General features: G+C 50.9%; 2 protein-coding genes across 9 annotated transcripts; one reads left to right on the top strand and one right to left on the bottom strand.

Moving 5' to 3' along the window:
* Positions 1-423: 423 nt before the first annotated feature.
* On the bottom strand, positions 424-16,453 carry ARMC6 (armadillo repeat containing 6). 2 transcript variants are annotated; one of them, XM_058563845.1, is made up of 8 exons: positions 16,374-16,453; positions 12,227-12,392; positions 11,012-11,094; positions 5,781-6,354; positions 3,710-3,855; positions 2,467-2,598; positions 2,138-2,275; positions 425-885 (listed from the first exon to the last, which is right to left on the bottom strand). In XM_058563845.1, the coding sequence occupies exons 2-8, from the start codon at positions 12,345-12,347 to the stop codon at positions 673-675; spliced, it is 1,407 nt and encodes a 468-aa protein (XP_058419828.1). In that variant the 5' UTR covers positions 12,348-12,392; positions 16,374-16,453; the 3' UTR covers positions 425-672. The 2 variants fall into 2 exon arrangements, with proteins under 2 accessions (XP_058419829.1, XP_058419828.1); XM_058563846.1 differs by lacking the exon at positions 16,374-16,453 and having other exon boundaries at positions 424-885; positions 11,983-12,302.
* Positions 16,454-16,478: 25 nt separating this feature from the next.
* SUGP2 (SURP and G-patch domain containing 2) lies at positions 16,479-56,752 on the top strand. 7 transcript variants are annotated; one of them, XM_058563835.1, is made up of 11 exons: positions 16,479-16,545; positions 18,256-18,387; positions 21,549-23,156; positions 26,948-27,068; positions 35,132-35,619; positions 36,701-36,812; positions 42,105-42,613; positions 44,598-44,659; positions 46,967-47,103; positions 48,059-48,179; positions 50,741-51,000. In XM_058563835.1, exons 2-10 carry the CDS (start codon positions 18,267-18,269, stop codon positions 48,177-48,179), a joined length of 3,279 nt encoding a protein of 1,092 aa, XP_058419818.1. In that variant the 5' UTR covers positions 16,479-16,545; positions 18,256-18,266; the 3' UTR covers positions 50,741-51,000. The 7 variants fall into 7 exon arrangements, with proteins under 7 accessions (XP_058419818.1, XP_058419817.1, XP_058419821.1 ...); XM_058563834.1 differs by lacking the exon at positions 16,479-16,545 and adding an exon at positions 16,553-16,612; XM_058563838.1 differs by lacking the exons at positions 16,479-16,545; positions 50,741-51,000 and adding exons at positions 16,819-16,898; positions 56,035-56,752.
* Positions 56,753-60,229: the final 3,477 nt, after the last annotated feature.

Below are 60,229 nucleotides of genomic sequence, written 5' to 3'. Positions count from 1 at the left end.
AGCCTCTATGGAAAACGGTATGGAGATTCCTCAAAGAATTAAAAATAGAGATGCCCTATGATCCAGCCATCCCACTACTGGGAATCTATCCAACGAACCTGAAATCAACAATCCAAAGAGGCTTATGCACCCCTATGTTCATTGCAGCATTATTCACCATAGCCAAGAAGTGGAAGCAACCTAAGTGTCCCTCGACTGACGATTGGACTAGGAAAATGGGGTATATATACACAATGGAATACTACTCAGCCATAAAAAAAGACAAAATCGTCCCATTTGCAACAACATGGATGGGCCTGGAGCATATTATGTTAAGTGAAATAAGCCAGAAAGAGAAAGACAAACACTGTATGATCTCACTCATATGTGGAATATAAACGAACACATGGACAGAGAAAACTGGACTGTGGTTACCAGGGGCAGTGGGGGTGGGGGGTGGGCACAAGGGGTGAAGGGAGTCATATATATGGTGATGGACAAACAAAAATGTACAACCCAAAAATTTCACAATGTTAGAAACCATTAAAACATCAATAAAACAAACAAACAAACAAACAAACACCTCTTGCTGAAGGGGAAGGAATCTGGGGCACAGAGTGGCAGGCACAGATCTCCCCCCATTTCCTGAGTCACATGACTCATCCAGAGTCACAGCGCAGACTGAGTCTGGGGTCACGGCGCCAGGTTGCCCTTTTGGCCCGTCCACAGCTCTCGCAGCTCGACGTGGCAGCCCAGGTCCCGCAGGGCGGCCTTGGCCACATCCTCACAGTCTCGGTGGGTGGCACGGGCCTGTGAGATGAGTGCCTCAGCCCCCAGGTCCAGGAGGGGCTGTGAGAAGGCCTGACTGCGGGCCACCAGGTTACGGATCAGCATGCAGGCCTGTTTCTGGAAGGGAGAGCAGAAGGTGAGCGGCTGTGAACTGGCAAGTGGAACCCTGGTGTGGGGTCCACTCTCACCTCGGGGTCCTCATCATAATATCATCGGGCAATGACAACTGCAGCCAACATTCAGCGGGTGCCTACACTGTGACTCATCAGGCTAACTCATCTCTCCACTTTATCCTCTCAGCAGCCCTGGGAGGCAGGGCTTATTCCCCCATCTTCCAGAAGAGAAAACTGAAGCTCAGGGTGGCCAAGTGCTTGGCAGGTGGGGCCGATCCCTCAGGTGTGGGACCCCCAGTCTCAGAGCAAGATTCCCTGAGGCTGGCAAGAGCATAGTCAGGGGCCCCAGGGGAAGAGGACAGTGAGACAGAGGAAGAGGGAGGTTGTGCACAGGGCCCATCTGTCAGTTACATTGTTACTCAGTCAACATTTGTGCCTTGTGCATTTGCCGTGTGGGTGGGTACCTCAAAGCATCCCAACCTGGCATCCATGGTCAGCAGGAGCGCAGATGAGTTGCAGGTGAGGGGCTGCCCGGCCAGGGTGGTCAGGAGTGAACAAAGTGATGGGCGAGCCAAGGGCACAGTATCCCAGAGGGACCAGCAAGAGCAAAGGCCTCCAGTGGGAACGGAACCTGGAGTGTCTAAGGACCAAGAAGGAGGGCCCTGTGCTGGAAGGGTGCGAGGGGGGAGCAGGGAGAGCCCTGGGGGCTGCAGGGAGGAGCGTGGGCTTCAGGCGGGGTGCACGTGGCCCTGTCTACAGTGCAGCTCTGCCGACTCTCCAGGCAGGCGTGGACAGTGGCTCCCACACACAGAACACAAAGACCCAGCCCAAGGCAGGGAAGGGAACCTTCCCAAAACACCAGCAGATCCCCATCTGCTCTCCCCCATCTCGTCCTCCTCTCCAGACCCCTCTAAAGGGACTGTTACGAAAGGAAAAGATTAAATGCAGGAACAGCAAAGGAACAGGAAAGGAGACAGCCCTGAACACATCTTGGAGGATGGGAAGTACATGCAGGACCATGTGGGCTGGGGAGGAAGGAGACTCTGTGAGGCCTGGGCCATGAGAGGACAGGGACAAGGAGGGCCTGCATCCTGCCCACCAGCCTCCTCACCCCTCCCCCTGGCCCCCATGCCCACCTGCCACCAGCATCCTGCCCCCGCCCCATCCCCCATACCCACCTGCCTCCTACCCCTCCCCCTGTCCCCCACGCCCACCTGCCACCAGCATCCTGCCCCCTCCCCGTCCCCCATGCCCACCTGCACGCTGGCCTCCTGCGGGTGTGCCTTCATGGCCTCCAGTGCAGCCAGGGCTCCACCGCCCTCCACGATGATGCGGCTGTTCTCTGGCTTGCGCAGAGCCAGGACGCACAGCGCTGCACAGCTCTGCTCACACACCTGCAGGGTCGGTCACGGGGACGGCTGAGACAAGGCAGACAGACAGGTCCCAGCCCCCTCGCCCGCCCGGACCCCTAGCTTCACCCTAGCCCTGACCCTGCTTGAAGAAATGGGAAAGCAATCATGCAGGTATGGATACTGATCTGAGACTCCAGCCCCTCGCCCCACCTTGTGTGCGCTGGGGTGGGTACCTGGGGGCTGGCCAGGTGCTGAGTCATGGCAGCCACGATGGACTCTGTCCCGCCAGCACGGATGATGGCATCCTTCACATCATCGTTGCCTGCGATGGCCCGCAGGGCGCTCAGCACTTGCTTCACGAGGTCCTACACCGAGAGAGATGTGGGGGTGACCCCCGGCCAGCCCCCACTCCTGCGCTGTGCCAGGCACTAACTGCTTGGCTGCTGGCTTGTGGGAAGGGGGTCTCGAGGGAAGGTCTGAGGCTGTTTCACTCGCGGTCTGAACAACAGGTGGGGCTACCCTGCAGCATGCAGGTGGCAGGTAACAGCAGGGATATTACTCGCTGTATAGAGAAGACGGGAGGCTCGGGGAAGTGGACCCTGTGGTTCAGGCCACCTGCGTCCAGGCCAGGCACGTGGATGACCTTGACACACAGAGGCGGCATGTGGCTCAGATCAGAGCACGGGCCTCCCAGCCACAGTTGAGTCCCCAGGTAGGCAGTGACCAACCTGAGATGAGGACAGCTGATCAGACGCTGTTGGGACTGCTGATCGCCCCAGTGAGGGGCAGAGCCAAGAGAGAGACAGAGGCAGAGAGAAAGATGGAGAGAGAGAAACCAAGCCCCCATCCCGCAACTGACCAGGAGTACAAGCAAAATGCTTTCCTCATTTACTTAAGCTGGTTCAAATTCAGCTTTCTGCCACCTGCACAGGAGGTTGGCCGGCATCACCAGCAAGATCGGGGGCAGCAGGACCACTGCTGCCATGGGCCAGGCACCCTTGCCCTAGGCCAGGTACGTGGGGAGGGGTGGATAAGTGACCTCTAGATGAAGCAAAGATGGGTAGGGGTCTTCGCCCCGTTTTACAGGTGCAGAGACCCAGGCAGCTAGAGGTGGGCCTCACCAAAGCATCACACACCTGAGCTGCAGTCTGGGCCAGCCCTCCCAACACCCACTCCCGTTCCTCCCGCTCCTGGTAGAAAACACAAAGGTGCTAAAGGACAGTAAGGGGTGGGTAGGTCGGTTTCCCCCCGAAACTTCAGTTCCTGCCTGCAGGTTGAAGAGAAGCAAAAACCGCACTTTGGTGCCGGGGGTCGGCAGACAGGGCTGAGTATTCTGACTCATGCTTGTCCGGCTCCTGGGCCCAGAGGGGCAGAGTTCACTGGGAGGCCTGGAGCCTTCCCCAGGCATCGAGAGAAATGATGCACCGAAACCCACATGAGGGGGCTTCACACCCTAAGACAGCTCTGGATGCCCACCTGATGGTCACTGTGGTCAGCCAGCAGGGCCACTAGGACGCCGAGGCCCCCGAGGTCAACGACCATCTGGCAGAACTCGTTGCGGACGGCCAGGCGGGACAGGGTGCTGCAGAGCTCACTGAGGATGCCAGGGTTGTCAGGGAATGCTGCGGAGAGGAGGAAGAGGAGCTGCTAGGGGTGAGGACAGGGGGAGAACCAGTCCTGACTCAGAGCCAGAGGTCCTGGCGAGAATCCTGCTCCACCACGGAAGCGGGCCCCTCTGCCTGGCGCAGTGGTCGCCTGTGCCAGGAGAGCCCCAGTGAACACCAGGGCCTGCCCAGGGCTGCCTGGGCCTGCAGCATCCCCTGCTGGCTTCCGGGGAAGACATGGGAACGCACCCTCTGCCCCACCATGTCCCACATAAATTCCAGACCAACTGATGATCTCCACTAAAAAAAGAAAACCGCAATAGTGCTATAATAAAACGTCCTGGGCCGGCCCCATGGCTTAGCGGTTAAGTGCGCGCGCTCCGCTGCTGGCGGCCCGGGTTCGGATCCCGGGCGCGCACCGACGCACCGCTTCTCCGGCCATGCTGAGGCCGCGTCCCACATGCGGCAACTAGAAGGATGTGCAGCTATGACATACAACTATCTACTGGGGCTTTGGGGGGTAAAAAAATAATAAATAAATAAATCTTTAAAAAAAAAAAAAACAAAAAAACGTCCTGGACTATTTTTATGATCTTGGGGTGGGAATGACCTTTCTAAGTGCAACGGGAAACCCAGAAACTGTAGACGGGCATGTGGATAGAGTTGACCAGGGCAAAACTGAACACAGACACCGAAGACGGAGCGCAGAGGCACACGGGAGCAGAGGCCTGCACTAAGGCCCACACAGGGTGGGGGGCAAATAGCCATAATTTATACAGAGCTCTGGGATGGTCAGTTTGTGTGCCCCCTGGCCAGGCCACAGCCCCCAGTGACACCATGAACACTAATCTGGGTATGTCCTAGAGGTATTCTCTAGATGTCGTGACATCCATGACCAGTTGACTTTAAGTGAAGGAGGAGACCCTCGATGGTCTGGGTGGGCCTCATCCAATCAGCTGAAGGGCTTAAGAGGGAAACTGAGGTCTCTCTGACGAGGCAGAAGCTCACCTGTGGACCATGGTGCTGGCTCCTGCCTGCCCCACAGATTTCAGACTCACCAGCCCACAACCGCATGAGCCAATGCCCTGCAACACATCTCCTGATATGTGTGTGTGTATATGTGTGTGTGTATGTGTCTATACAGATACCCGTACATATTTACATCCTACCAGTTCTATCTCTCTGGTAGAAACCTGACACCCGCTCCTATAAATAAATAAGATGCAAACTACCCCTCAGAACAAGGAGCCTGACTTTGCAGACAGTCAGGACCCGTTTTCACTCTCTCTGGAGGTGCGGAGAGGAGACTGAGGCAGGCCTGCCTCCCCAGCAGACAGGGCTGGAGACACGAACACAGGCCTGGCCACGGAGCCAGAGCCGCAGGGCGGGCCAGGAAGGGGAACTCATTCTTCTAGCCCCTTCTGTGCACTGGACCCCAGTCAGGCCTTTTATGGTGGGTGCAGTGGATACTAGGCAGTGGCTTTGGGATCCATCCGTCAGCATTGTGACCGCCTGTGGCCAGCTCACCGTGGTGACCCGGAGTCAGGCACATGTGTGTGCTCAAGAATTGGTGGCCAGGTATGAACCAAAGTGTAAACTTCCACTGGGAACTGACTAGGGTCAGTGCCAGCAACACTCCCCCATCTTGGGAAATAGCACCCTTATTCTTCCCTTTGGGAAACTCTCCCTTCCCCACTCTCGGTCTGTGTCTGGATAGAGCTGAGCCCCCTCCCTAAACAGCTCTAGAGATGGGCACGGGACCTGATGCTGGCCAGTGAGTGCTGGCCTGGAACCCCCCTGCAGCAACCAGGAATAACGACGCTGTTCCCCTAGGGCTGCCATGTGGGTGGGACTAAGCCAAAAGAGGCAAGTGGAGCCTGGAGCCAGCCAGGCCTGAAGCACTCCTAAGCCCTGACTCTCACTCTTGCGACACCTGCTCCTACCTTTGGCAGCCTCGATGAGCACCTTCAAGCCTCCATTCTCCTGCACAATCATCTTGGCGTGGTCATGGGCATGGCCAAAGGGCACACGGATGTCGTCGTCGAAGGTCATGATGCGGAGGGCCCAGCAGGCCTCCTTGACCACATCAGCACAGTGGCCGTGCTGGGCAATGGCACCGGTCAGCAGGGGCAGCACACCGGCCTTCACCAGGCTCTGCCGATTCTGCTCATGCTTCAGGCAGGCATGGCGCACGCAGCGGATCCCAGAGCAGGTCAGATCAGCTGTATCAGCATGCCGGGCCAGCGTGGCCACCAGCAACTGAAGGCCCTGGGCGTCCAAAAGGTCGGGCTGGCCATCGGTCAGGGCTGACAGGGCATTGAGGGCCTGGAGCAGAAGGCCCCGGTCACCAGCTGTGGCCAGCTTCCAGGTGGCGAGGAGAATGGGGTAGGCCCCCTTCTGGGCTGCCAGGAAGCGGCAGGCCTTGTGCTGCTTGCACTGCTCGCAAAAGCGGGCAAGGTGAGCTGACACATCTTGAGGGCCAGAGCGGGCCACGGACTCCTGCAGGTCATCCAGGGCCTACGGCACAGAGGAGAAATGTCAGGGTCAGCTCAGCCCAAAAAGGGCCACAGCAAAGGGTTGCACCCCTGTGAGATTCCCTCCCCTGGGATCTAGGCCTGCAGTGGAAGTTCAGTCCAGCTGTGGCAGCTTCCACATCTGTGCTTTTAGGAGCTTTGAGCTCCAAAGGCCATGTAGAGTGGGAGAGGCCCAGCCATCCCAGTGTCCCTGCCAAGGAGCCACACACATGAGTGCAGATTCTTAAACATTCCAGCCCTGTTTGCCATTGCATGGAGGCCCCAAGTGAGACCAGCAGAACCATCCAGCTGAGCTAGGTCAACTCAGCAGAAGTGTAAGAAACAATAACATGGCTGTTGTTTTGGGGTTGTTTCTTATGCAGCCACAACTAACCAACACACCCGCCAATGGCCAGCTCTCCAAGGAAGGCAAAAGAAAGCCATCTTCGCCAGACCTGCCCATACCAGATGTCTCGTTTCTCTCTCTCATTCACTCCACAAGTATTTACTGGGCATCTGCGAAATGAAACCACACTGGACACACAGTTGATTCTCCCCAATTCAACTCTAAGCCCTTGGGGGAAAAATTATAATGAGAGAACACAATCTGAACAGGGCAGACAAGTCTAGCTGCCATTCCACTCCATGACCTCCGAACCTGCCTCAGCGTGAGCCCAAGATGAACCCGTCCCAGGAGCTTATGAAATCATCTGCACCTGGCACCAGTGAGGGTGGTTCTACAGACACCATCAGCCCAAAGGGCTTGATTTGACCTCGGCTGCCCTGAAAGGCAAGGATGCCAGTCAGCCAAGCTTACTGAGCTCACATTTGCGGACTTAACTGAGTATATGTTACAATGAAACAGAATATTAAGAAATAGGTTAAAACCAGAGCATGTGACTTGAATAGACATTCTTCCAAAGAAGATACACGAATGGCCACTAAGCACATGAAAAGATGCTCCACATCACTAATCATTAGGGAAATGCAAATCAAAACGACAATGACATACCATCACACCCATTAGGATGGCTACCATCAAAAAACCAGAAAATAACAAGTGTTGACAAGGATGTGGAGAAATAGGAACTCTTGTGCACTGGTGGTGGGAATGTAACATGGTACAGTCACTGTGGAAAATAATGTAACAGTTCCTCAAAAAATTAAATATAGAATGACCATATGATCCAGCAACTCCACTTTTCGGTATATCCCCAAAAGAACTGAAAGCAGGATCTCGAAGAGGGTGTGTACACCATGTTCATAGCAGCACTATTCACAATAGACAAAAGGTGGAAGCAATTCAAGTGTCCATCAATGGATGAATGGATAAACAAAATATGGTCCATCCATACAATGGAATATTATTCAGCCTTAAAAAAGAAGGAAATTCTGACACATGCTACAACATGGACGAACCTTGAGGACACTATACTGAGAGAAATAAGTCAGACACAAAAGAACAAGTACTGTATGATTCCACTTATATGAGGTCCCTAGAGGAATCAGATTCAGAGACACAAAAAGTAGAATGGAGGGTGCCAGGGGCTGGGGGAGGGGGACTGAAGTTAGTGTTTAATGGGACAGAATTTCAGTTTGGGAAGATAAAAAAGTCCTGAAGACAGATGGTGGTGATGGTTGCAGGACAATGTGAGCGTATTTAATGCCTCTAAACTGTACACTGAGAAATAGTTAAGATGGCAGATTTTATGTTATGTGTATTTTACCACAAAAATAAACACCAACAGAGGATGTGTCATTTTAGCAAGAACGCTGCAAAAAACCTGAAAGCTTGTGACACAAGCACCATTGAGAATGCATAGTACTGGAGTTACAATTACTCTGTTTAGTCAAAAAAGAAAGGAAAAAAAAAAATAACCAAAATTTGCACACTAGTATCCATCAAATTTACGGGAATCTTGGATCTTATCAGAAAGTCGAGTCTCGGAGTTGGCTGGCTAAGATCGTTGTCTCTTCGTGGTTCCTAAGTGCTTGCTTCCTGCAGCCCCCAGACCTCGCCGCTGGCTGAGGAGAGAACCGTTGCTAAAGGAAGGTGGCAAAGCCAACTGTGCTCCACCTGTGATGACAGTGTGGTGACAGGGGTTTTGTCCACCAACCCTGGGGTCATTCTGTGACTGTTGGCTTTTGTTTGTGTGTGTGTGTGTGCGCGTGTGTGTGTGTGTGAGGAAGACTAGCCCTGAGCTAACATCCATGCCAATCCTCCTCTTTTTTCTGAGGAAGACTGGCCCTGGGCTAACATCCGTGCCCATCTTCCTCTACTTTATACGGGACGCCGCCACAGCATGCCTTGACAAGTGGTGCGTTGGTGTGCGCCAGGGATCCAAACCCGCAAACCCCAGGCCACCAAAGCAGAGCGCGCACACTTAACTGCTGCGCCACCGGGCCGGCCCCTGTGACTGTTTGCTTTTATTCTGCAACTTCTCACGTACAAAACTGGCCTGGCTCACTTTCTACTCAGAGAGTTCCAAGACTTCATCTCCATTTTGTTTCTACAAGTCTGTCTGCAACAAATTTTACAATTCTAGCAGATTTGTTTCAAACGGCATCATAAAGTTGAATTTTTCTCCCTCTACAGATAAGAATTTTTCAGGCATCAGAGCCGTAACACACAAGCAGAGGTCAGTGGTGCTGTGGGCATGTGAGAAGGGATCGGTTCAGCTGGGAGGTGAGAACAAGGGCTGGGAGGATGTGAACCCCAATGTGTGCGGTGCCACTCCCAAGGAAGGGCAGGAAGGGGGCTGGTGGGAGAGACAGGACAGAGACTTTCAGATTTTACTATAAATGCTTGAGTATTGCTTGAATCTTTTATGCCAAAAACATATTCACGTTCTTTCTTTGTAATGAAAAATAAAATTTAAAAAGTCAAATTAAGAATAAAAGAGCAAAGGTTAAAGGTAAACAAGGAATTTCCTGTACTGCTAGTAGAAGACAATAGAGCTGTTCCAGGCTTAGCTGTCCTGGGACAGGGACCTGGGTGTGAGTTCCAGCTCTGCCCCTCACCAGCTGTGACCAAAGGTGGGTCATGTATCCCTGGGAAGCCTCAGATGCCTGATCAGCAAAATGGGCTAACTACAGATTGAGATAACATGTTTTAAGAATTCAGCACAATGCTGAGCACTTAAGAAGTACTCAGTGATTGCTAGAGACTATTGTTACTGAGATCCTTCATATACCAAAGGCATCTACAGGGGCCGGCCCAGTGGCACAAGCAGTTAAGTGCGCGTGCTCCACTGCGGTGGCCCGGGGTTCACTGGTTCACATCCCGGGCGCGCACCGATGCACCGCTTGTCAGGCCATGCTGTGGTGGCGTCCCATATAAAGTGGAGGAAGATGGGCATGGACAGTCTTCCTCAGCAAAAAGAGGAGGATTGGCAGATGTTAGATCAGGGCTGATCTTCCCCACAAAAAAAAATAATAATAATAAAAAAAAAGGCATCTAAAAATCAATAAGAAAAAGATGAACAACCCAATAGAAAAACTGCCAGAAGAAAAGCTCATTTTAAAATACATTCATCCTGGGGCCGGCCCAGTGGCGCAGCGGTTAAGTGTGTGCTCTCCGCTGCGGCGGCCTGGGGTTCGTAGGTTCAGATCCCTGGCACACACCGACACACCACTTGTCAAGCCACGCTGTGGTGGTGTCCCATATAAAGCAGAGGAAGATGGGCAGGGATGTTAGCCCAGGGCCAATCTTCCTCAGCAAAAAATAAAAAATAAATAAATAAAAAATACATTCATCCTTACTAGCAAAGAAAGTCGAAACAACAATAAGGTAATTTTCATAAGACCTCTGTAAATCAGGAGATGGTGAGGACCCTGAGGGCAGGGAGAAGTAAACATCTTGCCTTAGGCAGAGCTGGGTTCACACCCAGGGCTGTCTCCTCCAATTTCCTCTTTTATCACTACACTCCCTTGCTGCCAGAGAAATCATTTTCTCTCTTTGGATTATCCATCTTTAAAAGGGAGATCATAATCCCAACCTTGCAGGTGTCTTTCGGAGAACACCTGAGACAGCACGAGGAAAGCACCTTGCACAGAACTGACTTCACCGTCAGTTCTCAATAAACACCAGAGCCTTCCGCCATTTTACCAACAGCTTACCACCGTCTGACGGATGACCTTTAGGAAAGCATTTAACCTCTGTGAGCTTACCTTCCTTGTTTGGGTCACTGGAGAGCGAGGGCAGACGCTGGGCCTCCGTTTCTCCATCAGTAAGTCAGGGATGACACCACCTACCTCACAGGCCAGTTTAAGTGCTGATAGACAGTCGGTGCTCAGTAGGTGACAGCCTTACTATGATCCCATTCTCTCTTTCTGCAATTCTTGTTCATCTCCCTCTGAGCAAACTTGGTGGTTGGGAGGCCAGGGAGAGGCTCCTCCATGGTGCTCTCTACCCCAAGGCTCCCAATACAGGGGACAACTGTGAGTGCCGTCCACCCTCGAGAGGCCCTCGGACAGGGACTCAGGGAGCCTTGGCTGCAAACTCTGGCTTGCCTACACATGCTGGGCAGGCCCTGACCTTTGGAGCCTGTGTTTGCCATCTGGGAACCAAGGAAAAGATGCTCCTGACAGACTGTTTCGAGGTGATGTGTGTGGGATCACGCATAAGGTCAGCCCTGCCCACATGGGTTGCCCTCTCCTACCTGCAGGATGTCGTGTTTGGGCTCCTGGGGTCCGTCTGCAGAGACTCTGGGTGCCATCTTTACAATGTTGCTCAGATCAACCCCTGCAGGGGGTGGGGGTCAGGAAACAAGTGACAGCCATCATCCTCGTGGGCCCGCCAGAGTCACACCGTATGTCCCTTCCACTGGGACCCTCCCACTCCAGAGGCCTTCGGGCATCTGCCCAGCTCCCCACCCCGCGCCCCTCCTCACCCGGGCCAGGCCCAGTAGCCACATCCACATGGGGGTGTGGGGTGGGGGGGTGGGGTCTTGCCCCTCGGCCCCACCCAGCCAATGGGAGCAGAGCAGTAGTGAGGCTGCACCCCATCACTGCAGTGAGGGACACGTTCCGTGTGGGCTGAGAGGGGAGGGGACCCCACTACCCTCTCCCTTGGGGCTCCCAATGCTCCTCACTCTGGCTGCATCCCTGACCTCACTGGCACCCTCAAAGGAAGCCCCCACTGTGCAGGACACTTCTGGGTGCCCCTCTAGCCCCTGTCAGTGTCTACCCTACTCTGTGCCAAGGACACTGGCCTCTGACCTGAGGCTGGACCCCCAGGTTCCCTTGCCCTTGGTGTCTGACTGGGTTTGGCCAATGGGAGGGGTGGACACAAGAGCAGGAGCAGGACTAGCAGGAGGGAGAGGTGTTCATTCCGAGCTCCCTGCCTCTATCAGGTGATCCTCACCCCTGTTGTGGCCTGCAGTGGAGGTGGAGTGTCCTTGCTGTGGCGGCAGGGTCTCTTAACCCCACACCACTGCACACCACTGCAAACAGCCCCTCTGAACGACTCTCCGCCACAGCCTGGTTTGAGTACGCCACCTGTTTCCACAGGTTGGTAACCGACACCCCCTTCTGCCTCCATGAGCTTAAGCAGGGCTGCGAGTGGGCCAGGGAGGCCTTGTTTCTTGGGAGGTGGTCAGGAAAAGGAAGTGACAATTAAAATGAGACCCACCTCGAAGGATCCAGCCCTGCAGATGTCTAGGTGAGGTCTAGGCAAGTAGAGGGTGGGCATCAGCAAGGTGGGAGCAGGCCAGCCTGTCTGGGGCAGAGCGTGGAGAGGGGAGAGGGCCCAGGGCTGCCATGCCAGGCTAGATGGGGCCACGGCAGGACATCACTCTCACGTTAAGAGTGGTGGACCGGAAGTGACTGTTGGGCAAAGACCCGAAGCAGCACTGGGACCGAGCCACACGCTGTACCCTGTGATTCAAACTGCTCCACAGCCTCTTTCATTGCCTCCTCCGATCCCATCTCAAACTCCTCGATGTTCTCACGAACAGCAGCATCAAAGGTCTCCTGGGTGATGCGCTTGGAGGCCATCTTCAGCCCTTCTGCATGGGGCCACGGCCCTCAGACACTCTCAAGCTGAGAAGTTAAGGTGAGAAGAAAGCTTCATTGAGGGCAAGAGGGCAGATGGGAGCCTGGCCACCATTTAGGGAGCAGCATCTACCAGGCGCCAGAGCTTACAACCAGCCCGGAAAAATTCTTACAACCTGGATCACAGGCCAGGGTGATATGCCAACATCCAGAGACCTTCTAAAGGTGCAGAAGGGGGCAGGTAGTTTACTACACTTTATCTAAGAAAGGGGAAATGCTAATATAATGTATGTCCTTATAGTGAAAAAATAAAGTATGGATAAAATAATATCTTAAGATTATATATTATATGATTAGAATATATATATAATAACATAATTATACACAAAATACATAATCATATAATAAAGTGACATGATTACAATATTATATACAGTATGTATTATATATACTATATATTATATAATATTATAATCATGTTATAAACAGGAATGAAGCTCTGATACACGCTACAATGTGGATGAACCTCGAAAACATCATGCTGAGTGAAAGAAGCCAGACACAAAAGGCCACACAGTGTGTGATCCCATTTACAGCAAATGTCTAGAAAGGGCAAATCCATAGAGACAGAAAGCAGATTAGTGGTTGTCAAGGGCCGGGGAGTGGGGAATGGGAAGTGACTGCTAATGGGGATGGGGTTTCCTTTTGGGGTGATGGAAATGTTCTGGAATTAGACAGTGGTGATGATTGCACAACTTTATGAATATACTTAAAATCACTAAATTGTACACTTTATTATTTTTTTTGTGAGGAGATCAGCCCTGCGCTAACATCTGCCAATCCTCCTTTTTTTTTTTTTTTTTTTTTTTTGCTGAAGAAGACTGGCCCTGGGCTAACATCCGTGCCCATCTTCCTCCACTTTATATGGGACGCTACCACAGCACGGCTTGGCAAGCGGTGCATCGGTGCACGCCTGGGATCCGAACTGGTGAACCCTGGGCCGCTGCAGCTGAGCGCACGCACTTAACCGCTTGCGCCACCAGGCTGGCCCCAAAATTGTACAGTTTAAATGGGTGAATATTATAGTATGTAAATTATAGCTCAATAAAAACAAGTACTCTTGTGTTTAAAAACAAAAAACAAATAACACCCAGCACAGGCACAGGCTGGAAGCCAAGGGACAGAATCAGCAGTTAGATAACCCGCTGACCTGGGGCAGTGCCTTCTCCTCCGGAGGGCTGGGGCAGATCACAGAGTTAAATAAGACAAAACTCTCAGCAAAAACTGTCAGTGATCTCAACAAGAAGGTCTCCAGGGTGCAAGTGGTTCATTAATACCTAATACGTGCCACTCTCTCTTTTTAACAAAGCAGGGAATAGGTCTCAGGCCCAGAGCCTAACAGAGGTTAACAATTTTTTTCATTTTACTTGTTTTACTATATCTACCTTTTTTATTGCAATAACACTACACTTCTATTTTGGAATTGTATCAAGTTTTCATTTAAAATACATCACTTTTTAAACTTTACTATAAGTTGCAAGAACAGTACAAGAACACTGTATGTCCGTCTCCTAGCTTCATCAATTTTTAACATTTTGCCAGTTAATCTCTCTATGTGAGTGTGTGTGTGCCTGCGAGTGTGTGAAACCTAAGCCATTTGAGAGTATGTTCCAGGCATCACACCCCTTCCCTCCTAAAGACTTCGGCATGAATCTCCCAAGAAACGGACACTGTCTCACATATTCACAACACAACTGAAATTTAACACAGAGAATCGAACACTGATACAATACTATTTTCTAATATACAGTCCCTGATTGACTTTCTCAATAGTCCTAATATCATCTTTTAAAAAATTTTGGTTTTTTATGGTCTCAGGTCCATTCTAGAATCATGCATCACAGAAAGTGTGTTCGGAGGACAAAGGGGTACTAGGACAGTGGTAGGGGAATGTGGCAAAAATCCAAGTGCAAATTTGGGCAGTGTGGGAAACAGGCCACTCTAGTGCACCCTTCTCTTTGCAGAGGTGGCACAGGATGTAAATATTCCACCCCTGTTTGTGCAGGCACTCGGGGTGGGGGGGTGTGAAGACAGGCTCTGGGGCCAGCAGGGGGACTCAAATTCCAAGCCCTCCACTTAACCTCACTGTTGGTCAATTCCCTCATGTGTGACACGGGGATCAATACAGAATCTACCTCATAGGGCTGTAGTGAAAATTGGACCCGTTAATTCCTTAAAAGGATTTGGCACAGAGTAAAAGTTCCTTTCCTTTGTTGTTTAAGAGGGAATTCGGCCAGTTTATTGGGGGGGGGGGCGGGCATTAGGGCTAAATACATCCCACCCCACTCCCTTGTAGATAATCCCTCCCTCCTTTCTGCCCCAGAGGACAAGGAGCCCGTTTAGGGGTTGCTAAAGATTTCCAAGGTCAAAGGTGGAGGAAAAGAGCAAGGATTTTCTGTTTACAAAGACAAACGGTTTCTCAGTGGCGCACCCAGGCTGGTGTGTGTGTGAGGGGTGATCCTGGCCAGCTCTAAAAGGCAGAAACTTCTCAGCTGGGGGCTGCTGGAGGGACTCTGCTCCTTGCTCTGCCACCAGACATTGCTTCCACCTCTCTTGCCATGCTTCAGACCCGAGTGGGCCAAGGGTGAATGGCCACTCTGTCAGAGGCACGGTCTTAAAGGGGAATAATGTCATTCCACCTACTTCACAGATAAAGAAACTGAAGGTCAAAGAGGGGAAGAACCTGCTGGAAGTCACACAGGCAGTAAGAGGTCTGGCCATCACACTATCCTGCCTCATTAACACCTTCCCTCCACCTGGATCCTCTGTGGGGCTTCCGCTAGCCCTTCCAGGCTGCCTCCTCCTGGGAGACTTCCTTGGCCACTGAGACAGAGCCTTGCTCTCTGGCCTTGGCTCTCCTACCCCCATGAACCTCCCTTTGCCTAGCCCTGAGCTCTCTGAGCTGGAGAGGTCAGTGGCCGGCTCTGGGACCACCCCTAAGGCATGTCTCCAGGGTCCCCTAGGTCTGGCACAGGGCTGAGAGTGGTGGGGGTGAAAGTACAGACCTAGAACTCATGAGAAAGATAGTGCCTGGGAACAGTCATCTAGGAGCCACCTGGGGAAGAGCCCAGGCCAGGAGATGGGAGAAACAGCACTCCAGTCCCCACGATACATCCAATGTGGGCTGGGGGGAAGGGAGTTAGCAAGGCCCCCAACTGACAACCAATTTCTCTCTCTAAGCCAGGGTTCTGCTCATCAAGAAAACGGTGCCCTGACATGCCATGGACTCTGAACGACTCCTCATCTTTCTCCATCTGGCACACCCACCCTGGTTCAGGCACTATCCTATCCTCCCAGATGGGTGGCCTCACCTGCTCCCTCCCTGCCACACCCTGCACGTCTATTCTCCACACAGCAGCCCAAGGGAGATTTGAAAGCACAGAGACCAATTCACCCACCTGCCCAAAATCCCGTAGTGGCTTTCCAACCCTCTCAAGGACAAAACCCAGTCTCCTTATCAGCACTTTCCCTACCTAGACCTTCTCACCTGTGCTTCTCCACCTCTTTCTCATCCTTCCCAGCTATCCAAGGGACATCCTTTATAACCACTCTGGTTAAAGCAGCCCCCCCCCATCACATCACTCTCTTTTATTATTTACAAATTATCTCTATCTGGAGCGACATCGTTCATTTATCTATTTGCTGGTACTGCCTAGTCTCCTCCTCAATGAAATGTAACCTCCATGAGATCTGGAGCCCAGTCTGTTTTGTTCACCACCTTCCCCTATTGCCTAGGATGGGGCCGGAGAGGCAAAAGGCACTCAGTACAGGGGCTGTGAATGAATGAATAAATGAATGAAAAGAAAGCGGAGGCCAGGAAGTGAGCGATTTTGTCCCTCAGCGGCTTCTGTAAGAGTCTTTCCTTCCCTAAAACGAAGTGCCCGAGGGCGGCGCCAGTCACCAGCCCGCCCCAGCGGCGCCCACTCCCCGCCCTGCGCGCGAGGGGGCCCGGCGGCCGCCACTTCTCACCCGGTCTCCGCGGCCACGTGGGGAAAGGGTGTGGCTCGTGGCTGTCACCGGCGGCGCCGCCTCTGATCCCTTCCGGCCGCCGTACCCGCAGGCGCGCTGGCGCCGCCTCGCCTCGGCCTCCCTCAGCCGGGCGAACCGCTCCCGAGGTGACCAAAAGTGACCGTGAGCGCAGGTAAAGCCAAGAGGACCAACGGGTGCGCAGCGGCGACGTCTCTGCCACCTGTTCCGAGCCGCTCAAGGTTAGCGCCGCCCCGGGCAGGGAAACTTTTCATCTCGGGAGCGTACTCCCTGAAGAAGCGGGCAGCGCGCCTGCGCAAGAGAGCTCGGCGGCGGCCGCCTGCGCCTGCGCAAGAGGGCTCGGCGGCGGCCGCCTGCGCCTGCGCAAGAGGGCTCGGCGGCAGCTTGCGCCTGCGCGGCGCGGCGCTGCGGAGACCGTTGGTTCATTTGCATGTCCCCGCCTCGCGCGGCGGCGGGTGAAGAGCCTGAGACGGTGGTGGGGGTGTCTCCGCGCGCGGTGGGCTCGGGGTGAGGCTCGGGCCCGGGCGTCGTCTGTGGGCGGGCCGCGGGGTGGGGGGCTCGGGCTCGACCCCCAAGGGCCCGGAGTCCCTGCAGTGGCGCCGCGGGCTCGGCCCTCGGGCTGTGCGGCGGCCACGTCCCGGCTGGGTCGGCCTGGGGGGCGGTCTGCGGCCTCCCGGGCCCGACGCCCCCTTTTCTTCGTCCTCGGAGGCTGGTAGGAGGCGGGCCACGCCCGAGGGGTGCATTCGTTCACTCGTTCATTCATTCCCCCGCCGGAGCCCGGAGCGGCCTCGCTCGTGTGCCGATAACGGCGGCCGGGCGCTGCATCGGTCCCTTTGCCGTTTTTTAACTGGTTCGTTCCCCATAGGTGCCCAGTCCATAGATGGGGAAACGGAGGCGCAGCAAGGGTAGGTCACTTGATTTGATCCGTGGCCTCCTGGCCCGGAGACCCTGCCCTTTGCTACAGAGAACAAGAGGCGCCTCAGGGAAAGGGCTGAAGGGTGGGAAAAGGGGGTGATGGGTATAAGAAAGACTGTAAGGCGGGGGCAGGCTTAGGTCTTGAGGTCGGAGGTTTCAGGATGAAAGGATATCTTGGTGGTTAAGGACACCGCCGCTGGCTTCCTCAGTGTTGCTTCGCAATCTTTTTTGCTCGGTCTTCAGGGCTTTGTCCCCATTCCCAGTGCCCTGTTTGCCAGGTTCCAGTCCGAGCTGGCTGACCTTGGGTGGATCACATGGCCTGAGTCCCCCTTTTCCTCTTCTGTATAATGTCATTCACAACAGGACCCACTTCTTCACTGGGTTGTTGCAAGAAGTAAACGAGATGGTGGGAGTCCCTTCCCTACAACAGGACCTGGTACAGAGCAAGCTCTGTCACTAGCTCACTGTCACTAGTCAGGAATTCCTTCACTCGTTGAGGGGCTTCTCTCAGAGGGGAAGTCAGTTCCCAGCTTCCTCGCACTGTCTGTGAGAAGGGAAAATAATGATCGTGTCTTTCCTAACCACCATTTGTGAGGGTTATGGTCCCACTTCCCTGCAGTGGTATGTCCAGTTTCGTGTGTTGCTTCATGCAATCCCAAGGAGATAGGACTGCTTTTATAGAACTTTTAAGGGATTCTGAGGAAATGGACTCAGAGAAGCAAAATAACTTATCCAAGATCGCCATGCTCGTCTTGCTCCTAAGCCAACACACACCTGTGAGCTTGATGAGGGCAGAGGCCCCCTTAAAATAATCCGATATCCCTCTGAAGTACCGTGTGGGGTTATGGATTACTGCCTTGTTCCTTTGAGGATTAGGTGAAAGAGAGAGAGCAGGCTCTGTGAGCGTTAGTTGTCATTCTTAGTGTCTTTTTGTCCCCCCTCACTACAGGTTAGGGAAATATGGCAGCAAGGCGAATTGTGCAGGAGACTTTTGATGCTGTATTACAAGAGAAAGCTAACCGATATCACATGGACCCCAGTAGTGAGGCTGTAGGTGAAGCTCTTCAGTTTAAAGCTCAAGGTAAGTTCAAGTGCTTGTTTTTTGGGAGCGGAGGATTTCAGTGCCTTGGGCAAACTATGCAACAACCTTGCGACTCCTTTTATTTGTTAAAGGGAGATAAAGTTTTCTCTGGGTCCACCTGTCAAATCACTGTGCAGAAGGAGGTATTATCATTATCTGGAACTTCTCCCCAGGCACCCTCTCCGACCTAAAGAAGGATAGATTCTTAACTCCATCCCCTGGCTGCATCTCAGCTGTTATCAGTTCTCGCCTGCGTTATTGTAACAATCTCCTCCTGAACAGTCTCTCAGCTTCTGGCTTCACTCCCCGCAAATCTGCTGGGCCAAGGTCCTGCTTGGACTCTTGGGGCTCCTCGTTTCAGGGTTACAGCCTCAGACAAGTGCAGGAGCAGCCAGGTAACAGTGGTATGTGCAAGACAGGAGGGCGTCGGGGGGCCTGTGGAGCTGCCTGTGTAGGCCCTACCTGAAAACATTCCCTTTGGAAAGTTTTGAAACCTCATGCCAGCAGAATCAAAAATAGTGCCTGCACAGATTGCAGGATGACATGGAAGTCCCTCGCCACCACACAGGAGGCTTCTGACCCGCACTCCCTGCCTTGGGCTTCGTGTTTCGGTGATACTGTGCTGTCTGTCTGTGCTTTGAATCCCTCCCCATCCCAATTTTGCCTAGGTAATTCCCTCAGGCATTAAGACCCAGCTCACAGGTGCCTTCCAGGGAATCTGCTGTGGGTCTGCCTCATCCAGGCCTCCTTCAGCCTGTTGCTGCTTTGCTCCCTGCTGCACCAGCCCCTGAGCCAGCCTCGGGATCGGGGAGGCTCCCTCAGTGTTGGTTGAGTGAGTCTGGGTGCTTGGGATAGGGATAACCGTTATTATGCACTTTGGACCTGTAGAAACTGAGGCTCAGAGGCTGTCTCTGGATTCTGAGTTTTCAAAAATTACATGAGTAGTACATAAAGACCTTCCTGTTATAAAAGATTGGAAGAATTAAGAAGTAGTTGAGTAAAACATAAAAAACCCTCTTAGCTGCTTCCTTACTCCTCAGCGGCAACCATATCTGTGGTGATTTGTGCATCCTTCAATTCTTTTAGTGATATATTTACGTAATCCTGAATACATAGGTGTTTATATGTGTGTGTACACACACACATGACTACATATATACATATATATGTATATATGGAGATTTAGATCCTGGGTTATCTTTACCTAGAGACTCAAACACCAATACATATCTTAGTTACCTCAAGAAAAATTGAGGAGGGGAGAACCAGAATCCTAGCAAGATGCTAGGCGGTTATGGAACCATCTCTCTGTCTCAGAGTTGCATCGTCCATCGGTCAGGCTTTCTCTGTTTCTGCTCTTCTCTGAACATTTCCAGTGCCTTGATGCCTTGTAAACCAAGGCATCTGAAAATCCTGTTGTGCAGAATCCAACCACCAGTCTGCCTCTGATGCTACCGCCCTCACCAGGCCATCAATACCTAGCTTATCCCAGTGGATTCCTTGCCCAAACGTCCATATCCACTCTAATTCCTTTTGGTCTATTCCTTGCACAGCAGCCAGTGAGGTCATCCATCTGCTCAGAACCCTCCTGTGGCTCTCCGTCTCACTTAGAGAAAACTCCAGTGTTCCGTTGAGGGCCTGACTTGATCTGGTACCCCCCTTCTGTTTGCATCTCCTATCATAGTGGTTCCCTAACTTTGTGCATGGTAGAATCATCTAGGGACCTTTTAAGAACCGTGATGCCCAGGTCACACCCCATCCTGATTAATTAAATCAGGCTGCCTGCGGGTCCCTGGGGACTCCAATGTGCAGTAGAGTTTAGGAGCTGCCCTCTTACCTCTTTGCCCCTTGTTCCCTCTGTTCCCTTCTGGCCACATATGTCCCCTACTGGTCACACCTCAGGGCTTTGTCCTCACACTACCTCTGCCTGGAAGGCTTCCCCCATAACGAGGGGCCAGACCTCTGCTGCTCAGATGCATTGTTGTCAGAGCTGCCCTCCTTGACCAGCCTGTCTAAAAATGGCTTTCCCTCTTCATATTCCCACCTGCTTGATATTTCTTATGAGCACATCCTTACAGCTGATAGATTTTTGTTTATTGTTTGGCTCCCTCAAGACGAGTCCTGGAGAGCAGGGGCTTTGCTGTCTCCTTTTCCTGATGTCACTTAAGTGCCTAGAGTAGGTGCTCAGTCAGTACTTGTTGAGAATTTATACAAGGCTCTGACTTCCCGTGGCCTCTTGGCCCATTACTACTGTACTCCTGGCATCTCTCTCTCCCTTTCCATTTCACTTTTTGACTCGATAATAGATTCTGATTCAAAAGCTGGAAAGTTAGGAAGGTATTCCATGAAAATTCTGAGGCCCATTGTTTCCATATGCCCATAGTTCCCTTATGTTCCTCGCTTCTTATAGAGTTTCTTTATACATGAACAAGCAAATGCAAATTTAGGTTCCAATTTTCCTCGTTTCTACACGGAGGAGGACAAAAGAACACACTATTCAGTTTCCATCGTGGCGTCTGTTGATGTGGCTTATTTCACTTCCCCCTTTCCTCTTATCTGCTTCAGTCTTTGCTTTATTCAGAGGATTGGTGGACCCAGTGGACCTTTCTGAGAGAGCATATCAGCCAGCTTTGGGTCAGGTGCTCAGCCATGGCCCGGTTGGCTGTGGTGGGTGCGGTTCAGAGTGGCTCCAGCCTCAGTGGCACCGTAGGCGGAGAGTTCCTCCTGGGAGGCAGGGAGGATGGGCAGCCTCCAGAAGACCTATGTGTTGTGTGATAGAGGTCAGAATACACAGGTGTTCTGGTCGCAGTAAACAAGTCCAGTAAACACCCTTCCCTGAGTCTGAAAGAGGCCTTGTAAACCAGACGCCTGCAGAGCCAGGGCAAGGGGTCTGAATGAGAGAGGGGCACTGCTGCCCAGCCTCGGGGCACTGATGTCAGGGCAGATACAGGCCCAATACTTGTAGGTCTCTGCTTTTAAAAGGACTAAGTCCAGATTTTTAAGGGAAACCACACATGTTTTAAATGTTGGCAACAAATACGAATTTGTAAAATGCACTGAGGTAGATAAAGTACTCCGGCTGGCTGGTGGTCTGTGGAGTGTCCGTTTGCAACCTCAGGTCTAAAGTACCTTTGTGTTTCTTTTTGGATCATTTATTTCAGATCTTCTAAGGACAGTCCCAAGAGCCCGAGCAGATATGTATGATGACATTCACAGTGACAGCAGATACACTCTGGGTGGATCTGTAGCTCACTCTCGAGACACTGGGAGAGAAGGCCTGAGAAGTGATGTATTTCCAGGACCTTCCTTCAGACCAAGCAACCCTTCTGTAAGTGACGACAACTACTTTCGTAAGGAATGTGGCCGGGATCTGGAATTTTCCCACCCTGACTCCCGAGACCAGGTCCTTGGCCACCGGAAATTGGGACATTTCCGTTCTCAGGACTGGAAGTTTGCACTCCGTGGCTCTTGGGAACAAGACTTTGGCCACCCAGTTTCTCAAGAATCCTCTTGGTCACAGGAGTGTAATTTTGGTCCTTCTGCACTACTGGGGGACTTTGGCTCCTCCAGGCTGATTGAGAAAGAGTGTTTAGAGAAAGAGAGTCGGGATTTCGACGTGGACCGTCCAGGGGAAGCAGACTCTGTGCTCAGGGGCAGCGGCCAAGTTCAGGGCAGAGGCCGAGGTCTACACATTGTTGACCAGGAGGGTGCCCTCCTAGTAAAGGGAGAGACTCAGGGCCTGCTCACACCTAAAGGGGGGGTCGGGAAACTTGTCACGCTGAGAAGTGTGAGCACGAAAAAAGTACCCACTATAAATCGTATTACTCCCAAAACTCAGGGCACTAACCAAATCCAGAAAACCGCCCCAAGTCCTGATGTGACCCTGGGGACAAACCCAGGGACAGAAGATCTCCAATTCCCTGCTCAGAAGATCCCTCTGGGGCTCAATCTGAAGGATATTCGGCTCCCCAGAAGAAAGATGAGCTTTGATCTCATAGATAAGTCAGATGTTTTTTCAAGGTTTGGGATAGAAATAATCAAATGGGCTGGATTCCACACCATAAAAGATGATGTTAAATTTTCCCAGCTTTTCCAGACTCTCTTTGAACTTGAAACTGAAACCTGCGCTAAAATGCTTGCCTCATTCAAATGCTCCTTAAAACCAGAGCACAGAGATTTTTGCTTTTTTACTATCAAATTTTTAAAGCACTCCGCTTTGAAAACACCCAGAGTCGATAATGAGTTTTTAAACATGCTTTTAGACAGAGGTGCTGTGAAGACCAAAAATTGCTTTTTTGAAATCATAAAGCCCTTTGACAAGTACATAATGAGGCTTCAAGACCGGCTTCTGAAGAGTGTCACGCCCCTGCTCATGGCCTGCAATGCCTATGAGCTGAGTGTCAAGATGAAGACCCTCAGTAACCCCCTGGACTTGGCTATTGCTCTGGAGACCACCAATTCTCTCTGCCGGAAGTCTTTGGCCCTTTTGGGACAAACATTTTCTTTGGCTTCTTCTTTCCGGCAAGAGAAAATCTTGGAAGCTGTTGGCCTCCAAGATATCGCTCCATCTCCTGCCGCGTTTCCAAACTTCGAGGACTCCACTCTGTTTGGGAGAGAGTACATCGATCACCTGAAGGCCTGGCTGGTCAGCAGCGGGTGTCCACTCCAGGTCAGGAAAGGTGAACCCGAGCCCACTCACGATGAGGAGAAAACTGTTCCTCCTACCAAACCCGAGATTGAGGCCACGGCTCCAGGTGCTCTGAGTGATGGTAAGGAAAGCAGTGAAAGGTTCTATTTGTTGTGATTTGTTGGTTTTTCGTGTTTTCTTCTAATGTCTCTTATTCTCTTTGAGATTTTTACACAGAAGGTCTTTAGCCAACTGAAAACAAATCAGAGTTTTAGCAGAAAACTCTCAGCCAGTATACATGTCTGCATTCGTTCTGTAAACATGTATTAGAAATCTGTGTACCACAGAAATTCTTAGACATTTTTGGGTCGCAGACTCCTTTGGGAATCTGATGAAAAGCTGTGGCGCTTGCCAGGTAAAATGCACATATGTTTGTACACAATTTTGTCTACACTTTCTGGGGGTTTGTACAGTCCTACAACCAAGGTTAAGAAGCCCTGTTCCAACAGGCGCCCCCCTGACCCTACCCCAGGTATTACTAGAAGGAAGAGTAAACACTGGGCACTGTCTCTGAGGAGTCCCCAGGCTCCTAAGGGAAAGAAATCACACAACTCAGCCTTCCTGTGCTGGGATTAGGGGAACATAGGAGAGGCCCCAGCCCAGTCTGGGGAGTCAGGGAGGCCGAAGGAGGCCATGTTTGAGCTGTGTTGAGAGACAGACAGTGATCAGCCAGGTCAGTCCAGGTGGTGGAGGCACCATTCCACCCGCACCATTCCACCCGCTCACTTTTCTAGACTGGCTAAAGGTTGACAGAGCACTTAGGCACAGCTGGTAACCTGTAGTTAACAAGTCACCTTACAAGGGAGAGGAAAGGCCAAGAAGAAGGTAATAGAAATAGAAGCAACTGGAAGTTTGGTGTCCCTTTTCCCTCCCCCTTAGCTCCCAGAATGGGTGCTCTCTCAGCCCAGACATCCCAGTGGTCATGAGCAGACATAGTGGCCATGTGACCAGTGAGGAAGTACTTTTCCCCCTATATGTCAGGAGGAAGTCCCTTTTCCCCTGATGCAGTTTTCAGTGCCCCACCTGAGTGGGCAGGTCTCATCCCTGAATCTCTTCACTTCTCTACCTCCTCTCGGATCCCTGACTGCACCAGGCACTGGGTAGGTCCTGCCATGGGTGGGCGGCCACACTTACTCCTGGAGAGGGAGCCTTCCAGAAGTGGGCTCATCAGGGCTGAAGCGGGACCCCTCCTCCCCACACCTCCAAAGTGGTGGAATGGAAAGTCAGTGTAAGAACAATACTGAAGGGCCGGCCCTGTGGCTTAGTGGTTAAGTGCGCGTGCTCCGCTGCTGGCAGCCCGGGTTCGGATCCTGGGCGCGCACCGACGCACCGCTTCTCCGGCCATGCTGAGGCCACGTCCCACATACAGCAACTAGAAGGATGTGCAGCTATGACATACAACTATCTACTGGGGCTTTGGGGGAAAAATAAATAAATAAAAATTAAAAAAAAAAAAAAAATACTGAAGAATTTTGTATGAAGGAGGAAAAAGTCATCCATCACCTAAAGTTACCCACCGCCGTCCCCTGAGTGTGCTGCTATGCAGGCTCTGGTGTGCTCTTTTACAGGGTTACTGAAGGTCCTTGTCTGTGTTTTTACAGCATTTGCTGCATCATGATACTGACCTAACGTAAATCACCTCCCTTGACGTCGTATTCATGCTGCCTTTTACTAGAGGCTTCTGAGGCTGAGCAGAGTTGAGTCCTTTGTAATTGGCGTCTGCAAGCCTCAGCTGTCTGGACAGCACCAGCGCCCATGTCTCATTACTTCCATTACTGTTAGAAATGCTGGGATGACATCTTTGGTTGAATATATTGATTATGACTCTTATTTTTATTTTTTATTTTTAAATCCTCCTTTATAGGCCATGGTCTGAGGAGGAGGATTGCTGGGCCAAAGCTGGGACCCACTTTCCGGCCCTCGCTTACAGTCACCCTCTGTAGAGATGGTTGTAGCCATCCATAGATTGCATTGTCTTGGAAAGCTTCTGACTTCGAACCTCTTATTCTTCTGTAAAATCATGAAAAACTAGCAGTTCTGTAAGATGAGAGCCAATAACAAAAAAGAGAGCAATTTCAAAGGGGAAATATTTGCAATAACATGACAATTGAAGGATCAACTTATCCTGTATAAAGAGCTCACACTGATAAACTCAAAGCTGCAACTTGGACATAGGCAAGGACAGGACAGCGCAGTTACGCCACAGAACAAACTGGAAAACCTTTCCAGTTCAGGGGTGCTTTTTACTGAATAAGTGAACAAAGAGGACATTCTGTGCTATTAAAACTAGCAAGTATCAGAAAACTAAACAATCATTATTATTTATTTTTTTTTTCCTGTGGAAGATTCACCCTGAGCTAACATCTGCTGCCAGCCTTCCTCTTTTTGTATGTGAGCTGCTGCCATAGCATGGCCACTGACAGATGAGTGGTGTAGGTACGCACCCAGGAACTGAACCCAGGATGCAAACCCAGGCCATCGAAGTGGAACGTGTTGAACTTAACCACTAGGCCACTGGGGCTGGCCCACAATCTTATTATTTGAGGACACAGATGCTCTTCTGTGTTGCTGGTGGCATTGTAAATTACAATTCATACTGGAGGAAGTTCACACTTTAAAATATGTTTTCTTTTCATATATTTAGCAAATATTTTTTGTGAACACCTATCTTGGGACCTTTGAGTTTTTTAATTGGGAAATTTTCTTTGTGAGTTTGTGTGTGTGTGTGTGTGTGTCTTCTGATTACAAAAAACACCTATGTTTATTTTTTTATAGATAAAGCACAAAGAAAATGAAATCCCTGATTAATCTACCACCCATAGATAACCTCTGTTAACTTTCTGATATAGTTCCTTCTAATCTTTCTATGTGTCCATACTTAATGTAGCTTTTCTTCCATCTTTCCTATGGGGAATCACAACCTAGGTACACTTTTTATTTATTTTATACCTAGATACATTTTATATCTTTATATTTTCCCCTTAATATGGTGGACATTCAAGTTAAGCTACATACCATTTCCTTCTATAGAATATATATGTACATTGCTCTGCACAGTCATTGTAAGCTTGTGACTGTTTCTCTCCTAGTGAGTATCCTGTAAAGCTTTTGGGAGCATATTTTACATATTGGTTTCTAGAATGACATGCCAGGGGCCGGCCCCATGGCTTAGCGGTTAAGTGCGCGCTCCGCTACTGGCGGCCCGGGTTCAGATCCCGGGTGCACACTGACGCACCGCTTGTCTGGCCATGCTGAGGCAGCATCCCACATACAGCAACTAGAAGGATGTGCAACTGTGACATACAACTATCTACTGGGGCTTTGGGGAAAAAAAGGAGGAGGATTGGCAATAGATGTTAGCTCAGGGCTGGTCTTCCTCAGCAAAAAGAGGAGGATTGGCATGGATGTTAGCTCAGGGGTGATCTTCCTCACCAAAAAAAAAAAAAAAATAGAATGACATCCACTTTCCTTTTTTTTTTTTTATTTGGTGAGGAAGATCGGCCCTGAACTAACATCTGCCAATCCTCCTCTGTTTTTGCTGAGGAAACTGGCCCTGGGCTAACATCCGTGCCCATCTTCCTCCACTTTATATGGGACGCCGCCACAGCACGGCTTGCCAAGCAGTGTGTCGGTGCACGCCCGGGATCCGAACCGGGGAACCCCAGGCCACTGCAGCGGAGCACACACTTAACCGCTTGCGCCACCGGGCCGGCCCCACCACTTTCCTTTTTTCAATGGTGATCTCTTGTGAATGAGGATTTCAGTTGCTGGTGCCAGCTTAGGCTCCATCCTAAACCCCTGACCCTGTCCTGGTCTTCCCAAGCCCCACATGGTCCAGTGTGTTTCTCAGAAATGTCCTTCTGTGTGTTACAGCAGTCCCCCAGCGAGCAGATCACAAAGTGGTGGACGCCATTGACCAGTTGGTCACACGTGTCGTCGGAGGCAGCCTGTCTCCCAAAGAGAGAGCTCTTCTCAAGGAGGACCCTGCTTATTGGTAAGTCTTTAACTGTCAGCCCTGCAAATCCCTCCCATAGAGCACATGGCTGTCCAGAGCAGAGGGGATGATGTTTATTTTGAGCAGGGATGTCTGCCAGTGGAAAGAGCATGAATGAAGGTGGTTCAGGTTCACCTGAGTTCAAGCCCTAGCCCTGCTACAGCCCTGCCGCAGCCCTGCCGTGTGGCCCTCTCTCACCCAGGCCTGGAGCTCCTTGGCCCTGCTGTGCTGGTTTAAGGAGAAGTGAGAGGTGCCTGCAAGAGTGCATGTCAGATGAGGAATATGGCACAGCAGCTCTTTGTGACTTATTGCTACTGTTTGCTAAACTGTCTTCTCCTTTTGCCTTATTGCCTCTTCATATGAATAGAACAACTTTTTTTTTGTGTGTGTGAGGAAGATCAGCCCTGAGCTAACATCCATGCCAATCCTCCTCTTTTTGCTGAGGAAGACTGGCCCTGAGCTAACATCTGTGCCCGTCTTCCTCTACTTTATATGGGACGCCGCCACAACATGGCCAGACAAGCAGCACTTGGTGCGCACCTGAGATCCGAACCCGGGCTGCCAGCAGCGGAGCACACACACTTAACCACTACGCCATGGGGACGGCCCCGTAGAACAACTTTTTAAAATTAAAGCTTTCGTCGTAAGTGCGGTACCTATTAGAGAAAGTAAAGAAGAAGAGAAAGTCAGGGGAAGCCACCTGGTGCCCATTGACATCCACTGACATTTTTGGGTATTTGCTTCCAGTCTTTCTGCTCACCACGGGCTGTTTGGTTTTTTTGCTTTTAACATAATTGTATACTGTGATATGATATAGCCTATTCTTTTTAGGTAACAGGGGAAAATGTGTTCCCTACTCTTTGTAAACATTGATTCAGACACTGTGTTTACTAGTCCATAGAGTAGTGGTCAGAGTTTATGTTGTCATTTCTCTCTTGTTGGACTTCTAAAATGTTTTTGATTGTGTGCTGTTTTTAATTTTTTTCTGTGCATAGCTTAAAGCATTATATTTTCTTGTGTGTTTAGGTTTATCTCTAGAGTAGATTGGTGGAAGTGGAAAAGTTTTATACTTTAACTTTTTTTAATATGAAAGTGGCATATGCCATTTGTAAAAATAGAGAAGAGTAAAAAGGCAACCATGTAGTCACTCAGAGCCCCACCACTTTCCCGTAGTGTGTCCTGTGTGTTGAAGTTGACATAATTGTCCTTATTATCGGTGATTGCATACAGTTCCATCACACACAGGTACCATACCATACTCAACCGTTGCCCATTGATGGATTGTAGATTCTTTCCAGTTTTTCCCCGCTGTCACTAACGTTAACGGTGAACAATGTTTTGCTTGTATTTTCGTCTACATTGCTGGCAGTTTATTGGGGTAATATCTGGGAGTGAAATTGCTGGGTTAAAGGGAGAGCTCACTTTAGAGGCTTTTGATCTATGTTAGTTTCTCAACTGCAACATTACTAACATTTGAGACTGAATCATCCTCTGTGGTAGGGACTGTCCTGGGATTGCAGGATGTTTAGCAGCATCCTTGACCTCCACCCACTGGACACCAGTAGAATCCACCATCCCAGCTGTGACTGGGAGAGAATACCATCAGAAACTGCCTAGTGTCCCCTGGATGCAGAGTTGCCCTGGTGGAGATCATTGATCTGTATCATCAGGTTACTTGCTGTGGGTGATTTGTGCCCATTGATGCTCTCGCTGCTGCTCTAAGTGTGCTGTGCCCTCACCTGAGTGTTTGACTTAAGGATAATTTCATAGTGTGATGTTCTACCTTGTATTCCTTTGTTGATTAATGAGATTACATGTTCTCTCATAGGACATCTAGTGGTAGTTCCTCTTTTTTTTTTTTTTGGTGAGGAAGATTCACCCTGAGCTAACATCCTTGGCAGTCTTCCTCTTTTTTTTTTTTTTTGCTTGAGGATTATTAGCCCTGAGCTAACATCTGTGCCAGTCTTTCTCTATATTGTATGTGGGACACCTCCACAGCATGGCTGATAAGTGGAGTAGGTTCTTATCCGGAATCCAAACCCGTGAACCTGTGCTGCTGAAGCGGAGTGTGCGGAACTTGAACCACTCAGCCGTGGGGCTGGCCCCTAGTTCCTCTAGTTCCTCTTTTTGAGTGATCTATTCAGGTCTTGTGTAGTCAATATCGTGACCATGCCGGACTCAGTATTCCTGCTGTCATAATTACTAAAGATGCTGGAAAGGTGTAAGTTTCCATGTAACAGTACCAGAGCTTTGTCTTAACCAGCATGATTTACCAGGGAAAGTCTTGGAACTTGTATGGTTTTGTTTTCACAGAAGTCTTGACTTCATCTGGATTATTTTCATGTTTAGAATGAGGTAGGCATATAACTTAAAAGTTAAAAAAAACCCAATAACCTAATTGTCCCAGTATTGTTTATTAAATACTTTTTATTTAGCAAACACTTTTGCTTTCTGTGCACGTGGTACTCCTCTCAGTTCTTTACTGATTTAAGCACTAGCTTGTCGAATCCTCATAAACAACCTTTTGAGGTAGGTATGTCGCCATCCTTATTTTACAGGATAAAGAGGCCTCTTGCCTCAAGGATGCATAGATAGTAAAAGACAGAGCTGAGATTCACATCCAGGCGCTTGCTCTCAGCAGTGTGTATGCTGAAGGAAGGAAGCTACATAGCCTCAGATTGACAGATGAAAGCAGAGACCTAACCCTCCGGGTAAGGTGCCATCCAGACTTATAAGGCCCAGGGGCAATTTTCAGGTGATTGATGAGATGATTGGATTGGAGGGAGAGGGGACCCTGAGAGGACTGGAGGCATATGCCTCTGCCCCATGACTATTGCACACAGCCCAGCAGGCTCATAATCACTGACAGCCAGGGGCAGCAGACAGAACCACAGCCAGAGTTAGGTGTGCATATGCGGAGGGGGGTGCAAAATCAGAAATAAGCATTTAACTAGGAATCAAATATTTGAGGAAAATCAACATCATGAAGGAGAGTCACCACATTTAACAAACAGAGCTGACACCTTAGAAGACAGAGTTACTATAAGAAAAAGGAGACAGTAGTCTCCCCTTAACCGTGGTTTCACTTTCCATGGTTTCTGTTCCCCCCAGTTAACCGCAGTCCAAAAATATTGAATAGAAGATTCCAGGGGCCGGCCCTGTGGCTTAGCGGTTAAGTGTACGCGCTCCGCTACTGGCAGCCCGGGTTTGGATCCCGGGCGCGCACCAACACACAGCTTCTCCAGCCATGCTGAGGCCGTGTCCCACATACAGCAACTAGAAGGATGTGCAACTATGACATACAACTATCTACTGGGGCTTTGGGGGAAAAAAAAGGAGGAGGATTGGCAATAGGTGTTAGCTCAGAGCCGGTCTTCCTCAGCAAAAAGAGGAGGATTAGCACAGATGTTAGCTCGGGCTGATCTTCCTCACACACACACACAAAGAAAATTCCAGAAATAAACACTTTATTTTTATTTATTTTTTTATTTTTTTGTGAGGAAGATTAGCCCTGAGCTAACATCCGTCACCAATCCTCCTCTTTTTGCTGAGGAAGATTGGCCCTGGGCTAACATCCGTGCCCATCTTCCTCTACTTTATATGGGACACCGCCACAGCATGGCTCGACAAGCAGTGTGTCAGTGAGCGCCCGGGATCTTAACCTGTGAACCCTGGGCCACCGAAGTGGAGTGTGCGCACTTAACCAGTACGTGACTGGGCTGGCCCCCAGAAATAAACACTTTATAAATTATACATTGTGCACCATTCTGAGTAGCAGTGGTGGAATCTTGCACTGTCCTGCTCTTTCCTGCCCGGGATGTGAATCATCCCTTTGTCCAGATGTCCACACTACCCACCCATTAGTCACTTAGTAGCTGGTTATCAGGTTGACTCACACGGTATCACAGAACTTGTATTCAAGTTACCCTTACTTTACTTAATAATGGCTTCAAAGCAAACTTTATTATTAGTTATTGTTGTTAATCTCTTACTGTGCCTAATTTATAGATTAAATTTTATCACAGGTATGTATATATAGAAAAAACGTAGTATATATATATTTTATACATATAGGGTTAGATATTATCCACAGTTTCAAGCACCCATTGGGGTTCTTAGAATGTATCCCCCGAGGATAAGGTGGACTACTGTAATCTAAAAATATGTTTGTGTAATTAATAGTCTTAGGTGGATAATAGTATATTGTATCCATGAAACAGGAGCTACTTGTTATGGAGAAGAACCTATTAAGGATCTTGGAAAAGAAAAATCTGATTGTTGAGATAAAAATCTCATTGGTTGGCTGATAGAATAGACCCAGACGAAGAACAGTGTAGGGAGCTGGACTTGAGACTTGATTGTCCATGAACTCCTTCAGAAGGAATTACCCAGAGACTATATGAGAAAGAGTGTGCTGCCAAAAAACAGTGATAAGAAACTAGTAAGCTTAGGTTTTTAGTGTGTATGTTTGAATTCTTAAATCAACGTAGTACGTGTCTGTGGTTTACCCAAGAAATCCACTGAACTAATCACAAAAAGCAAAATGTTTCTGCTGTGGCGGGTTCCCTTGCTAGTTCCACTCCCTGGAGGCTGTCACCTTTCGTTCTTTAAGCTACTTCTGACAGTTACCTCCATATCTCTCGATGATAAGCCTATGTTGCTCTTTCTTGATCTTTCAGTTTTATGCATTACTGTTGACACCCTACCAAGATAAATGAGGATTTTAGTTAACTCACCTCCCAGTATTTAAGGAATTCCCAGTTGTTGATCAGAAGACCCACTTCTTGCTAGGCCCTACTACAGTTAATAGGTTCTTTTTTTTAGTTAGTGAGTAAAGGTCCAGACCTTAGGAGATAGGTGTAAGAAGAGTTTCTGTTATCTTCGCCCTCCAAGGTCCAGGAGAGATTTGAGACTTCCCCCTCCCCACGAGGAGGGGCAAACGTGAGTTTGTTCACAGCTGAGCCTTGTGGAGAGAACTGGCCACAGCCTCTCACCAAGGCAGCCTGCCCCTCCTGTGCACTAAAATGTCAGTAGTGCAGACAGACACCCACTACGACTTTGCTTCCTCATTTGGAGCACCAGTTGGCAGGCTTCCTCCATTCTCTGTGAGAAACTGCAAAGAAACAAGCCTGTAGAGTGGTCCCAACAGTGCCAGACATAGAACTGAAGGAACACGTCATACTTTGTTTTCTCCCAGCTTCTGAATTGTCCCCGGGAGTGGGATGGCCCTGACCTTTGCTGGACCATGCTCTCCAGGGAGAGCCCACCAGGTGCACATGTTTGCAGACTCAGGAAAAAGCAGGTGGCCAAGAATCCCTCGGCCAGCCTCAGCAGGATTGTCCAAGAGCCTGGAAGTGAACACAAAATCTAAATAATTGCTGCTTGGGGAAAGACCACTAAAATCCCACATCTAAATATGCAAGGTGGCAAGGGGAAGGAGGGAAGTGGGTGCTAGGGCTCTTATCTTGTTCAGAATGAGGGTATAGCTAGTGAGTAACTCTGGACATTGAGAGGAAATAAGAATTTAAATATATATTGATTAGCCATAAAAGGCATGGAAATGGGATTATAACTTCCATACTACTATGGACAGGGGAGCAAAAAAAAACCTATTCAGTCCAACGAAAAGCAAGAAAAGAAAAAAGACATGAAGAAAGAAGGGCAGATAGGAAACGAGTTTGAATACATTCAACCTTATCAGTAATCTGAAAGTGTCCATGGGTTGACGCTACCTTTGCTAGCCAGACTTGAGTTTAGAAGCACCAGCTGTTGCTTACTCTCAGAGATACTTAAAACTCAGGGAGTGAAAAACAAAAACAGAAGATTACATACCAAGTGAATGCTACCAGAGAGAAAGGAGGTTTGGAACTGTTCTTCAGACCAAACAGAGAAAGGGGGGCATTCAGAGGGGCAAAAGAGATTACTGACAAGGGAAAGTCATCAGAAGCTACAACAGTCGGGACTCTCCATGCTGGAACCACAGAGCTTTGAGCTATGTAAATAGCATTTAGAAATATAAGAGAGATTGTTAAGTCCTTACCATGGTAAGAGACTTGAATATATTTCTCTGAAATGGGTAGATGATGTCATCCAAATATGGTCGTGGAGGATTTAGAACACAGTGAATGGGCAGAAACAGAGGAGGTGCTGATATCTGTTGGGCAGTTAACGAATGCCAGGCAGTAGTCAAAGCACTTTCCTTATAATGAAAAGTGTATAACTCAAGCCTAACAACAACACAATGAAGTGGCTTCTTATTATCATCTGCCCATCTTACAGATGAAGAAACTGAGGCACAGAAAGGTTCAGTAAAATCCCACAGCTATTAAGTGGCTTCACTGGGATTTGGACCCAGCCGGCTAGCTTGGGGAGATATTCTCTGCTCTTGATATTATGCTCCACCAGAACTGGGGGAGATGGATTTGTGGCTGACATCCTCAGACTGCCACTGGCATCAGACCCTCCAGGGGAAAAGGACTTAGACCATGGGGATCTGGGTCACCTGGGCGATGACTCCACTTTCTGCCCTGGGTAAGGGGTGGCCTTGCTGGGGCTGTGTTTGACTTGAGAACCCGAGCGTCCTTGTTGGCCATGGTTCCCTTATGCGGGGACCCTTGCTTGTTAGGGTACGATCTTGCAGGATGCTGCTCTTGGCCCAGCAGAGTATCCAGGGCAGTGGAGAAACCAGCACGCAGCCTGTTTCCTCAGACCCCGCCGGACCTTGACTCTGCAAATCAGCAGGAGCTTCATGCGGAGCTGCCCACCAGGGACACGCCACGCCACGTGGTGCTGCCAATACCCTGCTACACGCTGCCACCTTGCTTCCAATTGGCTTCTGTCATTGGTCATTGGGAACCTCATCTAATAGGTGGTCTCAACGTGAAACAATCTGAAAGCCACCTGAAGTATTGCCATTCTCACCAAACAATATTCATTCTTTAACGCAAACTGAAATTGAACATTCACAAACGCCTGTTATAGTTGAGGTCACGGAGAAAATCGCAGCAATCCTAGGGAAGGCAGATCACGTGGGCCACATTAAACACATAAGCATCGAAACCAGCAGCAGCCAAAATAAAACATGCTTCTAAATGACTTCTGAGTGAAGGGGAATCAGAAGTGAAATTAGAAACTCTGCAGAAGGAAGTAGCAGGGAGATCGCTGCACCCCAAACGCAGCCACGACGACGCTCAGGGAGATGGTACAACCTTGGATGTATTCACCGGAAATCAAGAGTGATGGTGGGTGTTCAGTGCACAAAGCTAGAAGGAAATGATGAAAAAGTCCAGACCCTGGAAGGAAAGGGCTAGTAGAGATGAAAGAAGGTGCTAATGAAATGGAAAATGAAGTCAATGATGTGACAGCTGCCTCCATGCCCCTCTCCATCCCAGTTCCCAGAGTGAATTATTCAATTTGCCTTAGGTTCTTTCAGCCTGTGTGAAAAAAGCAAATGTGCGTGGATGTGTGTACACAGTGGTTTCATATCGCACGTATCAACGTTTCTGTTCTTCTGTAGCTTGCTCTCCACTGACCGTATCATGGATGTCTTTCTAGGTCAGTACGTGTAACTCAAACTGCTTCTCTTTTCTGTGCTGTTCTCATTAAGACTCGGGCACATGATTCCACAGTAGTGGCATGTTGGCCTCAGTAATGCAGTTGAAAGGTCACTGAGTGCACAGCATTTGAAAGGCGTCACCCCCCGAAAACAGACTCCAGGGGCGATGCCTGCCATGTGCTGGTAGCAGAGTGCTTCTGTGGCTCCAGGATGACTGGTTTATGTTTCGAGGCCACCAGGAGCTGTGAGCTCCTTCATGGCTGGTGATGAACAGAAATCAAGGAGGAATCCCGACCAGTGCTTGGTCAAAGCTCCTGGTTGCCCTGTGGTCACTCTGGGCAGGAGGGTGACTTGGGCCCGGCTCTGGGTCCTTGGCGGAGCCAGTGGAGCCTGTCTGACAGCAGGAATGGTGCCACTTAGAAAGGGTTTGCAGAGGTGTATTTGCAGCAGCAGTTGGGTCATGCTGGTGTTTTAACAAATGTTGTGCTGTGCCCATTTTGTTTTACAGGTTTTTGTCAGATGACAGTAGTCTGGAGTATAAATATTACAAGCTGAAGCTGGCAGAAACACAGCGCATGAGCCAGACCTTGCCAGGGGTGGATCAGAAGCCGGTGGCGGCTGAGTGTGCAGTCCGAGCCATGCTGTACGCCCGGGCAGTCCGGAACCTCAAGAAGAGGCTTCTTCCGGGGCGGCGGCGAGGGCTGCTCCGAGCTCAAGGGCTCCGGGGTTGGAAGGTGAGGAGAGCGACCACCGGGACCCAGACCCTCCTCTCCTCGGGCACCAGACTAAAACACCGCGGCCGGCAGGCTGCAGGCTCCTTGCAAGGAAAGCCGCCCCAGCCAGACAGAAATGATGCTGCCCAGGACTGCCCACCAGATCCAGCAGGACCCTCTTCTCAGGACGCCAGCACAGAAGCCTCGAGCCCATCCCCCAAGCCAGGAGGAGTGGAAGTCTCTGAAGCCCCTCAGACCTCCTCTCCCTGCCTGCCTGCTGACGGTTGGTGCTCACTCCTGTCTCCCTCCTCTGGACCCAGCCCCGACTCTCCAATCTCCAGGAGTCTCTCCAGGGGGCGGGGGGCAACCTTGGTGGTCTGGTCTCGGCAGCGGGCAGTAGCAACAGGGACCTGGCCAGGACAGGAAGCTCTTGCTCTCCTCTTGTCTCCTCAAAGGGGAGGCGTGTGAACTTGTAGCACCCTTCCTCCTGTCCTGAGGGTGGAGCTGATGCCAGGTGCTGCCGATGACTCTGTGGCTCCTTGCAGGGTCCTACTGCTGGCCGGCAGCGCATGCCGTGTGCCCGTGCCTGGGTCTTCAGCCCTTGATCCGTTTCTCTCTGTTCTAGCCCCCTTTTACATTCCATAGGGCTGCCCTTGTCTCTCTTTCTGCCTCCTTTTCCCCACGGTCTTTATGTTTACCTTCTCAGGGTTAGCTGACCTGCAATTTCTTCTGTTTCTCCTGGCTGTAACCTTCTCCCACTGCAGTAGACCTGCTCCTGACCAGTGCTTCCCCCTCAGCCCTAGGTGGGAATGTAGAGAGGAAAAAATCTATATGACTGCTACATCCTCAAGCTATTGCTACATAACGAGCCACTCCAAACTATGGCTTTAATCAGAGGGATCCGGTGTTGCTCAGAGTGTGCTGAGCCGGGCTCAGCCTGCATGTGTCTGCAGGCAATGGCTGGTTGACTGGGGCCATCAGCTGAGATGATGGGGGTGACTGGGCCACATGCCTATCACCCCCTAGCAGCCAGCCTGGAATTTGTTCACCTGAAAGTCAGGGTTGGGCCTCCAGGAGAGGCAGTGGAAGTGCTCAAGGCCTCTGGGGCCCAGGATCTACAAATCTGCCACATTGTTTTGGCCAGCAGGAGTCCCAGGGCCAGCCCCAATTCAAGGGAAAAGAGGGTCATCCTCTGCTGGACAGAGCTGCAGGGTCATGTAGCAAAGGGCGAGGAGGCAGTGAGGAGACATGAGGGGCCATCTTTGTAATCAGTCTCCACAGCCCCACGGGTGTTCACACAGGAAGATGTTCACATGGGAAGCGGCAGCTCAGAACTGACGCATGGCAATTGCTTTGTTTTGTAGTTGACTCGAAGACAATGGAGACTGCGGAGAAACTGGCCAAATTTGTTGCTCAGGTGGGACCAGAGATCGAACAATTCAGCATAGAAAATAGCACCGACAACCCTGACCTGTGGTATGTGCCCTTCACACCCTTTTGATTTGAGTGTGTTCACCCCACGAGTGTCCTGAGAACCCACAGGTGGCCTGGCAGATGCATCCTGTCCCAGGTGTCACCCCAGGATAAGTCATGGCTTCACTTCTGCTGGGCCGTGAGGGAGAAACGTGTTCTGGAGTGTCAGGGGGAACCAGTGTTCATCTGGGCCATTAGGAAAAGCTCCCCACAGGGATGGAGGGATGTTTAATCTGGATCCGAAGTCTGAGTGGGAGTTGGCCAGGGGAAGGGGAGAGAGTGCCCTGAGCAGAGGGATGGCTTCCGCAGACGAGGAGAGGCAGATTTGTGGCAGCAGAAGGAGGAGGGCATATCCTCGCCCGAGAGCCAAAGGAGGAGGGGGCATGGTCCCTGGTCACGCAGCTGCTCTGGACCCATGAGAATTTGCTGCCAGGTGTGGGCAACAAGCTCTTCCGTGTGGCGATGGCCTGGCACCCTTGTGCCAGGAGGGGGTGCTGTTATCCTCTCCGTTTGTCCCTCAGACTCAACACCGCACAGCCCAGAGGTGGAGGCTGCTCTGCCTGTGGGGTGTGGGTTCTCCTCCTTCAGGGGGAGGCTGCCTGGAGGCCATGTGTTCCCATTACTGAGGCTTAACCCTGCTGGGCTCCCACTCAGAGCAGGTGGGGTGCACCTGCTGTGCGGATTGTATCCTACAGTCCACTGGGGGCTCTGGATTCTTGCCCTGTTCCAAATGTGCTGGAGAGTCATGCCATAGTCTAATTAAAAATACAGTTAAAAACGTCGCATTCCTGGGAGCTAGTAGTGACAGAGCATGCTGTTCCAGCTTGTTTGGGACCTTGAGGGGTCTGACCCTGGGGGTACCTCCTGCTTTCTGTGAGACCCAGACCAGGCGTGGAGAGCACTGACAGCCTCACGGGCACTCAGCCTGGTTCTGCCTTTTACAGGCCTGGTGACCTCGGGGGCTGCTGGGCCCTGCAGACCTCAGAGTTGGGCTGCCCACAGCATGCAAGTCCTCACCTTGGCAGGGCCAGGCGAACGGGACAGCTCAGCTCAGTGCAGGGCAGCCAGGAGCATTTCATCGGTTCCTTTTCTCCCCCAATGAAAACTGCAGTTTGAAAGAGAACTCTGCATTATCCTGGGCACTTGGCATTGCCAGGGTTTGGGGTTATTCCCACTCTCTGTGATGGCCTCTTCTGAACAGTGTTCCTCAGAAGGCACTATCCCCTCCTTCCCCACAGCAAGAGCCCTGGATCCTACAGCAACACCAGGCGGGGTGATTCACTCCATCCCCCAGTGCTTGTAAAACAGAACGAAAATGACTGCACCCAACAGCACGCCTATTTCATAATGGCCAAGATGACTTTGTGTTTCTTTTCCCTTAGAAAAATTATAGCTCTAATTGGCTCAGTAGTTGCTTGAGTTAATTCATTTTGTGTGTGTGGTTCTGTTATCAGTTTGACGTACAGTCAGGTTCGTTTATTTCTGTGAACTTTCAGTTTTAGGGCTTTTTTTTTTCCTATTCTTTTAAATTTCATTTAAAAAATAAGTACAGCATGGTTCTAAAGTAAAAATTACAAAAGGTAAGCTTAGAGAAGTCTCAGTCCCTCCACCATCAACAGGAAACTGTTTTCTTTTCTTTCTAGTGTGTGTGTATATGTATTTCCCCCTTATTTCTGACACTACAAGTAGCCTTCTGCATATAACAGATTCTTTCACATCTTGCTTTCCCTTAACCGCTCATCTAGAAGCCCTCCTGCATGTCCTACCTGAACCCTGAGGCTCACTCCCCAGCCATCTGTGGCATTCACGTGGGCTTTGTGGTTGTGGAGAGAATCTTCAGTATCTCCCAGAAGGGGGATTGTTGAGTCCAAAGTCAATGCAAAGGAAGTTTTGTTAGATAATGCAGACTCGCCTCCCCAGGGCCACTCCCCCAGGACTGTTGGGAGTGCCTGTCCCCATCCCTCTCCTTTTGGCGTGCCTTTGAGCCAATAGTATTGGTGAGAAATTTCTAAGTTTCTCATTGAAGTTTTAGTTTGTGGTTTTCTTTTTTCTTTTTTTTTTTCTTTTTTATTTATTTATTTTTTTGTGTATGAGGAAGATCAACCCTGAGCTAACATCCATGCTAATCCTCCTCTCTTTGCTGAGGAAGACCAGCTCTGAGCTAACATCTATTGCCAGTGCTCCTCCTTTTTTTCCCCAAAGCCCCAGTAGATAGTTGTATGTCATAGTTGCACATCCTTCTAGTTGCTGTATGTGGGACGCAGCCTCAGCACAGCCGGAGAAGCGGTGCGTCGGTGCGCGCCCGGGATCCGAACCCAGGCCGCCAGTAGCAGAGCATGCGCACTTAACCACTAAGCCACGGGGCTGGCCCAGTTTGCGGTTTTCTTTTTTTTTTATAATTTTTTTTTAATTTATATTTATTTTTTCCCCCAAAGCCCCAGTAGATAGTTGTATGTCATAGCTGCACATCCTTCTAGTTGCTGTATGTGGGACGCAGCCTCAGCATGGCCGGAGAAGCGGTGCGTCGGTGCACGCCCGGGATCCGAACCCGGGTCACCAGCAGCAGAGCTCACGCACTTAATCGCTAAGCCACGGGGCCGGCCCTGCGGTTTTCTTAGGAGTAAAATTGAACACCTTTTCATAAATTTAAGTGTCCTTTGTATATCTTTCTGTAACTTCATATCATTTGACCTTTTTAGAAAAAACATTTTGTTGAGGTATAATTGACATACCGTAAACTGCATATATTTGATAAATTTTGACATGTCTGTACCTGTGCTGCCATCCCCACAGTCAAGATGGTAACCACATCCACAACCCAAAGTTTCCTTGTGCCGTTTGTTATCCCTCACCCCAGGCAGCTGCTGATAAGCTCGCTCTCACTGTAAATAGTTTGCATTTTCTAGAATTTTGTGTAAAAGCAGTTTGTTCTCCTTTGGCATCTTACTCAGCATCACTCTTCGGATTCAGCCATGTGTGTATCTGTAGTTCATTCCTCCTCACTGCTGAGTGTATCCCATCGTATGACTGAACCAATTATTCACTAGTTCACCTGTTGATGGCAATTGAGATGTTTCCAGTTTGGGACAATTACAAATAGAGCTGCTGTGAGCATTCATGTACCAGGTCTGCTTTCATTTCTCTCTGGTAAAGACCAGGGTGGGGAAAGGCTGATTGCATCGTGGGTCCATGCTTAGCTTGTGAAGAAACTGCCCAACTGCCTTGCCAAGTGGCTGTACCATTTTGCATTTCTAGCAGCCTGGAGTCTTGGTTCCTTCCCATCCTCGCCAGCATGTGACAGTGTCAGTCTTTTTCATGTTCTCCTCCCAGCGAGGGGAGGAGGTGTCGCACTGTGATTCTCTATCTCTGAGGACTAACACTGCTGAATATCTTTGAGTGTGCTTATGTACTTTCCATATTTCTTTAGTGAAGTGTCTCTTTGGATCTTTGGCCCATTTTTTGATTGAGTTGTTTATTTCCTTATTAGATTTTTGAGTGTTCATTGTATATTCCCAATACAAGATTTTTGTCAGAGATATGATTTGCAGATACCTTTGCCCAGTCTGTGACTTGTCCTCTCATTCCAGCAGTGTCTTTTGGAGGGCAGAAGTTTTCTTTGCCCTTTCTCTATTCAGTTTGTTGGACTTTTTCTTTCTTGATTTTTATGAGCTCTTTTCTGTGATGTAGTTGCATGTATTTCCTTCTTAGTTTGACATTTATCTTTCACTTTGTGTATAGAATGCAATGCAGAAGTGTTTCATGTGGTCACATTTCTCAACTTTTTCTTTTATTGCACCACGATTCTGAGTCATAGTTAAAAAGAATTTCCCTACACTCAGGTTAAAGACATTTATGTATTTTCTTCTAGAACTTGTATGGCTTGTTTTTTATGTTTAGATCCCCCATCAGCCTGGGATTATTTGGGAGCACAGGGTGCAGCATGGATCCAAATTTAGTTAAATATTTTTCTTTAAAGCTCCCCAGGGCCGGCCCCGTGGCTTAGCGGTTAAGCGCATGCGCCCCGCTACTGGTGGCCCAGGTTCAGATCCCGGGCGCACACCGACGCACCGCTTCTCCGGCCATGCTGAGGCCGCGTCCCACATACAGCAACTAGAAGGATGTGCAGCTATGACATACAACTATCTACTGGGGCTTTGGGGGAAATAAAAAAAAGGAGGAGGATTGGCAGTGGATGTTAGCTCAGAGCCAGTCTTCCTCAGCAAAAAGAGGAGGATTAGCATGGATGTTAGCTCAGGGCTGATCTTCCTCACACACAAAAAAAAGAAAAAGCCTGCCCAGTTGTCCCGACACCATTCATTGATAAGATCTTCTTTTTTGCAGTGGTTTGATAAACCACCTTCATCAGTTACTGTGTTTCTGGCTTTTCTCTTGGCCTATCAGTCTGTCCATGGACCATTACCACACTATTTTAACTGTAGAAGTTTCAAGCACCTTGTACTATCTGGTGGGGCTGGAACCCCCACTGATCATGTTCAGAGTTCTCCCAGATGTTCTTGTGCTCTTATTTTTCTGTATGAACTTTAGAATCATCTTGTCCAGATCCAGAAAAAAAATGATGCTTTTATTGAGATACTTTTATACATTAACACATTAGGAGAGAACTGACATCTGCGTGAGGTTGAGTTGTACTCTCCAAGAACAAGGGCTGTCTTTCCTTTGGTCCGAGTATATTTTGTGTCTTTGGGCAGGTTTTCAGTTTCCCACACCAGTCGCAGCACCCAGCTGTGGCTGTAAGTCGAGGTGGCCGTTGGACTCTGAGGCACAGAGAGTCCTCGTCACTGCCGCACTCACACAGCCTCCCTGCAGGATGTGAGGCAGGGGTTGCTGCGGGTGACGTGCCTTCTATCTCATATGAGACATGAGGAGCTTGAGAGGAACCACAGAGTCACAGTGAGCACACAGAAGCCCAGAGCAGCCAGTGACGTAACTAGAAGGGGATGAGGTGAAGCTCCGGTCAGATCTCCTGGCTGCAGTGTTGGGGCTTATATCCCAGCCTATTCCCTGGTGGTCCCCACATACCTTGTTCCTCCTCCTCCCTTCCCAAAAAAGCAATTAGGCCTCTGACATTCTGGCTCCTTTGTTAAATTACTAATACTCCTCAAACTTGCTGTCTCATTGCGAAGCTGCGGCATCAACCATAGCTGATGGAAAGAGGTCAGATTATTCACGCCTTTGTCCTGCCCCTAACTTTGTTGGGTCCATTTGGACAGTTTCAGTGAATAAGATTGTTCAGAGAACCTTCTGGTTAACCAGTCTATTTCATCTTTATTCCAGGTTTCTACATGACCAAAATAGTTCAGCTTTCAAATTCTATCGAAAGAAAGTATTTGAACTCTGCCCATCGATTTGTTTTACGTCCTCTCCGCTGAACCTCTATGCTGGTGGGAGTGCCCTAGGGCCCATGGAAGGGGAAGGAGAGTTTGATGATGAGCCCCCTCAGCACGAGGCTGAGCTGGAGGGCCCAGAGGTGATGCCTGAGGAAGACGAGGACGACGACGAGGACGAGGAGGAGGACGACGACGAGGAGGGAGGTGAGGAGGCCCTTGCTCCCAGAGGGGCCTCCAGGCCAGCAGGAGGGGCTGCCAAGTCTGAGGGTTCCGAAGGCAGCCCCAGTGCCGATGGCCTCCTGAGCGAGGTGGCTGAGGATGGCCCAGCAGGCACGCCTGCCCTGTCACAGGCCTCCTCAGGAGCCTGCTTCCCCCGGAAGAGGGTCAGCAGCAAGTCGTTGAAGGTTGGCATGATTCCAGCTCCCAAGAGGCTGTGTCTCATCCAGGAGCCCAAAGGTGAGTGTCCGGTTGTCAGCACAGCGTCCTCAGCACTGGCTTCCATTTAGCACCTGAGGAGGAATCGCAGTGCTCAGTTGTGGGCCACGAAAAGTAGTGGAGATGGGTGGAGACATTGCTTGACTGTTTTGAAGAATTTACTGGCCCCAGCCCAAGCTCAGCCAAAAAATGACCAGCTGGCCCCCTGTCACCCTTCCTGCCTCCGATTACACATGCCAGCCTGAATAATACCTCCCCCAATCCCACTAGGGCCCCATGGCAGAGAATCTAAGTCTGTGCATGCCCCGCAGTGGCCAGCACAACATGAGTTTCTTTGGTCTTGTGTCTTTAAACTACAATAGTCCTAGTGGTTTTGCATACCACTCCAGAATGTTTATATGAAGCTCACATTTCTAGTTGGTCTAAAGTTGGTGCTCTAAGGAGATACTGCTGTGTCAGTCTGTGGCTTCTAGCACCCCACATGCTGCTCAGTGTTTCCACTATTGTTCAGATTCCAGTGGGGGAGCCCTGGCCATGGACGGGACAAGGGGTCATCTCTGCTGTTTCCTGCCCATGACCTTGGGGGTGCCCATCCTCTGAGCCCCCAGAAGGCCCAGGGTAGTGATACCTGCTTAGAGACAATGAGGCAGGAGGACACAGGATGGGGCCAGCCTCAGGCAGCAGTCAGTGGGAGCTATGCACTCTGTGCTCTGCCTGCCTTGGCCATAGGAGGCCATCTCCTGCTCTCTTGTGGGGAGGATCAAGGTTCTTGAGGTACAATTTACCAACAATAAAATGCACCCTTTTCAAGTGGACAGTTAGAGGAGTTTTGGCAAATGTGTACAGGCATGAATCCCCCAGTACAGCGGAGCTGGAGTCCATCCGCAGAAATGTCTCTGTGTCCCTCTGAGGTCCCCTTCCCCTCCTGGCCCCGGCAACCACTGACTGTTTTCTGGCCTTGTGGTTCTACCTTTTCTAGACTGTCAGTAAGTGGAATTGTATCGTGTGGGGCCTTTTTATGGGCTGGCCATGGCCGAGGTTATTCCTCGTGCCCCCCACCCACCCAAATGTCTCCACACGGCCAGGTGTGGGCCATGCTTTGCAAGTGGGGCCATTGCTGCGATACCTGCATGTGAGGTAGTTGAGGTGAACAGTGAGTGCCCTGTCATGTGTCACCTGTGCATTCTACGTTATTGAGACCATCACATTCACACCCAACAGTGTCAGTTCAGTTTCTCCCACTAATGGAACAGTCTTCATGGTTCGTGTTCAGAACCCTTAGTGTTCCAATGAATTGCTAATTGTTCTGCCAAACTCTTACGTTCTTTGGAACTTACCACAGATGGTGGTAGCATATCAGAATGCTTGTTGAGGAGGAGGGCAAAAGGGGTAAAGGGGCACATGTGTATAGGGATGGATGGAAACCAGACTTTTGGTGGTGAACACAATGCAGTCTATACAGAAGCTGAAATATAATGATGTATACTTAAAAAAAAAAGGATGCTTGTTAAGTGTGTTCTTCGTGAGAGAAAAGTGGAGTTCTTTCTATATTGGAAGCCTTCAGTTCTTTGATCGGGTGGTTGATGAGACAAAACCAGACCTTCCGATCTCCTCTTCATCAAAAATAATAATAATAATGTGATTCAGTGCTCAGTATGAGAAGCGTGGTTGTTTTTACTGGAGAATTCTGTGTGGACTTTAATTCTTTGTCAGTGGAGTAGTCGCAGAGACACTAGGAGGGCATGGCGTTGCAAACAGGTTATTCGTTGAAGCCAAGTGTGTTCCTGTGGTCACAGTGAAGGGTCCGTGCATCAGTCGTTCGTCATAAACATGGGGAGTGTAAGTTTAAGCAGACCCCCCACAGCGGGGCAGCCTTCCGTGGAGCCCGCGCACTGGGCCTCTGCACCCCATGGTCACGCGGTCGTGAGAGGGACCGGGCCACAGCCACCTCCTGCCGGCAAGGTAGTGTGTATATGTGTATTTTCACGTTTCTTTTGTCTTCCAGTTCACGAACCAGTTCGCATCGCCTACGACAGGCCTCGGGGTCGTCCTGTGTCCAAAAAGAAGGTGAGCGTGACCATTTGTGAGTCCAAACTGAGACATGGTTGGTTGGAATTTGTCTGAGTTTCAGGGACAACGTGGCTGTGCTGAAGCTACACTTGTACTTCAGACTGAGTGTTAATGTACAAAGCACAACAAACAGACTTTTCTCTGGGGGACTTCTTAAAACTGTTAGAAGGTGGTAGCAAGTCCATTTAACGGATAGGTAAGGCCTGATATGTGCACTGGATGGGAGATGACCGAGACCATTGAGAAGTTTGGATTTAGTGGACTGTGATCGTGATTAAAAAGAGTGCGCTCATTTGCTTGTAAGCCGAGCATGTGTGTGTCATTAGCCTGTCTGCACCTGCTCTGTTCCAGGCCCCATCTGCCCGCCCTGAGGCAGTAGCGAGCAGGGCCAACAGTGACAGAGAAATGTGCAAACTCGGTCATGGGGTTGCTGTGGGTTCAGAGAAGCAGGTCGATGGGAGACCGGGAATAAGGTGAGCTCAGGGGGTCCATTTAATCAGGGAGGCCAGGGAAAGTCTCCCTGACAGGTGACATTTGTATGGAGATCTGGGAAGGACCTGGGAAAGGCCCCAGGGGGCTCACGGGTCAGCAGGGAGACCTTTGTGCCCGAGTGGAATGATGAGGGTGGGAGGTGAGAAGTAAAGGCTGTGAGGTCCCAGGTCACATGGTGCCTGGAGATGGATGCCTTTCTCTGGGGGAGGCCCTCGGGGACCTATGGTGGGGTTTGGGTAGAAGATGTGGCCACCATGGTTGCTGTGTTGAGACCAGCCCGTGTGGTGAGGGGCCAGGAGGGGTGAATGTGTAGTTGGTGAGACTCAAGCACTCAAGATTGGGTATGGAACAGCCAACGCCAAGAGTCCAGGGCAACTCCTGAGTTGTCGGCCTGGGCAGTTAGGAGGATGGAGCTGCCATGGCTGAAATGAGGAGCAGGTCATTGGAAAGAGATAGAGGTGAATTCCAAGTGGCTGGGCAGACGTGTGGGGGCAGGTGAGGCCAGGGAAAGTCACCTGGGACACGTGGAGTCATCGCAGGTCCCTAGAGGTCAGGGAGGTGAGTGGAGAGCCGGGGAGGTCTCTGTAGGTGTCTGGCATTGAGGAAACCCCGTTCGGCAGCACCACGATAGGTCAGATCTGTTCCAAGTGCACCGCATCAGTCTCAACAGCCAGGTGAAGCGTTAGTGTGATCCCAGTTACAGCAGGGAGGAGGGACCTTTGTGCACCCAGAGTTTGTGGTCCTAACTGGTACGCCAGCACCCAGGTGCCCATCTGGTGGCATGGGTGAGGGTGTAGTCTGGTGAGGAGGCAGCCAGGTTCAGGCTCCGCCTGGTCACCTAGCCTTGGCATGTAACTCCTGCTCCTCCGTTTGTACATCTGTGAGGTGGGGCAGTTGCACCCAGCCTGCAGGTAGAATACCTAGAATACCTTGAGGAGTAAACGAAATGCATGTTAACTCAGTGCACAGCGGGTGTCCTGCACACTCAAGTCCTGCCTTGTGGCGACTGCAAGCAGGGCCAAGGGTGCACACTTCAGCACAGCGCACAGCTCCGGGAAACTGGACAGGGTGATTCTTAGACACAAATTGAACACTTACAAGGATCTGTCCAGCCGAGCTGACCCCTGCCGTTGCTCCCACCTGAGCAGCTTTCCTGAAAGGGGTGCAGGCCTGCCATTTGGGCACATGGCCAGCCTTTGCCCTGCCTTCCCCACCCTCTGTCTGTCTTCGCTGTTCTTCTCTGGGCCTGGGAGGGCACGACAGATGCCCCTGTGGTCATCTCAGTGGGCAAGTTCCACCTCCTCTGTTCTCCAGGTCACCTCCTGATGGTGAGGGGCCCCAAGGGTCAGCAGCTTTTGCACGTCATTCCCCCAGCCTTCAGCCTGTACACATCTCTCTTGCAGTGCTGTTTGTCTCCTCTTCCTACCCCAGCCAGCAGCATAGCTCCTCCCTCCCTGAGTCCCTCTAAATGCCCTTCAGACTGACTTCGGCCCACACTGTCCTGCTAAGACCCCTGGTACCCTCGCCTCCCAGCACCCTTGGCTCCGCTGAGTAGCTCGTGCACACATGCTGCGTTGTGCCTTCAGGCACACCCCACTTCATGTCACTGAACTCTCAGTGCCTCTCCAGGTGGTTTGTCTCCTTCTAGGGTAAAAACCAGGGAGGTGACCATGGCTTACTCCTGAGTGTCTGGGGAGTTAGGGAGGCTTTAGGGGGTGTCAGTGCTGGACCATGTCCAGGCACAGCCTGGGGCAGGCCCTCATTCCAGGCACTTTGCTGCAGCCCACGTGCCACACTCTTCTCTTTCCTCAGAAACCCAAGGACTTAGACTTCGCCCAGCAGAAGCTGACTGACAAGAACCTGGGGTTCCAGATGCTGCAGAAGATGGGCTGGAAGGAGGGCCACGGCCTGGGCTCCTGTGGGAAGGGCATCAGGGAGCCCGTCAGCGTGTATGCGGCAGGGCTCAGGGCCGGGGTGGGGCATGGGCATCGGGCCTGGGGAGACGAGGCTTTCTTTGGGATTCAAGTCCTAAGTCCTTTGACCTGCAGCCTGATTCTTGGTTCCCCTCATGTTGACCATGGCTTAAAGCTGGCAGTATTTTGGCCTGGCCCCGTGGCTTAGTGGTTAAATGTGCGCGCTCTGCTACTGGTGGCCCGGGTTCGGATCCCAGGCGCGCACCGACGCACCGCTTTTCCGGCCATGCTGAGGCCATGTCCCACATACAGCAACTAGAGGGATGTGCAGCTATGACGTACAACTATCTACTGGGGTTTTGGGGCAAAAACAAAGGAGGAGGATTGGCAATATATGTTAGCTCAGAGCCGGTCTTCCTCAACAAAAAGGATTAGCATGGATATTAGCTCAGGGCTTCCTCGCAAAAAAAAAAAAAAAAGCTGGCAGTATTTTAACAAAGGGAGTCTTCAGATGAGATGAGAAGCAGATTAATAGTCTGCGCTTCCATAGATATTTAAATGGCTTCTTGGCCCCTGGCATTCCATCCACATTTACTATTGTCATAAAAGCTGAGTGCTGATTCTGGGTAGTCATACCAACAGCCACTTTCCCTTTTCCATGAACCCATCTCAGGCTAGAACATGGCCCAAGGTTTGTTAAGCCCTGTTAACATCTAGCAGGCATTTCATTTAAAACTGAGCTTAGCATCTGCTAGGGGAGGCTTTCTGCTGTAATCACGGGCTTCTGAGCACGCTCCTCAGAAGGTCCTCACGCCTGCACAGGTGAGTACCCCTTGTTCCCCACTGTGGATTGCGTTTTTCTTTCCCTTTCCTGTCTCTGTTGTGTGTCCCGCGTACCTCCATCCCACTCTGACTGCTCGTGCCATTGCCAGCCTCCTGGTGGCCAGGCTCTGGGGCTCAGGTGTGGCTAACTCTCCATTTTGCTCCTTAGGGGAACTGCCTCGGAAGGGGAGGGTTTGGGTGCCGACGGGCAGGAGCACAAAGAAGACACGTTTGACGTGTTCCGTCAGAGGATGATGCAGATGTACAGACACAAGCGGGCCAACAAATAGGTATGTGCGTGAGCTGGTGCATGGGGCATTCTGCCTAAGCTGAGGTTCTGGTACGCAGAGACCTTTCCTCCAGAAAAATCAGTATTCCCCACTTCCCAAACACCAAGCATCAAAATACCACCACACACACACAAAAAGTCTGTGAGGGAAACACAGGAGTCTTTGGTTGCAGATGTGTCCCACCTCTCACCTTGCAGGCTTAGCCGAAGGAGTGGGCCCCACACTCGCAAGCAGAACTGCATGCGGCCCACCAGTGGGGCCTGGGTGCAGGGCTGCCCATGGACTGCACACGGCCGCCTCTTGCCAGCTCACCTGGAAACAGGCCGCCACAGAGTGGCCTTGCATCCCAAAGGTGTAGGGGCAAGCTGGCAGCCGGCGCTGCAGAGGACTGGCCACTTTTCGACGCACGTCCCTTTCTGAGGGTCTTAACGCCCTTTTTCTTCTGTAGGGCTGTGAGCCTATAAATATCCTCCTCCTCCTCTTTTTTTCAGTTGCCCTCCCCCCCATAATTTCCAACTCCGTTTTGAACAAAATTGTTCTCTCCCTGAATAGATCAGAACCATGGGTGAGAAAGATAAGGCTTGAAGCAGCAATTACTCTTAAAACGCCACCTCTGCCCTGGATCTGCTCTGGAGCCAGTGCCCAAGTAGGTTTGGTGTGTACACAAAAAACAAATGTCTCTCCAGTTTCTGGGGTGGAGGTTCCACTGGCTTTTCTTAAAGAAAACAAGAATGCACCATTTCCAATCTCCTTTTGCCTTTCCCCGCTCTTCTGAATGCTTTAAGCCGCAAGTCCCCCCCAGATCTTTCCTGGTTCCCCTCAGAAGGTGGTGATGCCGGTCTTCCCATCCCAGGGCACATTGCTCTCCAGAAGTGCTCTGTTAGCAAACTTGAAGCGAAATGATTACACGTTGTATCTTCTTGTTTCCAGAATTTAAATAGGGGGTATAAATTGGTAATAGTGGAGTCTGTGCTCTGGTACCACAGCCTGTTGGTCAGAACACTGACGCTCTTTGAACAGGTGGAGATACTTGATTGGATGACCATGTTATTCCTGGAGTCTCAGCTCTTAAATGCATCCCAAGAGACCTAACGAACTTTAGCAACAGTATAACATAGCTGTGTTTAGTGGGGAGTAATCATCACACTGATGAGACTTTCCCCAGATTGACATGTCTCTTTAGAATCCACAAAGAAAGCAAACTACAGTTTGATTTTTTTTTAAACCACATGTGGAGTCTCTCCTACAAAGGGGTGGGGGAGGGTATAAACTCTTCAAGAGTCTTTCTGTTTTGCATGTGTGGCAGTGTAAAGAATTGTTTTATTAGGGCCTTTGTACAGAACAGCAAGGATCCTCTTGGGGTGGGCTCGGCAGCTGTTTGCTATTTCAAGGCATATGATTGCTGCCCCTTCCAGCTTCTCGCAGTGCTCTGCTTCTTGCAGCTACATGTGAAATTCTCAGGCTGTGGGAATCTCAACCCTTCCTCATAAAGCAACAGTGTTGAAGTTTTAAATATGTGTTAAAATCTGGAAAACTTGGGATCCTGCTGACACTACAAGCTTGGGGGACATGGCAATGAGTTACCATGTCAGCCTCTTTTATTGGCTTTAAATCCTTGCTTTCTCATAGCCACAGCTCTCCTGGGCTGTAGTCCCAAGCCCCTCTGGTTCTGTCTTGTCTGTCTGGTCTGCAGCCATGGCACAGCGTCACAGGCCTGTGCCGGCATCTCACGTGCCCTCCCCGTGGCGCCTGTCGTCTTGTCAGGTGTAGCCCCCAGGGCTCTGCTTCTGGTTGCTTCTGTTGCTTTGGCAACTGGCAGGTTTTTATGGCCGTGGATATGCTGGAGGTGCCTCAGCAGAGTTGAACCAGCCTGCAGGGGCATGTAGTTTGGGGGAACCACAGCTACGGAGGTTCATCTTCTGCTCCTTTCTTTGCTAATTCTTCCAACAGCCTTCCATGCTGGCCAAGGGTTGAGCGGATGGATAGAACTCTGAGAACGGGGCCTCAGTCCCCCGTGGCCTTTCTCAGAGTGCCAGCTGGCCCTGAGGGAGGCGCACATCCCCAGCATGGGTCCTAGCTTTCTCTCGAGCCTAGATAGCTCTGCCCGTCATATTCGCTTTGTCCTAGTATGTTCGTTCTGGGCTTTCTCCACTTTTATTTATAAGTAAAATGCTTTAGGAATTCCCAGGGTGTGAGCCCTGTCAGTGCAGCCTCCTGCCACTTCTCCTCCTGGGGACATCGCACTTTGAGCTGACAGTGATTGTGAGCTTTTGGCAAACATCAAAGGCAACACCTACTTCTTGAGCCTTGGAAGTCCTCTGAGCACTCAGGTGACGCTTTTCCTGTGGAGTTGATGTTGAGGCAGTGAAGGCATTGCGGGAGCCAGGCAGAGCGTGGTGGTGTGTCCCTGTGCCAGCTGTCGGCTGGGGACCAGTGTGCTGACGCTCTGTGCCTGCCCTTGCTCTCTCTGGCCTAGGCCGCTCTGCAGGGAGCATGTGTGTGAGCACAATGTGCGTTTGCATGGCCTTGTCAAAGTCACAGTGTCTTTTCTGTCATTCTAGTTCCAGGGTCTCTTCCGTGAGGACAACAGGCATCCGGAAAGTGCTAACTCGCCACTTTGGGTGCTTACTGTCTCTGGCTTGTTTCCATCACTGGAAATCATATAGAGAATTTTAGCATTTTTGGTCCTTGGTAAAACCTAGAAGACATTTGTGATGTTACAAAATGGAAGTTTTTGGGTTTTTTTTTTTTTTTTTTAATCTAAGAAGTTGTGAATGTTGTTAATCATTTAGCAATTGCAATAAACATAGAGGAAACCCAATTTTCCATGGTCTCCATTGGTATGTTTTTAAAATCAGACCTGTTGGGGAACACACGGTAGATGTAGCCTATGTGGAACCACATCAGAAACATTGCTGCCTCCTGGGCATGCCCTCTTCTGCCAGGGTCTCTGCCTGGTTCACCCCAGCAGGGGGCCTGGTGAGTCACCGGCAAAGACCCAGGGGTGCCAGAGAGCAGGTCGTGATCAGGGCCAACCACAATGGGGGCGTTGCACCCTGTTCTCTGGGGAGGGGCCTTTACTGCTAGGTACAGAAACCCGCCTTTGTTGGGATGTGGGAGCCGTGCCCTAGCTGCCCACGACTCGCCTGCCCCCCTCAAGGCCTTGCCTGCTCTGGGGTTCCAGCTACCAGAGTTAGACCAAGGCCCACCTGGGCCTACCCCTGACTGAGGAGCCAGCCTACGGGGCATCTTCTGAGCTCCCTGCTGTTCCCATGTGCAGCCCGGCCTGTGTCTGATTCCTCCACCAGCAGCTCCTGGTCCTTCGGGTGAGGAGTGAGGGCAAAGGGCACAGCAGGTGGGTGAGCCTGGCACCTGGGGCCCTGAGGGGCCTCCACCTGGGTGCGGCGGGTCAGGCAGGAGTCAGGCAGTGGTTGTGCCCATTGTGCCTCACAGCAGGGAGCCTGGGAAGGGTTTGGGGGGGTCTGTTGGCAGGTTAGAGGGGGACAGACGAGACAGGGTCCCCAGGAAGCTGATGTGGGACTCCTGAGCCTCCCTTTTCCCCACTGTGTCCCAGAGGACACTCAGGAGTGACAGTGACCCATTTGACCATGATGGGAGCTATCATCAGCCAAGAACTTGCCACACTTTTGCCTTCATCTTCGTGAGAGCCTGGGTGGTGGGTGTCTGACTGCTGGCATTAGTGCTACTCCCTGAGAAAATCACCCGGAACCTGCCAGACCCCACCGTGTCTCCCACCCTCTCTTGGGAGACTGGAGGTGGGGTGAGCAGCAATGGGCATTGCTCCCCAGCAGCTGCCCACCCCAGCTCCTCTTACTACTGCCCGGGGCTGGTGAAGGTCGCTTAGAGGAGGACACACAGTGGGGCTCTCCAGCCTGGGATACCCGTCCAGGCTGTGACCTCAGGCAGTTCACTCCATAGGCCTCGGTTTCTCCTCTGCAATCTGGGAAGTATTTCTTCCAGTTTGGAAGGTAAAATTGCCTCCACTACCTTGTCTTTTAGGGCTAACTGGAACCTAAATATGTCACTCAGCCTGGAGGGCCCGTCCCCTCCCTTCCTCCTCCCCACCCTCCCCGCTCCTGGACACCCCAGGGCCCAGCGAGAGGCAGAGGACACTGCCGGGGAAGCCGGAAGCCGCAGTCACATTGAGAGTAAGGCGGGGTTTTAAAGCAGGCCTTTGGTGTGCAAGCATGCACAAGTGCGTGTCATATGTGCAAAACACGCAAATGCGCACATTCAAGCAATGCGAGTACATTTTCTTTGTAAAAGATGAAGACAAACCCCAGACATATGCAGAAGGAAGCAGAGGTGTCCCCTGTTTCCCAGTCCCACGTATAAGTAAAATGTAAACTAAATAAAATTGAATACAATTTTTTCAAAATAACAAGACGCACCATGCGTTCTGCCTGGAGACTCAACTCACTTCCTCACATGACTGGAGGTCTCAGCAATCCTTCCACGTGAGGAGGATGTTCAAGTACTGTTTGTAAGTAACACCTGGCCCAAATCAAAAGGTACAGAAGTGTGTTCTGTGGAAAAAGAAGTGTCCCCAACCCACAGTACCAGGGTCTCGGATCCCTTACGTGTAGACATTTGTCGATAACGGGCCTATTTTAGATATAACCCTTAAAAATGCAAGTTACATTTCGCTGCACATTTTATTCTGCCTGTTGCTTTTTCTCGCCCAAACATTTTCCTCCCCAAATTTAAGTGTATCTATACGTGACAGGCTGTCATTTGTCATTCAAGCTCCTCACCCGTAGCCGCTGGGGTTGTTCCCAAGCTTTGGCCTCTACATCCTAGAACACTCTCTTTGTGGATAAAGCCCTAGAAATGGCATTTCTGGGACCAAGGGGTCCTCCCCGGGGTCTCCCCACCTCATTACCTCCCTCCACAGTGTTTCTGTGCCATCCGATTTTGGGGGCCACCCTGTCAGCACCCGTTTTCTCATCCATTGCCTCAAGACGTTATGGGGCTGTGAACCCCTGGAAGCCTCCACCACAAACTGTAGCCCGTGGCCCCTGACCCCTCCGCTCTACATTCCTGCGCTCTACTTGGCACGGGCCCAGCTGCCACCCCTCTCTGCTTCCCCCCACAGTCCCCCCACTCTGAGCCTGTCATCCCTGCCCTGACCCCTAAACCTGGACCATCCTGAGCGGCCGGGTTCCCAGAGAGGGCTTGGGCAGGGGTCCGTGCCCCTCCAGGCCTTGATTCCCCCTCCATCCAGTGACGGCCACATGCCCACCCACGGCAGACCGAGGGGCCAGAGAGGGGCCCTCCCCGAGGCGGTAGGGCAGTGAGACTCTTAAAGCCTCGGTTTCCTCCGGTGAAATGGGGTGGTGAGTTTGCAGGGTTAAATACGGTAACCCAGGACCCCTCTTAGAGGGTCTAGAGGGATTGGTCTTGTTATTGATCCTTCCATGTCCATCCCTCCTGGGCCTCAGTTTCCCCACTTGTGAAGTGGACTTTGTGCATCCCCAAGCTCCTCCACAGCGCACCCCACCCTCCCCTCCCCCACCAGCCTGATGGGGGGCCACACCCCTGAACTGTCCCCCTTCGACAGAGGAGGGGCGGAGGCCAAGGGTCCGGGCAGAAGAGGGGTTAATTATCCAACTCCCATGTGTTTGGGGCATTGGGGGACAGTTGAGGGGGAGGAGCTGGGGGGACTGTGCTGGGGCTGGAGCCAAACTCCTACCCAGCTACTACTCTGCCTGCTGTCCACCCCACTGTACAGATGGGGAAACAGGCCTAGAACTGGGAAGAGGCTGGTCCCAGGCTACACAATTTCTTCAAAGCCATCTTTCAAAGTCTCCCTGCCTGCTCAAGCCTGTTTCTGCATCTGGGTAGGGCTGGCGCTGCATTGCAGCAGGCTGCAGCCTTTCCAGCTTGTCGGGACTTCCAATTGAGCGTAGGGATCAAGTATTGGTTCCTACTCCGGAATGTCAAATGTTGAGGAGGCTCCTAAGCTACCCTGCTGCCCATCAATGGGGATGACTCTCCACCTTGCCCCCAGACTCCACTATGCCTGTGGGACCTCCATTCAATCTTCAAGGCCCACGTCCCAGGTTCCCTCCTCCAGGCAGCCCTCCCTGCTCTCCCCAGAGGCCTGACTTCTCCTCTGGCTTTCCCAGGCCTGTCCCCGACCCCCCTGGGCTGCGGGCATTTGTGTCCAGCTCTGTCTCACCCAGGCTGGGGGCTCGTCCACCGGGGCCTGCATCTTATCTTAAACCCTCAGCAGTGACTGAATGTTTGATGAAAGGGCAGTGGATGAGTGCACTCTGTACGAGGAAGTCTCTTCCTTACCAGTGGAACCTGCGTTGGAGTGGATGGGCAGACCCAGGCCGAGTCCCAGCTTGGGGGTGTGATGGTGGGTGGCCTTGTGCAAGCCCTGTGCCTCTGGGACTCCATCTGCTTCATCAGTCACATCAGATAATGAAGGATGAGCTAGAGAAGTCCACAATGTATGGTTAACTGAAAAGTCGCTTTTCCTCAGTATTTACATCACCATTTTAATATATGGTATTGGACTATATAGAATAGAAATACAAACTCAAATATATAAATGCATGGTCACAGACAAATTCTGGAAAACTCCACACCCATCTCAACAGGGGTTCCTTTGAGAAGTGGGCTGAGCTGTGGGAGGGATTGTCACTGTTGACCTCGTACATTTCTGTGTGGTTCGAAGTCTTGTATGATTTTAGAATGACAAAAATTAATCAAATGTCTGTGAAAACATGGATGATAAACTCAGCCTTGGGTTCACTTTGAGAGTCAAAGGAGATCACAGGGGTCGATGTCAGGCCCATAGCACAGACTATATACTGTGACAGATCTGACCATCATTGGTGTCTCTCCTCACTTCCAGCAGAAGCTGGCCTATTTCCCAGTGGAGAAACTGAGGCCCAGGACAGTCTAACTCCAGACCCACCCTCTAAACACCAGGATCTGCAGTAGGTCTCACCAGATTTCAAAGTTCCCCATATACACACATGTATGTGTTCACACCTGCAACTGCACAATGCTCGTATGTGCACACACATGCATACATGCACACCTGTGTGTGTGCACCCACACACACGCATGTAACAAAGATACATGTGTGCATGTGCAGGCTCAGAGACGTGCACACAGACACGAGCGCACACACAAAGACACATGCACACATACAGACACGCGTGCACACGCACATGCACCCTTTCTATTTCCCACCAAGCCCAGGCTCGTGACCCTGAGAATGTCTCCCCCGCAGGAACTGCAGCTCTACAGTGAGTCTGGCACCAGCCGCTTCCCTCAGACCCCAGGAGGGGGACCTCACGAGCTGAGCTTTGCTTCACTTGCCTTTTCTCCAGAGATTCCCCGGGTTGGACTCGTGGGAGTGCCACCCATTTCCTGGAGTTCCTGGTCCAGGTGTGAGAAGTGAGGTTTCAGCTTCGAGATTTCAGCGTCCATGTCCTAATGACTTGTTTTTGCCCAGAGGCAGCTCAAGGCTCAACCTGAGGGTTTAAACCCTCAGTCCTAGCGTGTTCTCCCTGTGCTGTGTGACCTGGGGTGAGAGATCCACTTGTCTGAGCTCAGATTCCTCAATTATAAAACGGGAGAACAGTAGTATCTGCCAGCGGAGTCCTGAGAGTCAGCGCCAGCACACTGCAAAGCTTACGGATGTCAGCTGTACTCCGTCCATCGTTCTATGTCACTGGGAGCCTGTCACGGAGGGTTCCTATAGCCTGCTCCTCCTCCTAAAAGCAAAGTTTCCTGGGACGTGAGGGAAGGGCCACAATGGAGGGCCTTGGAAAATTCACTTCACCCCTTGAAGCCTCACTTTCCTCATTTGTAGGATAAGGATATTTCCCCATCCCGGAGGTCAGCTGAGAAGAGCATGTGTGAAAGGGGTTCAGAGGAAGCAGTGCAGGCAGCCGAGACACCCTGGAGAAGAGGCAATCCCTCACTGACCACCAGCCCGGGCAAGCGGTACAGTTGCTACTGCCCAGTGCTCACCTGGGTTAAAGGTGCAGCACTCCCCTCTTTGCTGGCTTCCGAGAGGATCACCCCAACCTTTGTTTCCAACTGATGTAAAATTCACCTAATGGAAAGTCCACCATTTAAAGTGAAAAATTCAGTGGCATCTAGTACATTCACAGTGTTGTGTAACCACCACCTCCATCTAGTTCCAGAACATTCCCATCACCCCAAAAAGAGACCCCATCCCCATGAGCAATCACTCCTCATTCCCCTCCCCCAGCCCCTGACAACACTAATCTACTTTCTGTCTCTATGGACTTGCCTGTTCTGGACGTTTCATATCAATGGAATCAAACACTATTTGTCCTTGTGTGTCTGGCTTCTCTCACTCAGCATGAGGTTTTCGAGGTTCATCCACATTGTGGCATGTCAGAGCTTCATTCCTTGTCATGGCTGAGTAATATTCCATTGTCTGAACGGACCATGCTTTGTTTATCCTTCATTAGTTGATGGACACTTGGGTTGTTTCCACCTATTGGTGATTGTGACTAGTGCTGCTATAAACACACATGTACAAGTTTTACTTTGCACACTGTTTTCAGTTCTTGTGGGTCTCTACCTAGGAGTTGAATTACTGGGTCATATGGTAACTCTATGTTTACCCTTTTGAGGACCCGTCAAGCTGTTCTCCACAGAGGCTGCACCACACTCCAGCCTTTTTGGTAACCGATCTGGGCTGGCGTCTGTAAAAGCTGTGTTCCTCTTCCTCATGGGGCAAACCCACTGAGGTCAAGCCAGGGCATGACACTCAAAGTCCACAGATGTGTCGGGAGCCTTGCTCGTGCTGACAGAATCCTGGGGACACAGCAAATAGAAGGAAGGAAGGGGAAGTTAAGGGGCCTTTGGATGTGAAATATGATGGAGTTTTTCACAAAGGAGTTAGATCCTGGAGGATAAAATTCGGTTGCAAAGTGTGAGGTGATTTTTGTAGAAATTTTGTAAAGTGTAGACAGATGCCCATGTATGGACGCTCAGTTGTGTTTGAGCCACTCCAAACCGTCCATGTCCCGGGAAAAGCGGAGTGGGAGGGGTGGGGGGCTCTTCCTGCCCCTCCCCAAGCCGTGCGCGGAGAACGCACCCTGTGCAGCTGGAAAAGACCTCATTGAAGAATATTCAAAGGAAGTAGAAATGACGAAGCACGCGCTGGCGCCAATTGTTGGTCTTTGTTCCGGAGGCAGCTGTGGTCTTAGGAGAAAAAAAGCACCAGATTTGAGTGGAGACAGTCTCTTCCTGTGTCAAACAGGTGATTAAGCATCACTTCCTCCCAGGACCGCTGTTTGCAGGCTGCTGTGCAAGTCCCACCAGTGTCTCCCTGGCAGTCTCTCCACCACCTTCCTCCGTGTGTCCGTTGGTTCACTTACTCATCCTTCGTTTACTCACTCCCTCATTCATTCACTCACTCATTCGTTCGTTCACTCATTCATTCATTCACTCAGCACACATTTGAGAAACACCTAACTGCTCCTTCGTGGTGGAACTTTCTATCCAACATCTAAAACCTCAATGAAATTACAAACTGCAGTCAGAGATTTGAAGGAAACATCCAAGGAGCAAAGAAAGGGCAGTACTGGGCCCCGGTCTGGGAAGTGACATTTCACTGGAGATCTGAAGGATGAATAAGAGCATGCCAGGCAGCAGGAATAGCATGTGTAAAGGCCCTGAGCTGCAAGTGAGCTTGGTTGTAGGGAGAGGAGGAGAGGAGGGAGGGAGACAAAGGTGGGGGGTTTCTGGGGTGGGAGATTTGTCCCCAAGACAATGGAGAGCTGTGGGAGGCTTCAGAGCACAGCAGGGGCATAGCCCTATTTATACTTTTTTTGTGATAAAAACTACATAACATAAAAGTTACCATTTCAAAGTGTTCAAATCCATGGGATTTAGCACATTCACAATGTTGTACAATCATTACCTTTATCTAGTTCCAGAACATTCCATCACCCCAAAGGGAAATCTCATGCCCATGAGCAGTCACTCCCCATTCCCCTCCCTCAACCCCTGGCAACCACTAATCCGCTTCTATCTCTATTCACTTGCGTGTTCTGGACCTTTCATATAAATGGAATCACACAAGATATGAACTTTTGCGTCTGGCTTCTTCAATTTATACTTTTATAAGGGCAGCTTGGGAGGGCAGGAGCAGAAGCGGGCACTGTGCTGCTCTATCCACACCCGGAATATCCCGCCCCCATTTAACAAGAGGCACCTGTGTGATTGTTGGGGGCAGGGCTGCCCTGGGCTGCTGGAGCGCCCTTGCCTGCTCGCCCACCAGAGGGCCAGAAGTGTCTAGAATTGACTGCCCCCAGGGCGGCCCTGACCAATGGCTGACCATCGTGGGGAACAAGTACCCCAGCTGCCTTGCCCCTCATCTCCCAGCAGGACGGAGCCGAGGTCCCCTCTGTGGGGCTCTGCTGGGTGGGCGCGCTCCCCCGACCTGCTCCACAGCCTCCCTCCGCTGTCCCCCTGGGAGCTTTCTTACCAAGTCGCTCACGCACAGATCCTCACCACAGGCTCTGCTCAGGGGGCCGGCCACAGACTCGGGTGGCCAGGGCAGAGGGCGTCACGTCCTCCTGTGGGCCAAGAGCCCCAGAGCCGCAGGCCCCGTGCGCTGGACTGCTGTTCGGAAAATGACCCAGTGTCTTCACCGGGCAGGTCCACCAGTCCCTTGACGCTCCCGTCTCCATGGGCCGCGTCGGAACAACCTGGTCTCAGGCCACTGCCTGACACAGGGCCGCACCCCAGCCCCGAGCCCAAGGGAGGCCACTTCCGAGGACCCCAGAGCCTGCCTGCCCTTTCTGGAAATGGCTTGTCTCTCCACTACCGCCTTGGAGCCTCTGACCGTCACCCCAAAGCCCAGATCTGACATATCCACTCCCTCCACCCTTCTGTCTTCAGCGTTCTTGGCGGATTGTTGCAGTGGGCAGGGATGGCCGGGCTCAACTGTGTCCCTCCGAAAACCTTTCCATATCCGAGTAAACAGGAGCCCAGAGTGAGCTGGGAGTGTCCTAGATAACACCAGGTACAGCACAGGGCCCTCACCGCACATGCTCCTTTCATCTTAGACAATCACAACCCATTTTACAGATGAGGAAACCAAGAACCAGAGAGATTGTTTAACAACCTTTACTACACACTAATAAGGGCTGTATCTGGGAGAACACTTTTGGCTACATAAAGTGAAAAGGGAACAACTTGGTTAATAGAATTGAAAATTATGGCTTCAGGCTCAGCTGGATCTGGTGCTCAACCAACCTCACCAGGGCAGTGTCTTTCTCCATCTCTTGACTCTGCTATCCTCGCATCAGCTTCATTCCCAGGCAAGTGAGATGGCAGCCAGCAACTCTGAGCTGACCCCTATCCACTTAAGCAATATGAAAAAAGCTCTTCTGTCTGATAGCTGTAGCAGAAGCACCAGGATTACCTCTTATTGACCCAGCCTGGAGCATACGCCTGTCTCTGAACTAATCATAGTGACCAAAGGGCCACAATACATTGGTTGGCAGGGCCTGGGTGACCTCCCAGAGAAGAGAGAGGGTCAGCCCTATACATACCGAGATGCTGTTCCCAGAAGGAGCAGGTACATACCCAGCAGGTGGGCAGAGCCAGGATCAGAACCCAGGCCTTCACCCTTGAGCTATACTGATCTCAGCTGCTTTTGACTTGGCATATTCAGCCCTTCAGGCGATTCCAGCTTCAAAATCGCCATCAATCAGGCCTGAGGAGGACCACTGGAGCCCCCACCCCCAACCCAGAATCCCAATCCCTCCCCTTTCCCCTCCTCTGAGCCTCAGTTTCCTCATCTGTAAAATGGGTCACAGGGAGGGAGCATCTTGCACTCAGTTGGGAGGGGTGTCGGCCCCAGGGTCAGGAGTCAGCAGGAAAGGTGCAGGGGGCACTTGGGAGCAGCTGGAGGCCCAGCAGAGGCAGAGCACATGGCTGCCGCCCAGCCTGAGGAGGCCGGCCTCTGAAGGCTGCATTCATCTCCGAGGAAAGGCCCAATTCTCTTTCCCTCAGCC

This window comes from Diceros bicornis, chromosome 20 (assembly GCF_020826845.1).
Source record: "Diceros bicornis minor isolate mBicDic1 chromosome 20, mDicBic1.mat.cur, whole genome shotgun sequence".
Classification (NCBI taxonomy): Eukaryota; Metazoa; Chordata; class Mammalia; order Perissodactyla; family Rhinocerotidae; genus Diceros; species Diceros bicornis.
The sequence above is the reverse complement of the archived record's forward strand: the minus strand, read 5'-3'. Positions and strand labels throughout refer to the sequence as shown.

Excerpts from the sequence above, each read along its gene's own strand:
- SUGP2 (XM_058563838.1), top strand. The coding sequence starts at position 18,267 with ATGGCAGCAAGGCGAATTGTGCAGGAGACTTTTGATGCTGTATTACAA. Across the intron at positions 23,157-26,947 it reads TCCAGGTGCTCTGAGTGATG|CAGTCCCCCAGCGAGCAGAT; the intron begins GTAAGGAAAGCA and ends TGTGTGTTACAG. Across the intron at positions 44,660-46,966 it reads GTCCTGTGTCCAAAAAGAAG|AAACCCAAGGACTTAGACTT; the intron begins GTGAGCGTGACC and ends CTCTTTCCTCAG.
- ARMC6 (XM_058563845.1), bottom strand. The coding sequence starts at position 12,347 with ATGGCCTCCAAGCGCATCACCCAGGAGACCTTTGATGCTGCTGTTCGT. Across the intron at positions 6,355-11,011 it reads CCAAACACGACATCCTGCAG|GCCCTGGATGACCTGCAGGA; the intron begins GTAGGAGAGGGC and ends TCTGTGCCGTAG. Across the intron at positions 2,276-2,466 it reads AGCACCTGGCCAGCCCCCAG|GTGTGTGAGCAGAGCTGTGC; the intron begins GTACCCACCCCA and ends CCGACCCTGCAG.